Source organism: Plecotus auritus (genome assembly GCF_963455305.1).
Source record: "Plecotus auritus genome assembly, chromosome: 1".
In the NCBI taxonomy this organism is placed as follows: Eukaryota; Metazoa; Chordata; class Mammalia; order Chiroptera; family Vespertilionidae; genus Plecotus; species Plecotus auritus.
This window is the reverse complement of record NC_137770.1, coordinates 144,401,152-144,473,240: the sequence shown is the minus strand read 5'-3', so window position 1 is coordinate 144,473,240 and position 72,089 is coordinate 144,401,152. Positions and strand designations below refer to the sequence as shown.

Sequence of the window (72,089 nt, the reverse complement as noted above, 5' to 3'; positions counted from 1 at the left end):
AGCAATCCCTCTCCTGGGTATATACCTGGAAAACTCGAAAACATGTACTTGCAAAGGTATATATACCCCTATATTTATTGCAGCTTTATTCACAGTGGCCAAAACATGGAAACAACAAAAAAGTGTCCTATGATAGAGGACTGGATAAAAAAGATGTGGTACAAAATTAAAAAAAGAAAAGAAGATGTGGTACATATACACAATGGGATACTACTCAGCCATAAGAAAGGGTGTAATAGTGCCCTTTGGAATAACATGGATGAACCTTGAGAATATTATTCTGAGTGAAATAAGTCAGTCAGAAAAAGCTAAGAACCATATGATTTCACTCATATGTGAGATATAAACCTGAAACTCATGAACACAAACAGCAGAGTGGTGATTGCCAGAGGGAAGGGGGTAGGGAGAGAAGGGGGACCCAACATATGGTGACAGGAGAAGATTTTACTTTGGATGGTGAGCACATGGTGCAATATACAGATCTTGTAACATAGAAACCCACACCTGAAACCTGTATGATCATGTCGACCAATGTCAACCCAATAAATTTAATTAAAAAAAAAAGAAATGTCACTATTTCCTATACCTTAACTTAATTAATTTTTATTTTGAGTTCTCATTCCATTAATCAGACAGCCATCATCAACTTTTCAAGATTTCCCATCCCCTTCCCTGTTATGTCAACATGCCAGGAAACTTTCTACCAAGGCATTAGAGAAGCAAGTCATTCTTCAAATCACCAAATATCGTTTTTACAACATTGCATTTGCTCAACAAATACCTTTTTATCTAATTTACTAATTTTGGAAAAATAGAAAATTATTTCTAAAAAAGGTTTTTATATGTAACCCACTACCTTCTTTAAAACAATTTGAATAACAAAGATATCTATATACTTTTTTTCTTTTTTGTGGTTTTTTTTCTACTAGTATAATAATATTTTAAAACATAAAGAAAGGAAATCAGGATCACAGAAAAAGGAAGAAGAAAATATGTTTGTAAGAACTGAAAATAGCATTTTGGCCTAAGCACCTAAGTAGCCAAGGGAAGGAGAAAAATTGAGATTCTATAATATACATCATCAGAAAGCAAAAATCTACTGTTCCTTAATGGAACGAATGTTTTTTAATTCCTTAACAGTTAAATTTAGTTTGGGAGGACAATAATATTTAAATGATAAGAGAATAGCAGCTTAATGGTAAACAGAATGAGATAAAAAGATATTGAAGCCCTGGCCTACGTGGCTCAATTGGTTGAGCATTGTCCCATTGAGAGATCATCAGTTCGATTCCTGGTCGGGGTACCTGCCAGGGTTGTGGGCTTAATCCCCAGTAGGAGAAGTGCAGGAGGCAGCCGATCGATGTCTCTCTCTCTCTCTCTCTCTCTCTCTCTCTCTCTCTCTCTCTCTCTCTCTCTCTCTCTCTCTCTCCCCCTCACCCTCTCCCTCTCCCTCTCTTTCTCTAAAGTAAAAAAAAAACAAAAACAAAAAAACATATTTTTAAAAATTTAATAAATGAATAAAAATATATTAAAACCCAACCAGCGTGGCTCAGTGGTTGAGTATCGGCCTATGGACCAGGAAATCACGGTTCGATTCCCAGTCAGAGCACATGCCCAGATTGTGGGCTCAAACCCCAGTGGAGGGCGTACAGGAGGCAGCTGATCGATGATTCTCTCATCATTGATGTTTCTATCTCTTTCTCCCTCTCCTTTCCTCTCTGAAATCAATAAAAAAAAATTTTTAAAGAGATATTAAAGTTAAAACAGTGCGATTAAGTTCTTCAAGGTTTATGAAAAATAAAAAGAAAATCTGATGTACTGTTTGTCTTTTTAAAACAATTTTAGGAAACATAGAAAAATGTATGGTAGTTTATTCATTTTATTCCACAGCTATTATAAAAATTAAAGACTTTAAGACTATATATATATATATATATATATATATATATATATATGAATAACGCTGCCATTTAGTAAATTATTACTGCTATTAAACCAAGTCAATTGCAATTGTTCCTTAAAGGTCTGAGCTAACCTGAGTCAAATCAGAAATTGTATCGAACCATTAACATAATTGAAAGGCAAATTTTGTCAGTAGGTAAAAATCAAATCAAGCAAGCAGTTTTCAAGGCTCAGAAATGAGTACTGGTCTAGCATAAACCTAGTCCAAAAAGCAAATGACGGAGGGAATTAATGATTGAGCTAGAACTAGCACCATCAAGCCCTGACATGCTGATTTCTAAAGATGTTTAGTGCCTTTTGAAAAAGAAAAATCAAGAATTGTGTTAAAAACTGCTCTCCCATCACCACCTTGTAAGAAAAGAAAAATGCCAATTTGCTGAATGAAATACATCCAAGAACACCTGTCACTTCAATGATAAGAAAGGTAGCAATAATAATAATTAAACTGTATGCATGTGGGTTTCAGAGAAAGCCCATCTAAAACAAAATAACAAAACAAAACAAAAACAGAATGCAGTTAACCAGCCTTAATTGTGTTCTAACATTACCCCCTACAGTAGGTTTAAACACGGAGCTTTTTAGGAGCCCCATCAACTGCGCAGGTCCACAGGATGGCTCAAGTGCATTGTTACTATGATGAATAACTGGCACCCTTCTGACCCGAAAGAGTTAATATGACTCCCCTCGCCCAAAATTTATTACTATAGAGATGGCTGAGATGTTATCTGGCCCTGGAAAGACAAAAGCCTATTTGTTCCCAAAGTTTTTTATTCATAAAGCCCAGAAAAGGCCCTCTTCTTTCTACAGCCAACCCCCCTCTCCTTACCCTAAAAACCATATTTTGTAAACCAAGTTTTCTAACTATAAGACTGGTTTTTCTCATGAGACAACGGGGGGAAAAAACCTCTGTGATTAATGCTTTAGCTAAAAGCATAGAATGTAAAATGGGAAGATTATTTATGGTTCTTCTCTTTAGGAGCTAATAGAGTCAGATGTTAGCCTAAAAGGTTGGAAATCCTACAGTGGGATTTTTTTTTCTCTCAACAGATAAAAGTGGCTTCTGGAAAGCAGCATAAATACTCTCTGCAGTAAGCCATAAGCACTAATAATTTTGCTATAAGTGCTCAGTCAAAGGGAGATGAACATGTTATATGTTATTAAAAAATGGACAGCATATTATCTTGAAAGCCACAGTGAAATACTAACCTAAGTGACAAGCATTGCTTTCAGTGCCTCTTTTTAAGGTGGACAGTGGTAGGAGGGATTTACCAGGCCACTCTTCCATAGAGTAAAATCACATTCAGTAGCTCAAAATGGAATACGGATTGAATTTTCAATTTCTGGTTATATTTTCCCCATGGCTGTTAAATTTCTTTTTTCCTAAACTGGTCATCCTTCTTCCAGTTAATTCTGTTTGAAAGATCTGCTTTGCTAATTATCCAAGATAGGCAAGTGGGCATGAAACTTGATTTCACCATCTTTGACGTTGTTACAATTTCATTTGGCAGAGAAGGCTTTTATTATTTCTTAATAAATAAGAGTATTTCTAGGAAAAGCCTTCTACATTTTTGTTCCCTTTTTAAAAATCAGTAACAGCAAAAGTTTCCTCTTCTTTAGTGGTATTCTTTTTTTTTTTAATGGAGTTAATGAATTGCTAGGAACAAATAAAGAAATAGCAATTTAGAAATAAAATGGCATGAGATGAAATGCTAAAACAAACATATTGCCTCTCTACAATGAGAGATTTCCACAAAACAGATGTGTTGGTTGTCAGTAAGGCAACAATTGCTTACTGGTCTAATTTGAGAGGTGATTACAACACTCATATAACCCCGAATACCACTGTTACCGAGTGATTCCATGGATGATACTGGTCAAAGAGACCAATGAATCCCAGCATCCTGGAGGGACAGACAGCTCCGGAGGAACCCTCCCTCCTGCATTTGGGTGGAAGTAGCCTAGATGTGGGCTAATGTTAGAGGAGTACTCCAGATCACACTTCCTAAATATGCTCAGAGTGTTGTGCAAACGTTCTATTGACAAGAAAGTGGTTCATGAATCTGCAGTGTTCAATTTCTTAACAGGAAAAAAAAAATCTAGGACAAACAAGGCATAGATAGATTGATAGATGCAGATCAGTTTGGTTCCAACAGGAAACAGGTATCGCACTCAAACTGGATAATTATATATTGTTAAATGAGTAGACTATTTATAAATTAGTGTATTCATTTGCTAGGGCTGCTCTTACAAAGTACCACAAACTTGGGCAGCTTAAACAACAGAATTTTATTTTCATACTAGAGGTCCAGTGCATGAAAATTCATGCACTGGAAAGGGGTCCCTCAGCCCAGCCTGCCCCCTCTCACAGTCCGGGAGCCCTCCTGGGTGGGAGGCAACCCAGCAATCAGGGGAAGGCAACGCCCCCATCACACCTCTGCTGCTGCCACTGCCTACTGGGCAGCTGACATCTGAGGCTTGCCTGTGCCTCCGGCTGGACCTAAGCAGCTGGGGGGCTGAGGGGACTGTGGGACTCCGGAGGCAGGCATGCAGAGTGGCCGGACCCACCTGGGGGCGGGCCCGGCCATGCCGTGAGCCTAACGCCCCGGTGGGGCTGAGGGGACTGGGCGTCGCCATCTTGTGGCTGTGGACACCACCATCTTTGCAACAGCATGATGGTCAATTTGCATATTCCCTCTTTATTAGATAGGATAGTCCTGGGGGATGGAAGTTCAAAATCAAGGTGTCAGCAGGGTTGACTTCTGAGAACTGTGAGGGAGGAATGTGTTCCTGGCCTCTCTCCTTGACTTGTGGATGGTCTCTTCTCCCTGTGCCTCTATGATCTGTCTGTGTCCAAATGGATAGAAACATTATCAATCAGCTGCCTCCTGCACACCCATACTGGATCAAGCCCAAAACCCAGGCATGTGCCCCAACCAGGAATCAGATCTGTGACCTCTTAGTTCATGAGTCAATGCTCAGACACTGACCCACACTGGCCAGGCCAAAATATTTCTCTTTTAGAAGGACACCAGTCATACTGGATTAAAACCCACCCTAATGACCTCACTTTAATTTGATTCCCTCTATAAACAACCTATCTCCAAATAAGGTCATATTTTGAGATGCTGGGGGGGTAGGACTTCAACATATAAATTGGGAGAGTGAAGTATTTATAATTGAACCCATAAAGTTATTTGAGGGCAGCTATAGACAGCATTTGAGGAAACCATCAAGGAAATTAACAGCATCCAAGGACTAATCACAGCAGAGAAATTTCAACCCTAGACATGAAAAGGTTATTAGAACCCAGAGAGAGAGAGTAACCATGTGGAGACAGCTGTCATATAGGAACCAGGGCTTTCAGTAAAAGGATTCAGCCAATAAGCAGCAACCTGTTAGGACTGGAGCTGGAGAGAGGGAAGAATAAGTGCCCTAACCTCACTCACCTCCCACCTTTCAATCTTCTCAGTCTTCTCATGGGCCAAACCATCTGGAATGAATCTGGAGGGATAAGAAGGAGATACTCAGTATACCATCTACTACAATTCATAAAACTGGGTAGTGGATACGCAAGAGTTTCTTATATTTTTCTATATATATTTGAAATAATTCACAGCAAAATTTTTAAAAGAAACTTATAGTACAGTGTTATGTGAGGGGAAAATACATGTAATAATATAATCACTACATATGTTCTGAAGGATATTCTCAAAAATATAACAATGTTTATCTTCTGATTGTGGATTAGGGAGAGTTTTTATTTTCTTTTATTATTTTGCTATTAAGAAATGTTTTACAGGGGTGGAGACTCCCCGGAAAATAATGCTGCCAGCAACTGGAAGGGACAAAATAAGAATGAGCAGCATCTCTTTGAGTCAGTAAAGGGAGACTCTGGGAAGACACTTGGAATTCAGTGGGGTTTGCTTATGATGGAAGAGATTCCAGGGGTCAGAGTACACCAGTTGGAAGATGAATGGAAAAAGGGAAATGTAGAACAATATGGAACTTAAACCAGAGGAGAAGAGGATACAAAGGGCTTGCATTTTGGGTGATAGCCAGACATTTAAGGGGTTATGTATGAGGCACTGAGGAATGAATTACCTTCAGTATTCTAAATGAAACTCTGAAAAAAAGTTACTTTTAAACCCCAGGTGTCAGGGCTTGACCACACTACTAATCAACAGTCTTTGCTTCAGGCTTTATCCAAAATGTGTGTGAAAATATTTTACAGAGTTTCAAAAAAAAAAAGGAAGAAAGAAAGAAAGAAAACCTTTTCCATGGAATGTCAGAACACCCAGTCCTCCTGTGATGGGACATGAACATAGCTTAGATCATTCTTTGGAGTCAACATCGTAAGGTTTTCTATGTGATTTCTGCAATGTCGTAGTAGGATCTCTGTTTTTATGTTGCTGAGCAGATGTAAAGTTTTAATTTCAATATAAAGGTTACAGCATAAATTCCATATGTCTTTGTAAGTTCTATGACATGATAAATAAAGTAAAAAAACAGCATCTACGCAGATGCTATAAAAATCTCATATCAATTTTCATCAACAGACTAAGAGCTACATACCAAGCATGTGCAAACATGTAATAGTAGAGCTTTCCAACTCAGAAAATACTAAGCTTTTTCTCAAACTAACAATGATTCTATTCCTCAGAGAACTATGAATATGTAAAGTTTGAAGTTTTTATGTCCAACTGTTCTTAAAGTTATTTGAGGGCAGAAAAAGGTCACCAGGATTTTTAAAAATCATTTTATACAAAAACAGCTGAACTGGTTTTTCTAATATCCCCCAGCTATGAGATGGGAAGAAGCCTGCCTTGCTTAAACCTGAACAGCATGACAAAACTTCAGAGAGAGAGCAAGAACATTTTTACATTGGAATGCATTCTCAGATTGGCTCTTATCTATTAAAGCTGTTTTCACGCAGAAGAATGTGGCTTCTCATGAGAAATAAGACTGATTAAGAAAATAATGTTTTCTGAAATTTGAGTTATAGCAGGTAAAAGAGAAAACAGAAACTCAAAACATCATGACTGAATTATTATATTTACTCTTCCTAGATGTATATTCAGTAACTAGGAATAAAATTCTAAGAAAGAAGTTGAAAGCCTATTTCTAAAACCCAATTATAGCTCAAACTATTCTCACACATTTTAAAATTAATTTTTCAAAGGACTTGACTTTGGGTGGTGAACACACAATACAATATACAGATGGCATATTATAGAATGGTAACATATAATTTTATTAACCAGTGCCACCCAATAAAATCAATAAAAATTTTAAGATAAACAAATAATTAATTCCTCACCAAAACATTTATCTTAGCTTTCCAGCAGTGACCTCCTTCTAAAGAGTGCAAGACTTTATAAAGTTTTGGCTGTGCATTATCACTGCATTCTCATAAACAACATGGTGTATTTGTTCATTCTAAGTAATGAACTTCTTATACCATATGCAGATTTCCACTAACAATAGGGAAAAATCTATACCATTATATTGATATAAATAAATGTTCAATATATTATTGATATATATTTGGGGCAGTGGTTCTCAACCTTTCTAATGCCGCAACCCTTTAATACAGTTCCTCATGTTGTGGTGACCCCCAACCATAAAATTATTTTCGTTGCTACTGTAATTTTGCTACTGTTATGAATCGTAATGTAAATATCTGTGTTTTCCGATGATCTTAGGCGACCCTGCTAGCGGTTCTCAACCTGTGGGTCACGACGCACAGGTTAAGAGCCGCTGCTGTAGATCAGAAAACACCAATATTTACATTACGATTCATTAACAGTAGCAAAATTACAGTTATGAAGTAGCAACGAAAATAATTTTATGGTTGGGGGTCACCACAACATGAGGAACTGTATTAAAGGGTCGCGGCATTAGGAAGGTTGAGAATCACTGGTTTGGGGGGAGAATTGGAATAATGTCCTTGAGTTATTTAAGGAGAACACTTAAAAATGGTTAAGATGAACCTGGCTGGCCCTAGCTGGTTTGGCTTAGCGGATAGAGCGTCAGCCTGCGGACCAAAGGGTCCCAGGTTTGATTCAGGTCAAGGGCATGTACCTTGGTTGCAAGCTCCTCGCCGGCCCAAGCCCTGGTCAGGGCTCTTGCAGGAGGCAACCAATCAATGTGTTTCTCTCACATTGATGTTTCTCTCTCTGTCTTTCCCTCTCTTTTCCACTCTCCCTAAAAATCAATGAAAAAATATCCTTGGATGAGGATTAACAACAACAAAAAAGATGAGCCTGGTTGGCGTGGCTCAGTGGTTGAGCATGGACCTATGAACCAGGAGGTCACAGGTCAATTCCGGTCAAAGCACATGCCCAAGTTGCAGGCTTGATTCCAGTGTGGAGCGTGCAGGAGGCAGCCAATCAATGATTCTTTCTCATCATTGATGTTTATATATATATATATAATATATCCTTTCCTCTCTGAAATCAATAAAAAATATACATGTTAAAAAATAGTTAAGATATTAATTTTTGTTATGCATATTTTATCACAATAAAAAAATTGCCCCCAAACACATGTAGTACAACCTAAATATATATAATTTTTATTTTTTAATTATACTTTAATAAAGCTAGAAAAAGAGTTCAAGGGGAAAATGCCAGAAAAATATCAGATAAGCAATTACATACATTGAGGAAGTTCTGGTACTGCCTTGAATAAATAATGCAATTGCATCAAGCTCTTTGATTATGGTATGGAAGATCTGTATCTCATGCTCAGCAATGCAGCAAGCCTGAGACAGCCAGCCAGTGTAAGAAAAGAAATCAGGCCACCCACGAAATTTCATGTGAGATGAAGCGTGATTATAGTCACTTAAAGAGTAAAAGTCATATTTTCTAATTCTTTACTCTAAGAGTTGATACTTATCTATCATCCTAGGATTATAAAAATTTAGGAAAGGAAGCACCATTTTTATAAATAAAGAATACTAATCCCAGGTGAAAGTAAAGGATTTACTCCAAATCACATATGCTTCTCTGGACATTGGGTCTCATTGAGTCAACAAATTTGCATTCAGTGCCTAATAGTGCCAGACATTGTGAGTTGTTGGGACTATAAAGATGACCAGGACACTTGAACCCTGCCCTCATAGGAATGCACATTAAGCACGGGAGTAGACCTAGTTCGATGACCATAGTGTAATGTGATGAGTGCAATAATATAAGCGTGCACTCACTTCCCTGGCAGTACAGAGAGTGATTATCTCTGTCTCAAGGATTCTTTATGATACAGAGTAGAAAAGAATTCATAAAAGAGGTTACTCTTTAACCATATCTCCATTCAATAAGTAAATCAGGGAGGAAAGGCGGCGTCAAACAGTAAGAACTTCTGGGTAGCTGCTGCACTCAAGGATCAGGGCAGTTGGAAGTGAGTAGGAGGAAAAAATGGAAAAAACGTGCAGTTGGGAGGGAAGGCAGGATTCCAGATGTCTAATGACCTCATGCTAAATCACTTAGATTTTATTGTGGAAGCCACAAAGGCAAGACATTCAAACTGGGGATAGATAACTCTCACAGTTAGAAAGATAACTCTCACAGTGCACTGGAGGATAGATTATAAAGGAAGAAACTGGAGCATGGAAGACCCATCACAAAGCTATGGAAGTGGTCAAGTCGCTACTTTTTTTTCTTTTTCCAGCTAATGCCTGAGGTTTATGATTTTTCACCCTCTAGTACAAAACAGAGATATCAAATTATGACAACTACTGTTGTTCAGTGTTGATCAGTCCTTGGCTTCTCTTGATGCTTATATCACCACTCCATCCTCACAGAAAATAGAACCTTCCTTTCCCATTACAGCAAATACACCAAAATTTTCTCTTGTCTCCACCCTGGACTTTCCTAGATACCACCTAGCTCAGTGGTCGGCAAACTCATTAGTCAACAGAACCAAATATCAACAGTACAACGATTGAAATTTTTTTTGAGAGCCAAATTTTTAAAACTTAAACTTCTTCTAACGCCACTTCTTCAAAATAGACTCGCCCAGGCCATGGTATTTTGTGGAAGAGCCACACTCAAGGGGCCAAAGAGCCTCATGTGGCTCGCGAGCCGCAGTTTGCCGACCACTGACCTAGCTGTATCCTACTCAGGGTTCACTGGTACACAGGGACTGCTGCTTTCGGAAGCACAAAAGTTGAATCAGATCTGACCACTCACTCTGTTCTCCCAACCCTTGCCATTTCAGTTCCTTTTCCTAGAGTGCATGCAATAGTATACAAATGGTAATAAAGAGTACACAGGTTTGCATCTGAATATACAGATCTGGAAGGCATCTGTAAACCATGAAGCCGTGGAAAGAATCAAATTGCCCATGAAAACATACAAAGCAAGAAGAAAAGAAACTTAGGGGTGGACAGAGGGTTGAAACCAGCAAAGGAAACAAATGAACAGCATGCTAAGGTATTTGGTAACCTTCTGGTATAACCCACAAGGGCAGCCACAGGTGTGAAAGGTCCTTCAATCATCCAGGGTCAAGCTATTCTTCAATATTAGAATTAGCCTGTGGAAAGTGCAAATTGGTACAACCTGTCTAGAGGGTAATTTGATAATAGCTATTAAAATATTTGACCTAGCCGAAACCGGTTTGGCTCAGTGGATGGAGCGTCGGCCTGCGGACTGAGGGTCCCGGGTTCGATTCCGGTCGGGGGCATGTGCCTTGGTTGCGGGCACATCCTCAGTGGGAGGTGTGCAGGAGGCAGCTGATCGATGTTTCTCTCTCATCGATGTTTCTGGCTCTCTGTCCCTCTCCCTTCCTCTCTGTAAAATATCAATAAAATATATTTTAAAAAAAAAATATTTGACCTAGCAATTCTACACTTAGAGATTTATCCTAAAAACATATTAGCACATTTATAAAATTGTTTAAGTGAAAACATGTTTATGATAGCCCTGGCCAGGTAGTTCAGTTGCTTGGAGTATTGTCCCGATATGCCACAGTTGCAGGGTCGGAGCATGTATAAGGAGTCCACCAGTAAATAAATGCATGAATGGTTGGAACAACAAAATGATCTCTCTCTCCCTCAAATCAATCAATAAATAATTTTAATATGTTCATTATAGTTTTATTTATAATCAAAATATTAGAAAATCTAAGTATCTTTTAAAAAGGATTAAATACTATACAGACAAAATGTTTTTTAAAACCTATATGTGGTGATATGAAAAGATATACCCAAGATATATCATTAGGTTAAAAAAAAAAAAAAAAAAAAAAAAGCCCTAGCCGGTTTGGCTCAGTGGATAGAGCATCAGTCCACAGACTGAAGGGTCCCAGGTTAATTCCAGTCAAGGGCACGTACCTCAGTTGCAAGCTTGATCCCTAGCCCCAGGCCAGGGCCCGTGCAGGAGGCAACCAATCTATGTGTCTCTCTCACATCGATTCTCCTCCCTTCCATTCTCTCTAAAAATCAATGGAAAAATATCCTCAGGTGAGGATTAACAAAATATAAAATTAAATGAAAAATAAAAAATATGTGCAGAAAATTATATAAAGTATGTTACCATTTGTGTGAAAAAAAATAATGTATAAAAATGCTTGAAATATCTCTTGAAGGATACTCAATAAATTGACAATGGGGTCTGAATAGCTAGGCAACTAGGAGAGAAGAGTGCTTATTTTTCACTGTACACCTTTTATAAATTTTCTGAAATTTTATATCATGTGTATGTAATACCTGTTCAAAAAATAGTTAATTTTTAAAATAAGCAATTACAGGGTGGCAGATTAAGTGGAAGCTACACTGACATTCTCCCAGGACCAAACAGGAGTATGCTAAATAAATATTAAGAAATGAATTAATAACTTGAATAAATGATTGAACAGCATAACTTGGCAATGAAGTCTCCCTTGATCATCCTATATAAAATAATCTCCCTTTTTTTAATTTAATAAATCTTTATTGTTCAGATTATTACAATAGTTTCTCCTTTTTCCCCCCATAGCTCCCCTCCACCCGGTTCCCACTCCACCCTCTGCCCTTACCTCCCCCCGACTGTCTTCATCAACAGGTGTACGATTTTTGTCCAGTCTCCCCATACACTTTCCCCCTGAGAATTATCAGTCCACTCCCTTTCTATGCCCCTAATTCTATTATATTCACCAGTTTATTTTGTTCATCAGATTTTTAATTCACTTGATTTTTAGGTTCACTTGTTGATAGATATGTATTTGTTGTTCATAATTTTTATCTTTACTTTTTTCTTCTTCCTCTTCTTAAAGAATACCTTTCAGCATTTCATATAATACTGGTTTGGTGGTGATGAACTCCTTTAGCTTTTTCTTATCTGTGAAGCTCTTTATCTGACCTTCCATTCTGAATGATAACTTTGCTGGGTAGAGTAATCTTGGTTGTAGGTTCTTGCTATTCATCACTTTGAATATTTCTTGCCACTCCCGTCTGGCCTGCATCGTTTCTGTTGAGAAATCAGCTGACAATCGTATGGGTGCTCCCTTGTAGGTAATTAACTGTTTTTCTCTTGCTGCTTTTAATATTCTCTCTTTGTCTTTTGCCCTTGGCATTTTAATTATGATGTGTCTTGGTGTGGTCCTCTTTGGATTCCTCTTGTTTGGGGTTCTGTGCACTTCCTGGACTTGTAAGTCTATTTCTTTCATCAGGTAGGGGAAGTTTTCAGTCATTATTTCTTCAAATAGGTTTTCAGTATCTTGCTCTGTGTCTTCTTCTGGCACCCCCATAATTCTGATGTTGGTATGCTTGAAGTTGTCCCAAAGGCTTCTTACACTATCTTCAACTTTTTAAATTCTTTTTGCTTTTTGCTTTTCTGGTTGAGTGTTTTTTGCTTCTTTGTTTTTCAAATCTTTGACTTGATTCTTGCATTTCTCTAGTCTGCTGTTGGGTCTCTGTATAATATTTTTTATTTCAGTCACTGTATGTTTAATTTCTAGTTGGTTCTTTTTCATATCCTCGAGGGTCTCGCTAAATTTATCAGCCTTTTCTAGGATATTCTTGAAAAGCCTTATAACCGTGGTTTTGAATTCTATATCCAGTCTTTTGTTTTCTTCCATTTCTTTCATTTGTGATCTGTTTCTTTGCCTTCCACATTTTCGCTGCTTCCCTGAGTTGGTAGGGTCGCTTTGTGTTCTAGGTTTCCTATATGGCCCAGTGGGTCAGCCTCCCCAGTTAACCTGAGGTGGACACTCTTGGTGCACCCCTTTGTGGACTGTGTGTACAGCCTGGTTGTAGTTAAGCCTTGATTGTTGTTGGTATCACTGGGAGGAATAGACCTCCAGGCCAGTTGGCTGTGAGGATCAGCTGTGTCTACGCTGGGAGAAGTTCGGTGCTGGAGACAGCCTTATAGGATTAGACTTGCAAAGTTGCAATAGCTTCTGTGCTCAGCTTGGATGGGGCAGAGTCTCAGGGCGGAGCAGACAGTCTTGGCTTTCCATCAGCCCTGCCCTTGCAAGCGCCTCCAGACCTCTGCCTTCTGCTCCCCTGAATTTCCGCTAACAGTCCAGACTTCCCTGGTAAGAGCGTGGGTCCCCAGAGGCTCGCCCAGAACTGGGGTTCAGTGCAGTCGGAACTAGGGTTCAGTGCAGTCAGGAGCTTCCGACTCCCTTCCACTAGGGAATGCCTGCGGCAACCTCCGCATTCAGCTTTCTCTGCGAGCACTCACATGCGCACGCGCGCCTCCAGACCCAGCACAGCTCCCCCAGGTCTCTGAGTCTCCATGTGCCTTTCTCTCTACCTGACAGTCCAGACTCCCCCTGTATGAGCCTGGGTCCACGGGGTTTCGCCCGGAACTGGGGTTCAGTGCAGTCGGAACTGGGTTCAGTGCAGTCGGGGGCTTCCTTCCCCCTCCCGCCAGAGAAAGTCAGCCAGGCTCTCAGCCACCCTTCCTCTCTGTGCGCGTCTCTGTACCTCAGCCCTCCTTTGCTGCTCCTCTGATTCTCCGTGAGCTTTCCTCTTTCCTTCTAGTTGTAGAATTTCCACTCAGCCAGCCTTCCTGTGGTTCTGGATGATGTCCGTTCTGTCTTTTAGTTGTAGTTTTGAAATTGTTGTGCGGGGCAGCAGTTTAGGTGCTTACCTATGCCACCATCTTGGTTTCTCCCTATATCTCCCTTATTATCTTTTATTTTTCACCACAGAACTCAGTCACCTGTTATACCATATGTATATTTGTTTATGATCTTTCTGTTACTACTAGATTATAAATTCCACTAGGGGCCCAGTGCACGAATTCGTGCACCTTGAAAGAAACTGTGGGCCACGAGGTTGCAGTAGGCACAGGGGCAGGTCTCAGCCAATTCTCCGCACCCCCTCCCGGCCCCTCCCGCCGCAGCCCCCAGTCCCCTGTCTCCTGGAAGCCCTACTACCCTGACACTGCTCCCACACACTGACGACGCCGGCCCCACTTGCATCCGCTGAAGTCACGGAGCGATTGGGGCCAGCACTGTCAGCAGGTGCAAGCAGCGGCTGCTGCCCCAATCACTTCTCAGGAGCAGGGGGAGGTGGAGAAGCCCTCAGGGGCGATCAGGGCCAGCAGCCACTGCTTGCACCCGCTGATGGTGCCGAGTGATCGGGACTGGCGCCGGGCACTGGCAGCAGGTGCAAGCAGGGCCAGCACTGGCAGTGGGTGCAAGTGGTGGCTCCGGGGCCAGCAGCAGGAGCAAGCGGGGCTGGCACCGGCAGCAGGTGTGAGCACCGGGTGGAACCGCAGCACATGGGAGCGAAGAATTTTCAGTAACTACCAGAGGCTTGCCCCAATGACAGCAACTGGCACCCTGCCTTGGTCTGGCACCCCCGCTCACCTGCTCCACCATCCCACCGCAGCCAATGCCCACCATGTTCTTCACACACTCCCTGGTGGTCAGCACATGTCATAACAACTGATTGTTCGGTTGTTCCGGTTGTTCTGCCATTCGGTCTACTTGTATATTAGCCTTTTATTATATAGGACTAGAGGGCTGATGCACGAAGATTCGTGCAAGAATAGGCCTTCCTTCCCCTGGCTGCTGGCACCGGTTTCCCTCTGGCACCCAGGACCCGGGCCTTCACTCTGGCTGCCACCTCCTGCCTTCACTCCAGGGCCAGGCGCTGCCTCCCGCCTTCACTCCGGCCCAGCCGCCGCCATCTTTGTCACATTAATTTGTATATTCCCTCCTTATTGGCTGTGGGTGCCGGCATCTTTGTCACAAAGTGATGGTCAATTTGCATATTCCGTCTTTATTAGATAGGATGAGAGCAGAGATGTTGTCTGTGGTTTTTTTTGCATTGTTTTTTCACTGATGAATTTTCAATGCACATAGTAAACATCTATCTTACCTAATAAAAGAGAAACATGCAAATTAACCATCACTCCGCTACGCTCACAGCCAATCAGAGTGAGTATGCAAATTAACCCAACAAAGATGGAGGTTAATTTGCATATGCAGGCGCGGAGCCAAGTGAAGCCTGCTATGAGGGGAAGAGGGGTGGTGGAGGGAGCTACTCTAGTGGTGCTTCAGACAGAAGTGAGGACTTGCCAACTCCGGGCGGCCCAGGAGCGAGAAGGTGCCAGCTCCCAGGCAGCCAGGGAGCAGGGACTTACCAGCTCCGGGCGGCCCAGGAGCGGGGACTTGCCGGCTCTGGGAGAGCCGGGAACGGGGACTTGCTGGCTCCTGGGCAGCTGGGAGTGAAGCCAGGGGAAGGAAGGCCTATTCTTGCACGAATATTGTGCAACGGGCCTCTAGTATATATATAAAAGCCTAAGTGACTGTTATGACCAGACAACCAGCTAGTCGCTATGACTTGCACTGACCACCAAGGGACAAATGCTCAACACAGGAGCTGCCCCCTGGTGGTCAGTGCGCTCCCACAGCCAACCTCCCATGGCTGGCCAACCTCCCGCGGTCCCTCCCCCTGACTGGCCAGCCCCGATCAGCCCTGATTGCCGGCCAGGCTGAGGGACCCCACCCATGCATGAATTCATGCACCAGGCCTCTAGTTCAATAAATATTTGTTGTATAAATATTTAAGCAAATTTTTATATAAATAAATAATATCTATCTACCAAAGGGTAGCATAATATTCCATTTTGGTATAAGCATTATTTTGAGCTGAAAGCAACTGAGAAAAAGAAGATACAAGAAAAAAAATTTTACGTACTTATCAATAATCACTTTATTTTTTTTATCTTTATTGTTGAAAGTATTACATATGTCTCCTTTTCCTCCCATTGACCCCTTCTAGCCTGCCCCCACGCTCTGCCCCAGGCCTTCAAAGAAAAGTTTTTACCTTCATCCTAAAGCAAGATATAAATTTACAAAGGTCTACCTCCTCTCCTCTCTACCAAGAAGAACAAAGGTTAATCCCGAAGATAATGTTAGACCCTTATCCTTGGAGAAAATGCTGCCTATGGAAATAGGGTTCTTGCACAGGATTGCAAGGAAAGCATTCAGGCAATCCATGTACAAATGTGGAGGCTTCATGGTATGATTCATTATAGAAGTAAAATCAAAGGACTACACCTGGGTTACCAGTGTCCCAGCTCTGTGAGTCTGGCTATGGAAAAAGTTCAGCCTTTTCCACATCAGTCCTAGAAGTAAGACCAGTGTCCAGACATTTTGTGTCATTGGTCAGTCCATGTCTGTCCACATTCTAGCTAGTGTGTCTGTTCCCAGCTGCGCTCTGGCTGGCACGGTTCCAGGCCCAGACTTTGGAGCCTGTGTGGCCTGCCAGGACCCAGGTGGCTGCTAAACCCACGTGGCTGCTACAGAACATGGGAACAAATGGGGCAAGCACTGGTTACCGAGAGAGGCTTTTGTTAGGCCGATTATATTATCTCAGGCTTGGGAAGGACAGGCCCTCTCTCAAACTAACCAATCAACTTCCTAATCTTTCTGAGCGTGCCTTGGGCCCTCCCCCTACCAATCCATTTCCTAGCTCTTCCAGGGTTGTGTCCCTTATATAATCCGATCCTTTTCCCAGGCTAGACAGGCCTTTATGGCCATCATCTTAGCTTCTACTGCACATCCCTCATAATAGAAGCACCTTCCCCTGCATCACCTTGACTTTTAATGCTCATGTGCTTACCTCCCCCAGTAATGATCCTTTGTGCCTGCTTTGGGGGGTTTAGGTCCTGAGGGTGGAGAATGCCCTGGGGGTTGTGTGAAGCTGTAACTTCCTAGTGAAGCAAGCAGGCTCAGTACCCAATTCAGCTCCCTAGTTTACTAGTATTATCCTATATAATAAAAGCCTAGGTGGTGTCACACAACATCATCACAAGATGGCCACCGCGACATCATCACAAGATGACCACCAAAAGATGGTCACCAGAGATGGCCAGCAGGGGAGGGCAGTTGGGGGCGATCAGGCCAGCAGGGGAGCAGTTAGGCATCAATCAGGCTGGCAGGGGAGCAGTTAGGGGGCGATCAGGCTGGCAGGAAGGCAAGCGGTTAGGAGCCAGCAGTCCTGGATTGTGAGAAGGATGTCCAACTGCTGGTTTAGGCCCAATTCCCCCAGGAGTCCCAGATTGGAGAGGGTGCAGGCCAGGCTGAGGGACACACAGACACCCTGACGAATTTTGTGCACTGGGCCTCTAATATTTAATGTCTATTCCCTTTGCTTCCTTCTTTTATTAATATCTAGCTATCTAAGCTAACAATAACACCAATTTAATGCTGCATAACAAATTGTAACTCTTGTTTACTGCTTTTCTTGGTAACCTCCCCCATAACTGCTCTCCCCCACATTTTGCTTTCTTTTGTCTTTTGTCTTTAGCAGAAGATGGTATTTAAACTGAAGTTCTAAGCCAGTGGTCCGCAAACTCATTAGTCAACAAAGCAAATATCAACAGTTCAACGATTGAAATTTCTTTTGTGAGCCAAATTTTTTAAACTTAAACTTCTAACGCCACTTCTTCAAAATAGACTCGCCCAGGCTGTGGTATTTTGTGGAAGAGCCACACTCAAGGGGCCAAAGAGCCGCATGTGGCTCGCGATCCGCAGTTTGCCAAACACGGTTCTAAGCTCTCTGAGAGTTACTCACTTTTTCCTGGATATGTGCTACATGTACACGACATATCCATGTTAATAAACTTCTGTTTGTTCTTCTCTTGTTAACCTGTCTTTTACAGGAGTCTCAGCCAAGAACTCAGAGTGTAGAGGAAATATTATTTTTCCTCCCGTACACTACCTATCTGTCTATCTGTCTATTAATCTATCTCCCTAACCACTCAAAGACCTTAAAGCAATCTTAAACCAGTGGCAATGAGCATGCTTAGTAGCCCGATTTTGTGTTCTAAATACCATCTCTCACTAAATAGAAGCAAGACTTCTTGGAGAAATAGCCAATTCCAAGACTGAGGCAGAGGGTAGATGGTAAGGCTGGTATAAGTGTTACCATATGCTGTGTCCTGATAAAGTAGAATTCAAGATTTTTCCTAGGTGCAGTTTATTGTATGCCAATTATACCTCACTAAAATTGATGTTTGTCTTTTATTTATTAGGAGAAAAAAGGAGAACTGTCTAATTCAACAGTTCTTAAAGTGTGGTCTGAAAATATTGAGGGATCTGCAAGGTAAAAACTTACCATAATATTAACAAGATGTTGTATGCCTTTTTCCATAATTGCATTTGCACAGATGATATAAAAACAAAGGTGGGTAAAATGCCAGCCACTTAGCACAAATCAAGAAAATAGCACCTATGAAAAAAAAATTAAAAAAAATAAAATAGCACCAAACTGTGCTTGTATTCATTATATTTTTTTATTATCATGCCCTCACAGTAAAAAAAAAAAAAAAAGGATGAAAAGAAAGTGAAAAAAATAAAGCCATTTTTACTCAAAATAATTAATTGTATTAAATCTTAATATTACTTGTGCATCTTTTCTTATTTTATGTGACAAGTGGACATAAAACATTTCTGCTACATACCAAAGTAGGGTAGTTGCCCCAGGGGAAAGCATTTGTGCAATTGCTTGAGTTCTGAACTGAACTTGCAGTTTTTTCATAGAATATCATTTGTACTTGAAAAAACTGACAGACATGCTATGATTATTTTGATTTGGGTATTTGGCACATTTTCTCAAACATAAATTAAGTGATCCTGTCACTTTAAGGAAAACAACTGACAGTGTTGATTGCCGGTAATGAAAGTTGAGCTTTTAAGCAAAAATTAGAATTGCGAAAAACTTGAATCTGCCACTGTGAGCTTAACAGCTTCCCAATTCTTTAGGGTTTTCTGATGAGATCAGTGATGATAATAACAAATATGATTATTTTAATATCGTTTACTGAGAAGATCTGCATAATTCGTTACACTAATATTTTCCATGTGAGGAATGGACAATGTGACAAAGTTATGTATGGCTAAAAGATCCATCAAAGTGCAAAGGAGATCAACAGATGATTTGAAATTCTATATTGAAACTAAATTTTAAGAAACTACCACTAGTCAAATTTTGGTGTGGTATCAAAGAATATCTAAGATTATCTAAAAGGGCCACTAAAATACTCCTCCATTTTCCAACTACTTCCACCCAAACAAAATATTGCAATAAATTGGATGCAGATGCAAATATGAGAATCTAGCCGAAACTGGTTTGGCTCAGTGGATAGGGCGTCAGCCTGCGGACTGAAAGGTACCAGGTTCGATTCCGGTCAGGGGCACATACCTTGGTTGCGGGCACATCCCCAGTGGGAGGTGTGCAGGAGGCAACTGATTGATGTTTCTCTCTCATCGATATTTCTAATTCTCTATCCCTCTCCCTTCCTCTCTGTAAAATATCAATAAAATATATTTAAAAAAAAAAAAAAAAGAGAATCTAGTGTCTTCTATTAGGCCAGATAATAAAGACATTCATGAAAATGTAAAATAATGTCTTCTCACTAAATCCATTATATTTTGGAAAATATAGCTATTCTTATAAAATACATTTTATTTGCATTAATATAAAGGGTTTATTATTCTTATTTTAAAACTGATGAATATATTTTTTAAATTTCTTAATTTTAATTTCTAAATAATAAATATAGGTAAACAGAATCTCTGCAATAAAAGTTAAATAATTTGTTGTTGTTGTTGTTAATTCTCATCCAAGGTTATTTTTCCATTGATTTTTCTTAGGGAGAGTGGAAGATAGTGGGAGAGACAGAGAGAGAAACATTGATGTGGGAGGGTCACACCAATTGGTTGCTTCCCGCACTTGCCCCGACCAGGGCTGGGGATCAAGCCTGCAATCCAAGTACATACCCTTGACTGGAATTGAATCCAGGACCCTTCAGTTCGAGGACCAACGCTCTATCCACTGAGCCAAACTGGCCAGGGCAGTTCAATAATTCTATATATATATATATATATATATATATATATATATATATATATATCTTTATTGATTTCAGAGAGGGAAAGAAAGAGAGAAACATCAATGATGAGAGAGAATTATTGATTGGCTGCCTCTTGCACATCCCCTATGGGGATCAAGCCCACAACCCAGGCATGTGCCCTTGACCGGAATTGAACCTGGGACCCTTCAGTCCGCAGGCTGACACTCTATCCATTGAGCCAAACCAGTTAGGGCTCAATAATTCTTAAGAGTGAAAAAGTGTCCTGAGACCAAAAAGTGTGAGAACTGCTGGTTTTATCTGAACTGAGAAAGTCACTTTAGAATGCATCTGCTTTTTGTTCAGGAAAAATCCCTAAGTGGCCTTTATTAGTTATGTAAATATATGCTGAACAAGCACCTACTGTTCTGGGAGGAAGGGTAAGAGGATCCTTTGTGACCTGAAAAAAGGCTGTTCCTCAAAGCCTGGTACACAGAGGTGGTCACTATATATTAATTTACATGGTAACCAAAAACATCCAGGGAGGAAAGTGATCAAACCCTGATCCTTTCCCTGTGAGAGTCAATGTCTTTGTAAACACTATGAAGGTTTGAATACTGGTGGGAACAAAGAACATGAAAGGATTCAAAGGGGGATTCACCATAATGGAGAATTCTGCATAGGTGATCCAGGTCCCACGTCAGAGCCTAAAGGCCACAGAGGAGGAACAGCTCCTACAAAGTATAAAACTGAAGATGGATAGGAGAAACCAAAATGGCGGCATAGGTAAACACCTGAACTTGCTGCCTCGCACAACCACTTTAAAACTACAACTAAAAGACAAAACAGACATCATCCAGAGCCACAGGAAGGCTGGCTAAGTAGAAATTATACAACTAGAAGGGAAGAGAAAAGCACACTGAGACTCAGAGGAGCTGCAGAAGTAAAGTACAGAGGTACGGAGGCGCAGTGTGAAGAGGGCTGGCAACTGAGTATGCGGCTCGCTTTTTCAAGCAGGAGGGAGACACAAGCTCCCAACTGCTCTGAACTCCAGTTCCAGGCGAGACTCTGGGGACCCAGACTCATATGGGGAGAAATTGGACTGTCTGGCAGCGGGTGGAACTTGTGGGCGGCTTTCTCTCAGAGGTGCTTGCAGTGATTACCAAGGGACACTGAGACCCAGGGGCCTCTTAGGGCAGGGCTGACGGGAAGCCATTGCTGTTTGCTCCACCCTGAGACTCCACCCCATCCAAGCTATGCACAGAGGCTTTTGCATATGAATGGCCTGGTCCTTTGAAATCTAAACTTACTTAACAAACTGCAGCTGAGTCAGAGAGAACCAGAACATCCAAAAGAAGGCCCAAGGCCCCACAGCACCTTGCATTGTTCACAGCTGGGCCTCATCTGGGCACCTCCAAAACCCAAACAAAGAAGAGGAATCTGTAGATCTCTCCATAGCTCCTACTGGGTGGCCTCAGGCAAAGGCTAAATTAGCACCTACTTGGAGATCCAAGAGCCAGTATATCCAGTGATCAGTGTGAGACCATACCAGATTACAGCTCCTCAGATCCATAAGGGACACATTCAGGGGGCAGACTCAGTAAGCACCAAAGCCCCACTGAACCAAGTCTTGCCTCATAAGGGTGTCTCCAGCACAGAAGTCCTCCCAGTGTAGACACAGCTGATTCTCACAGCCAGTTGGCCTGGAGGTCAATTCCTCCCAGTGATACCAACAATAATCAAGGCTTAACTACAACAAGACTGTGCACACAGCCCACAAAGGGCTGCACCAAGAGTGTCCACCTCAGGTAACTGGGGAGGCTCAACCACTGGGCCCTATAGGACACCTAGCACACAAAGCCACTCTATCAACTCAGGGAAGCAGCCAAAATGCAGAGATAAAGAAACAGATCACAAATGAAAGAAATGGAGGAAAGCAAATGAGTGGATATCGAGTTCAAAACCACAGTTAAAAGGTTTTTCAAGAATTTTCTAAAAAAGGCTGATAAATTTAGCGAGACCCTCGAGGATATGAAAAAGGACCAACTAGAAATTAAGCATACACTGACTGAAATAAAAAATAATATACAGAGATCCAACAGCAGACTAGAGTGTAGAGAGCACCTGGGAAGGCACATGGGCATTCTTCCTTAATAATTGTCAGCTGAACCCAAGGTGACAGGCAAAGCCGAGTCTTGATTAAAGATCTTACCAAAAAGGCAGATGTGTTCTCAGCATTGACTCTTATCTTTGCCCAAGTGTTGGGAAGTGGGTTTTGATATGCAAATTCAGTCAAGCACCAGGAATGAATAGGACTCGGGCCCACTCAAGAATGCAAATAATCTCCTTTGTCTTGACTTTTGGTGAAACTTCCTGGTATGGAGGTATAAAATAAACACACTGCATCAGCTCTGGGTCACTGTCTCTCCATCAGAAGAGGGCAGTGGTACACCCAGTCCCAGCTTTTTCCTTCTATCTCTGTGTCTTGTCTCTTTCTTTTATATATATATATATATATATATATATATATATATATATATATATATAATTGATTTTTTACAGAGAGGAAGGGAGATGGATAGAGAGTTAGAAACATCAATGAGAGAGAAACATCGATCAGCTGCCTCCTGCACACTCCCTACTGGGTATGTGCCTGCAACCAAGGTACATGCCCTTGACCGGAATCAAACCTGGGACCCTTGAGTCCGCAGGCCCACGCTCTATCCACTGAGCCAAACCAGTTAGGGCTTGTCTCTTTCTTTTATTTATCAATCCCCAGCCCCTCTACTCAAAGAACCAAATCATCTCTCTTTCCGTGCTGGATGTGGATAAGAGAGACCCCGCCATACTAGAGGATCGCAAGAATCAAGTCAAAGATTTGAAATACAAAGAATCAAAAAACACCCAACCGGAAAAGCAAAAAGAAAAAAGAATCCAAAAATATGAAGATAGTGTAAGAAGCCTCTGGGACAACTTCAAGCGTACCAACATCAGAATTATGGGGGTGCCAGAAGAAGAGAGAGAGAGCAAGATACAGAAAACCTATTTGAAGAAATAATGACCGAAAACTTCCCCCACCTGGTGAAAGAAATAGACTTACAAGTCCAGGAAGCGCACAGAACCCCAAACAAAAGGAACCCAAAGAAGACCACACCAAGACACATCATAATTAAAATGCCAAGAGCAAAAGACAAAGAGAGAATATTTTAAAAGCAGCAAGAGAAAAACAGTTAATTACCTACAAGGGAGCACCCATACGACTGTCAGCGGATTTTTCAACAGAAACGATGCAGGCCAGAAGGGAGTGGCAAGAAATATTCAAAGTGATGAATAGCAAGAACCTACAACCAAGATTACTCTACCCAGCAAAGCTATCATTCAGAATTGAAGGGCAGATAAAGAGCTTCACAGATAAGAAAAAGCTAAATGCGTTCATCACCGCCAAACCAGCATTATACAAAATGCTGAAAGGTATTCTTTAAGAGAGGAAGAAGAAGAAAAAGGTAGAGATAAAAATTATGAACAACAAATACATATCTATCAACAAGTAAATCTAAAAATCAAGTGAATAAAAGATCTGATGAACAGAATAATCTGGTGAATATAATAGAATCAGGAGCATAGAAAGGGAGTGGACTGACAATCCTCATGAGGAAAGGGGGTGGAGGGTGCGGGAAGAGACTGGACAAAAATCATACACCTATGGATGAGGACAGTGGGGGGGGGGGGGGCGTAAGGGCATGGGGTGGGGTGGGAACCGGGTGGAGAGAAGCTATGGGGGGAAAAAAGAGGAACAATTGTAATAATCTGAACAATAAAGATTTAAAATATATATATAAAGTATTACATATAGTAAAAAAAAAAAACAAAACTGAAGATGGCAAACCTCTCTGGATCCATCTACCAGATCCAGTAGTTTGTCCTTAGGAGTAATGACTGGACATGAATGTAAACTAGAAGAACTGTTCCTTGGAAGCCACCTGTGGGCCTCCATCATGATCAGGACTAGCAGGGGCATCCTTCCCGCAATGGGGACCAGGCCTGGGCTGAACTTCTTTTGTGCAGTGATATCACAGAGCAATGATTTAAGGAGCAGCAGCCCTAAACCAGAGCCCACTAATTCAATTTTCTCACTCTTTCTCTGGCTGATGTTTGAGACCAGAGTGTACCCCTTGGACTGAATAAGCCCCCATTATTCTTGGATGATTGACTAGGAGAGGACAGCTTCAAAAAAGAGATAGTCTAGACTTCATGCACATGTGAGGCCTCAACTGATTAATAGACAGAATTTAAAAAATGGTGCTTGTATTAGCATAGCAAGCTGGCAAACCAGGTACAGTTCTGGTAGATGCTGTGCTATGCTGCCATGAACAAGATACAATTCCTGGCTGCCAGGAAGAAACAAGAAAACAGGCACTTGTGTTATATAGAAAAAAGTTCTGTGTTATGAATAAGTACAGACTGCTATGGGAACAGGTAGAGGAGTACTCAACCAAGTCTCAAAAGGTAGGTAGGAGCATATTCCCAAACTGCATTAATCAGAACATTTATTGCTAGCTGGTAAAACAAAAAATACCTCAATGTCAATGATTTAACACAATACATATTTATTGTTTGTTCAGGCAGAGTTCTTGGTGCTCTCCTTTAAATGTGTCTCAGGGACTCAGGCAACTTCCCTTTTGTGGCCACACCAACTTATAGCTTCAAGGCTACCTAAGCATCAGACAGCTGGAATATAAGGCAGGAGTTGGGTGGAGTGGGGATGGAGATGGTGTTGTGAAAGGGAAAGACACATCAAATACTTAACAACTTGGGTCTAGAAGTAGCACACATAACTTTCATTTATATTCCACTAGAGGTCCGGTGTATGAATTCGTGCACAGGTGGGGTCCAGCCGGCCCACCGCAATCAAGGCCGATCAAGCCAGGCTGGCCAGGGGGAGGGGACGTGGGTGATTGGTGGGCTGGCCCCACCCCCTGGTCGAACTCCCAGTCGAACTCTCAGTCAAGGGGTACAATTTGCATATTAGCCTTTTATTATATAGCACTAGAGGCCCAGTGCACGAAATTCATGCACGGATAGGGTCCCTCGGCCTGGCTGGTGATCAGGGCTGATCTGTGGGGTGACTGGTGAAGCGATCGGGGGGCCGCTGCTCACACCCACCTTGGCTGGTCTGGCACCACCCGCTCGCTGTCCCTGCCCCCTGCTGCTGGCGCTGGTTGAGGCCTGCAGGCTGGGGGCATCTCCTGCATTGAGCGTCTGGCCCCTGGTGGTCAGTGCACATCATAGTGACTGGTCGTTCCGCCGGTCGTTCAGCCATTTGTCTATTTGCGTATTAGGGTTTTACATATATAGATAGATTAGCCAGGACTAGCCACATGGCCCCACTTAGATGCAAAAGTCGTAAGTCATATAAGTTTCCTGGGTGGCAGGAAAAAAGGGAAATGATTTGGTGAACACACAGCATTGTCTCTGTCACACAGAAGAAGCAATTTCTAAGTTAAAGGATGAGAGGGGGTAAAACAGAATAGATGAGAATGGAGAGGTGGAGAGGAGGGCACTGCACATTAAAACCCCAGGGCTAAAGAATCTTTTTTTTTTTTTTAAATATATTTTATTGATATTTCACAGAGAGGAAGGGAGAGGGATAGAGAGCTAGAAACATCGATGAGAGAGAAACATCGATCAGCTGCCTCCTGCAAACCTCCCACCGGGTATGTGCCCGCAACCAAGGTACATGCCCTTGACCGGAATCGAACCCGGGACCCTCCAGTCCGCAGGCCGACGCTCTATCCACTGAGCCAAACCGGTTTCGGCAGGGCTAAAGAATCTTGATGTGCTGTGGCTGCAATGAAAAGTATCAGGGGAAGTTGTGATAAGCCATGAGGTTGAAAAAGTAAGCAGAGCCTTAGCATAAAGAGTCTGCAAATTTCGATCCCAAGTTGTATTGGGTCTGAAGAAGAGAAGATAGATTTTTAAAAGAATTAGAGTAGTAATTGAGCATATTTGATGATTGTTTGAATGAGAAGTGGGGAGATGAGGGGTGAGAAAGAGGCAACGATGATCCCATTTACAGAGACAGACTTCGGAAGGGGGAGAGCTATTTTAAAGGGAAATATGATATGCTTGTGGAACAGCCAAGGGAAGCCAGAAGGTATTTGAGAAGCTAGGCCTAAAGACAAATCTTAACTGGAGATGAAAGATGTGATAATCATCAATATAGAGATAGTGCTTGAAACCATAACTGTAGATTATCCAGGGAGAGTGCGAAGAGCCAGAATAGAAGCAGTGATGTGCTATTAAGTGCTTAACAATCAGGTCTCCAGCAAAAGAAGACCTGCTGTGTAGCCTTTCCTGATGTCTATGGTGTAAATACTCCCACTGAGGTCAATTTCAAACTACCAACTTGTCATCACTGAACATGGAGTTGTGAAGACATTCACCAAATTGGTTCTTGAGAGCTGCTGCAAGCCAGCTTCAGCATACCACAGAACAGAAAAGAGCCTTGCACACAACCCTAACATGAATATTTAAGGGATAAAGAGAACAAAAGAAATATTGAAATAAAAAAACATCCTAGGAACAACAGGGGGAAAAAATGCAAAGGAGGAAGCAGTTGACAATTCACATTCACCACCCCTCACCCCCAAAAATGAAATACAATGAAAACCAAACAGTGTCCATTATATTTAAGATCAAGGAGATCATTAGTACCCTTTATAAGATTAGTTTTAATGGATACAGATGATAGTGGGCCTAGAAGTTAATGTGAAACCAAGTATTATAAAACAACAACTGCAGATAATTCTTGAACACCAAGAATAGTCAGGGTGGATCCTATTTTCCAAAAGAATATAGAGTTGTTCCAATCACTAAAAACCATAATGGAACTCACCGTTACTTCCCTCCATCTCACTCCCCTCACACACATAAATGCCTAGATTCTGTAGTTTGATGCTCAAATAATGGACCCCAAATAAAGTGGCACCATTTTCCCAGGAGGCGTAGAAAAATGTATGGTGTGTGTACTATGTTATGCTATTGTCAACCTGGTTGACTGCAAGTGATGAAAAACTGTTATTGCAGATTGGAAACGTGGTTTGTGTTATACAGCAGGTCTTCAAATAACATTACTTCATTCAACATCGTTTTGTTACAATGTTGATGAGATGCTGTGGGAATTTAACTATTGTTCATACCAATTAGTCTTTGATAAAACCGGTCTCATATAACATTTCGCTTAAAGTCTCAGAACCTATTGGCTATATTAAGTGAGAACTTAATGTATAGCAGTAAAACAATTGGGAACACTATCACCTATGGTAACTTGGAAGATAGAAACTGTATCTAAGGAACTTTTTTAGATTTAGCTATGGTGATTTCCAAGCTAAAGGGCCAGTTGGTTAATGTTTAAAGCACCAGTTGGTTAATACTAGCTGCATGTGATAAAGTACTCGGGGGGGGGGAGGGGGGATTACAATTTTCAAGCAGAATTTAGAAGAAATTGAAAATTCAGGACTTATTTCTCTTGGAAAACAAAACTGTTTCCCATCTCCAGCTGATCTGTTGTCAGCAGTGAGAATGTTACCAGGTGTTATAACGGTTAGGTCAGATAGGACCTCCATTCAGCAACCTCAATACTTGAGTTCTGGCTAAGAAAGAATTCACAACTAAGACTCAAACTATAAGAGAAAGTTTATTTAGAAAGGATAGAAGAAGGGAGCTGTAGGAGAAATGGGCTCAGGAAACAAGTGACAGAAGCAAAAGTAGGGCCCTTAGAGCTTAGGCAAAAGAAAGAGGCAAAGCACACAAGCCTGGAGAGAAGGAAAAGGGGAGGGAAGGGAGGGGTATGGGCATGCTCCCAGGAGGGAGAACGCACTGGGTCCTCTGTCCTAAGGGCTTATAAGGTTGGAAATTTTAGGGGAGATTCTCAATAGACAATGGATCAGCTTTCCAGGTGTGTCCTTTCAGGGTTGTGGTCTGTGCCAGGGCAAGGGGGTCATTAGTCAATGCAGCTGGTCCTAATGTCAGCCATGGCATCACTTGTCTGGTTTTGCTGCTTATCTGGGCCTTGAGCTAAAATAAAACTAAGGTCTAGATGTATTTAATGCAGGTCAGAACCTCTTTATCTTGGGGGCTTAATGCGTAAGAGCTATTCTACAGCCCCTAGTTTTGTTCCCCTTCTAAGGGGATCTAACCCAGCATGCCAGGAGAAGAAAGGTCAGGGGATGGTCTGAACCACATGACCAGCGATATGCAAGGGGAGGAATAGTTACCCTGGGGGCAAGGTCCTTGTTTTCCTAGTTTTGCTTGTTGCTACACCCCGGGGGCTTTCTTCCCTTGTGGCCGGCCTTCTGTACCTGACCTGTTGTCCTTGTTCTGCTCATGTCTGCCTAACTGCCTTCCTCAGATCCAGGCAGCAAAAGATTCTCAGAGTAAAGATCAAATCAAAGGTTTTGACTGTCAGACTCTTTGCTGAAACTTCAAAAACATTAAAGGTGGTGCCTAGTAGACACTCTCGGTTAGTCAGAAGTGCTTCTAGTAATCTTAAGGATATGGTCCCAAAGAGATCTAATCCCAAAATGGCTATGAAAAATTCTAAAGGATGGGCCTGTCTCAAATTGTGGATATGATTTCACCTAGTGGAGTGAACTATAAATCTGATACATAGAAAGCCCACAGATTTTTAAGGGACTTGTATCAACTCAGACTAAAAGAGATTGAGATTGTCCAAATTGCAAGTAGACCTTTGGCTGCCAAGTAGAAAACAGGCTGAGGAAACTACTCAGCTATAAACACATGCTGTTTTTTATGGAAAATAGGATATCTCAACAAGTAGAGCCAAGATCCCTGAAGATGGAACAGGAGCCTCAAAGAGCAATGAGCTAGGAAGCCACTTCACAGAGCAGAGCTAGGCCCTAATCAAGGAAGATTCCTTGTCCCCAATGTAAAGGCTGTGGCTACATGTGCCCAGTTGGATTTCAGAATTGCTGTGAACCAATGATTGTTCTGTACACGCTTGGATAAACATAATGTGGTATATACATACAATGGAATATTGTTGGAAGCCGCCCATTGTCTTCACTAGCAGAGAGGTATGGACAAGGATTCCGGAAGGCTGGTTAACCTGGAAGGCTCTGGCAAGGGTCAGAGCCAAGCACCCACTGTCTAGTTGAGACAAAGAGAGCTGAAGCAACTTCCACCTTTTAGTCTTATGTAAATCCTTGCTGATGGGCTATCATGGAGCTATTACTGGAATTGCCTGCCTAAGGGCTATGGGTGTATCCCAAAACCTGAATAAAAGAATTCGCAAGGCCAGAGCAAAGCAGAGTCCTTCCTCTTGAACTGGGCCCCCGTCTGGCCCCCAATATTTCCAAATTAATATTTTCTAGTCTTTCATTTGTGTGCGGCCTCCTCCAGAGCCCGAACCCTGAACCTGAACCCTGAACCACGCGGGACGTTGAGGGGTACACTACAGAATATTATTCAGCTTTAAAAAGAAAGAAACTTCTGAGACATGCTTCAACATGAATGAAAACTTGGAAGACATTATGCTGAGTTAATTAAGATAGTCACAAAAGGATAAATACTGCATAATTCCACTCATATGAGATGATTGGAGTAGTCAAATACATAGGGACAGAAAGCAGAGTGGGGGCAGTCAGAAGCTGTAGGAAGGAGAGGACTGGGGAGTAGTTATTTGATTTGTATAGAGTTTTAGTTTTACAAGATGAAAAATTTCTGGAGCTAGATGGTAGTGAAGATTGTACAACAATGTGAATGTACTTAATACCACTGAGCTGCACACTTAAAATAGCTAAAATTGTAAATTATGTTATGTATCTCTCTCTCTTTTTTCTTTTTTTTTGTTTTGTTAATCCTCACTAGAGGATATTTTTCCATTGATTTTTAGAGAGAGTGGAAGGGAGGGGAAGAGACACAGAGAGAGAAACATCAATGTGAGAGACACATCAGTTGGTTACCTTTCGCAAGGTACATGCCCTTGATCAGAATTGAACCCAGGACCTTTCAGTCCGAGGGATGATGCTCTTTCCATTGAACCAAACCAGCTAAGCCTACCTTTTTTTTTTTTTTTTTTTAATCCTCACATGAGGATATGTTTTTATTGATTTTTTAGAGACGAGTCAGGAGAGAGAGAAAGAAAGAAGCATTAATGTGAGAAACATCCATCAGTTGCCTCCCTCATGTGCCTGGACTGGGGATCAAACCCGCAACCTAGGTATATGTCCTGACCTATGAATCAGGAGGTCCCAGTTGGATTCCCAGGATGCAGAATCAATCCCCAGTGGGACACATGCAGGAGGCAGCCAATCAATTATTCTCTCTCATCATTGATGTTTGTTTCTCTCTCTCTCTCTCTCTCTCTCCCTCTCTCTCTCTCTCTCTCTCTCTCCCTTCCTCTCCGAAATCAATAAAAATATGTTTAAAAAAAAAAAAAACAGCAGCCCTTTGATATATGGAATGATACTCCAACCAGGGCTGTAATGTATACCTATGACAATTTTATAAAGAAAAAAGGAATAGCCACACCCAAGGAGCCTTAGTTACCTACATTCAGGTCTAGTGCAGATTAAAAGATAGTGACCCTCAAGTCTGACATGTGTATAAACATATGGAAGGAATGTGAATAATTTGTATCCAGAGCACAGACTTCAATAAACTGTGAAAAAATGAGCACAATTTATTTTTCATTGTTGGATGTATGTTCCTTTGTTACATGACTTTGCAGCCCCCTGCCAATCAAGAGTTGGAGTCCAGCCCCAGCCAGGTGTCTTGGTTGGTTGGAACATTGTTCCATACAGCAAAAAGGTTGCAGGTTCGAGCCCAGGTAGGGGCATGAACAGGAGGCAACCGATCGATGTTTCTCTCTCTCTCTCTCTTCCTCCCACCCCCCTTTCTCGCTAAAAAAATCAATAAACATATTCTTGGGTGAAGATTTTTTTAAAAGCCTGTATGAGGCCTGGGCATCTGGATTTAATGGAAAGACATTCATTCACATCATTCATTCAATAATTTGATAAGTGTTTTTTATGTGCCCAGCACTGTCTACCCTTTGAATCTGAGTTTGACCATATGACCTACTTTTGCCAACAGGACATTAGCACAGGTGATGTAGAAGAAGCTTAAAAAATGCTTACATATTGGGGCTTGCCTTCTCTTGCTGCTGGGAATCCTGCAACCACCTCATAAAGAAACCCAGGGTAGCCTCCTAGAAGATGAGAGACCCCTAGAGAGAGACCCAGCCATCCCAGGTATCTCAGCTGAGGCTCCAGACCATTCTAGACCATTCAACCATGGTCAATCTGGCTCAGAGTGAAAAACCCACACTCCAACCCAGTGAATCAGAAGAAACAATACTTTTATTTTAAGCCACTATGTTTTGGATGGTTTGTTACTCAGCAAAGCTAACCGATACAGAATGGTTTTAGATTGTCAAAATGACTGGGGAATTCTATTGACATTTAGTTGGTAGGACCAGGTTTTTTTAATGTCCAGCAATGCACACATGCAGTGCTGCACAATGAAGAATTATGCCATCCAATTGCCACACTGGGACCATGCCTGAGTGTGCCACATCAATTGGAAAGAGAAGAGTCAAAGAAAAGTAATATTTATTGAGGGCCTTTTCTGTACCAGACATTTTACATGCATTAGCTCATTGATTCTACACAACAACCTTCTATGATTAGCCCCACAGATAAGAAAACTGAGACTCAGAGAGGTAACTTCTGATTGTTTCCTGTCACAAAGCTAATCAGTAGCAGTACTAAGACTTGAACCCATGTCTGTCAAATGTCATCTCAGAGAGGCCTTCCCTGACCACCTATTCTAAGGTGCCCTCCACACCCACCACCATTACTCTTTACTAGGTTACTCTTTTTTATATATAGCACTTATCTCTATTTGAACAGTGTGTTTGTTTACTTTCAGCGCCTATCAGAAAGTAAGACCCAGAGATTTGTGGGATTTATTCATCACTGCGATTCTACTGCCCAGAACAGTGCTAGGCACATGAAAAAAACATTTAGCAAATTATTGTTGAATGAATGAAGTGAATGAATGTCTTTCCATTAAATCCAGATGCCTAGGCTTCATACAGGCTGATTTCTCTCAGCTTCTGTTTTTATTGGTCTCAGATTCCTTCTCTCCACTGGCTCTGATTAATGTCACCCAGCCTGAGAACTCTGACATGACTAAAGGAACTTCAGAAATTGTCTAATACAATCCCCTCATTTTCCAAGTAAGAAAAATGAAGTTCATTGACATCTCCCCAGGGATATCCTTTCTTAAGGCGTTTGTTGGTCTCAACACTCTTGCTTTCCTGAGCCTGTTTATTCATCTTTAAAATGTGGATAATAGCCACACTGCCTGTTTCACTGAATTGCTACGGTATATGAATGATATAAAATCATGTGGCTTTCTTAAATCCTACCAGCCTTAGGGGTGAAAATTAAATATAACAACCACAGATAGTATAACCTTGGGCCTGTGGTGGCTTTATATAAACTGACTCAGACTCAAAAAAAAAAAAAAAAAAATGGAGCTTTTTAATTTGATCACAATTTAGACACTTGCTATATCAACAAATTCCCTCTCAACTTTATATGATTATTTTAATTACAAATAACAAGACAAGTATGGTTATCTATTGCTGTGTATCAAACCATCTCAAAGTTTAGTGGCTGAAAACAACAGTGGTTATTGTTTTTCATGATTCTGTTGGCTGCGTGGTTCTTCTGCTGATTTTGCCTAGGCTCATTCATGTAGCAACATTCAACCCATGGATACCCTGGGGGCTGAGCTCAGCAGGAGTAGCTGGGGCAGCTGGGCCCCTCTCTCCTCTTGATCTTTCATCCCAGGCTTCTTTGGACATGGCATTCCAAGGGGACAAAGCTTCTTGGGGCTTAAATTCCAGAACTTGTACAACATCACTTCCACCATAGCCAACTAGTCAAAGTCACAAGTCCAGCCACGTTCCAGGGGGTGGAGAATAGACTCCACCTCTGGGTGGGAGCAGGGAAGTCACATTTCCAAGGGCTGTGCATTCTGAAATGGGAGGAACTTGTGGCCATTAAAAAATTGTTGTGAGTCCTCTCTGTATTATTTTCACAGCTCAAACCAATGTAAGTTAATGACATAATTCTGATTTTTAAAGCATAAAGAGAAGTAGTCATCAAACAAAGCTACTCTCAAATAGCTTTGTTATAAGATTTTTTTCAAATAGCCTTTTTACAAGACTGTTATAAAATTCAACAAATGTGTATCCTTTGCCCTACATATACACACCAGAAGCAGTTCTCCCTCACCAGTGGCCATTCAACTTCTAGTTCTTTTTAATGGAGAAACTTTCCTTTCACTTTCTAGTTAGCTATGGCAGTTACCTAAATTTCCTACTTATTTTGGCCAACTGCCACCTAGAATATTAAGTTCCGTGGGACAAGCTGTCAAAGGCAACACTCCTGGAACTGCCTATTGCATTTTTTTTTCCACACTTGTTGAGAATAGCAGGGCTCCCGTGAGCAAAGCAATCTCCTCTGAATCTAGAAGGGGGAAGATCCCAGGAAGAGCCAGACTCTAACTTGTGGCTCCTGGTAAAGTCAACAAACTACTTTTTAATAGCTGGTTGGGCATTAACTTTTAATGGTGCCTTCTTTGTTGCTCAGTGGCTTTTAGAACCAGCAGATATTTTGTAAGAACTAAAAAAATAAATAAATAAATAAATTTATTTGGAGGAATATTCCTCTATTATTTTCTTAATCAGCAAAAGAAATGCAAACTGTTTTCTTCATCTACTTTTAACTATTTTTTTAAATTATGTTTTTATTGATTTTAGAGAGGAAGGAAGAGGGAGAGAGAAATAGAAACATCAGTGATGAGAGAGAATCATGGATTTGCAGTCTCTTGCACGCCCTTCACTGGGGATCAAGCCCACAACCCAGGCATGTGCCCTGCCGGGGAATCCAACCATGACCTCCTGTTTCATAGGTGGACACTCAACTGAGACACTCCAGCAGGGCTACTTTTAACCATTTGTTAAAGAACTTGGACAGACCCAGTTCAAGTCCCAAAGTACAAAAATTGTTGAAGCTAGCGTTTTTACATGTCTTGAAACTCTGCCATTGTAGACAAAAGATGTTTAAAATCTGGTGGCATATGACGAGTCCAGAATAAGAAAATAATTAACTAAAGTAAGTAAGCTCTCTGAGTTACCCATAAATATTTCTAAATTTGAATTACTATTCATGTCAAAACATTACATCTGTGATTTTATGATCACTGTATTTGGTACTATTGGCTTAGCTAATAACATTTGTTCACAAGTAAATAAAACAAAATACATAGAAGAAATAGGTGCCAAAAACTTAGTTATCAAATTTTCTGCTCAAAAGGAAAAATAATAAACAACAGATTTCTAGGATAAATTAAGGAGAATTTAAATTTATTTTAATTTTTCTATTGAATCTAATATTCTAATTCTCATTAGTAATTTTTAAATTCTTATAATGTGCAATTAATTATTTAATGAAAGCTATCAAAAATTTTCATATAAGGAACATGCTAAGGTTCCAATCAATTTTATTTAATTTATAAATAATCATTGTTTGTATATGTAAATCCATATGTGTATTATTACTTGACCTTATCTTAAACCCTCTTAAATTTGACAAATTATGAATTCTTGAATAACATACACATTTTCCCTGTTCTTCTTAATATATTGGATATGATAATACAGTTCATTTTCTTTTTTGTGGCTATTGTTTAGATTTTCATTTATATAGTCAGACACTGCCCTGGACACTGTTACTCAGTGGTTAGAGCATCAGCCCACACACCACAGGGTCTCCAGTTCAATTCCCCATTAAGGGCACCTACCTGGGTTGCAGATTCCATCCCCACTGGGTGAGGGAGGCAACCAATCCATGTGTCTCTCTCACATCGATGTTTCTCTGTCTCTCTCCCTCCCCTACCTTCCACTCTCTCTAAAAAAATAAATAAATAAGGGGGGGGCAATGGAAAAAATATCTTCGGGAGTGGATATAATAATACAGTTGATTTTGGTTTTTGTGGCTGTTGTTTAGATTTTCATTTATATAGTCAGACACTAACCTTTCCACTTTTGAATATATCACTTCTTCCAAGGGTTTCCCCCAGAGTGCTACAAATTTGCAATGAGAAGGAAGTATGGGCCAGTGAATAAGAAAAATTTCTAGGAATGAATCCTTGCTAAAGATTGCACACAATTGAATATTTTGCATTTTAAGTTATTTTTATGTTATCTCCAAAGGGTCAGGCATTAAGCTTTCACTCACCCTGATCACCTTAATTAGACTTGTTCCAGATTTATGAGGACTATAAAATTAGGAAACTTTCATTAAAGAAAAAAAATTTAAACCCCCCTGGATGGTTTCCCAAAGCACATCCAGCATTACTTAAGACTTTATTATTTCAGCTAGTTGGATACATTTTATCCATAGCTCTAGGCAGGTCTGAAACAGTTCTGTGACTGATGCCTAATGGAACCAATTTTCACTCCGGCAGAACAAATTCAAGTTCTAATACTAACTTGAATTCCAGTTTCCTTTGGATGCCAGGAATCAGATCCTTTAGGAAGAAAATGTATCAGAGCATCTGCCTATTAAGCGATATTCCATTTATTTCATCTAAATAGCTAGCTAGCAGGAACAATTGACTAAAGTCAAATCTAAAATAGAAAAAAAATAGTGTTTTCTTTCAATTATTGAATTTGCTTTATTCCTTTTTTAGATTTCTTTCCCTCTTCTCCTTCTTAGTCTTGATTTTCTACAAACTTTGCCTATCTCAGCTGAGGACCACAGACCTTTTTAAACAGGAACAAATGTTTCAGTGCACTCACACTAACAATCACATTACAGTCACAGTTCATTGACCATCACTTACATTTTTATTACCCTGCATCTGATGAACACTGATGCACTTGGGTGTCCTCCTCTGCACTGGAAGAAAAAATAATAATTTAGATAGAATTCTAAAAGTTAGCATGTTTTGTCAGTAGCTTCATTGTTCCTTGTGTCTATTCATCACATCTCGCCTATTGAAATCTTTCCTTATTTTCCAACATTATTAAAGTCAGTCATTATTAAAGTCATCTCAAAAAGAAATACCTCTGCAACTTTTAAGATACTGTCAACTAAGAATATTTTCAATACTTCAAATTCTATTGTATTTTCAAGCTTCTGAAACAAGCATAATGTTCTTGTGTATTCCCTACGATGGAGTTTCATGTAGACAATCATATGATAGGAAAGATAATGCTGATAGAGTGATTTTGGGACTGCCCCTAGATAACTGTGCTCTTTTGAGAAAACCAGCAATGGTTTTCTCATTATCAGACCACAAAAGTATGTTCTGTCTTACATTTAAGAGAAGGAAAAATACTGGAAAAACAGCTTACCAGTTATATTTATATTCATCTAGTTTTATTGAATATATAATTTGGGCACACATTTTTATAACAATTACATATTATTCTACAAGACCACTTAAGGGATTATTGTATTGTTTTAGTTTTAGTTTTCACAAAAATCAAATTTAATTAAAGCTTCAGGAAAAGACCAAAAATAAAAATTATTCCACAGTTCCTAATTTTCCCCTCTTTCAGTAGGAATTAAGTAACTTGAACCAGATAGTTTAAATCATTGGACATAAAGCTCAGTGAATAAGTCTCTCTATATAGAATGCATGCACTGTTTTAGAAAGTTTCAATTAATGTAATGTACTTTTGCCAAAAAAAAAAAAAAAAAAAAAAAAAGGAAGTCTGCAAATGGGAAGCCATCATTCTGAACATTTGGAATAATTATGGATTGTTTGTATTATTTGTTTGTATTGATATAAAGTACTGATTAAACCATTCATTAATGGTATTCCCATTTAATCACAAATAAATAAACTCAAGGCAAAGGTTTATTGGTTTACCAAAGGTCCTTGTTGAAACGCACACAGCATATAACGAAAGTAGATCCTCAACAGTGTTGTTCAATGGAAACTTTAAACATGAGCATGGATTTATAGGTCATATATAACTGACTGATTAGGGGAAAGGTTGCCCATGATGTATATCCTATGTTTGTGCTTTGTGTGGGAAAGAAAGAAAACCAAGAAAGAGGGCAGTGAGAGTCACAATCTTATGAGAGTTACCTCTCTTAGGAGATTTATTAATGGGAAGTGGAGAAAAAGGTAACTCAGGACTTTTCTTTCTGGTGACAATACAATACCAGAAAAAAAGCAACCATCGTATATAATTTACTATAGAACCTCTCCTCTTAGAAATAGACTAGAGGGAATACAAACTCTGTTGCATGTGTATGTATGTACAGATACATATACACATTTTTTCTCTTCTGAGATTTTTATCTCAAATCTGCTCTATATCCAAATGAGTTGAGCTTCAAACAGGGGCTGGGTGAGAAAGAACTCTCTAAAACTTTCCTTAACCCAGCAAATCCTTTAAAAGTAAACTAATGAGCAGTATCTCTCAATTACATAAACCTGCTCCAAGAACTGCCTCCCTGTATTTTGATTTTGAAAGGAAATGCTGGCTTTTAAAGAACAAAGAAGGAAAGCCTTCTCCATTCTTCCTTCTCTCCCTCCCTACCTCTCCACAATTGACCACTGCATTTTTTCCTAGTTTTTTCTTTTCTTTTTTTAAAATATATTTTTATTAATTTCAGAGAGTAAGGGAGAGGGAGAGAAAGAAACATCAATGATGAGAGAGAATCATTGATTGGCTGACTCCTGGGCATACGCCCTGACTGGGAATCTAACCGTGACCTCCTGGTTCATAGGTTCACGCTCAACCACCGCTCAACCAGCGAGCCACACCGAGTGGGCTAGTTTTTGGGTCTTTTGGGGTTTGTATAGGGACTTGGCCTGCTGACCCAGGTGGTCCCCACTCCCTCTTTGCGCCCTCTGCTCTCCATGCTTCTCTGGGGATCCCCCGAGATTCTGAGCACCCAAGCAAGTTGAAAGTTTTCTCTGGCACCGCGCAGTGTGTCTACCAACTTCTGCTTCCCCCACCACCACCACCCCCAACCCGGGGAAAACTTTGAGAGACTCTAAGAGCGTCTGCAAGTGCTGCTTCTGGTCGGCTTGTAAGTCTCCGAGCCCCCGGATTGGCTGCCCACGCTTCCCGCCCGGGCTTCGGAGGAACCTTAATCTGGGGCCAATTCAAGGCGCACGGAGCCCCCAACACCCTAGCGCCAGCATCTACCCATCAGATACAGAGAGAAAGCGCGGGATGGAGCGTGTGGCCTCGGGGTGACCCATGGAGAGGCGGGACGCGGGTGGAGACCGACGCCGTGAGCAGCACGGGGAAGGGAGTGGGATGGGAACACAGTCAGGCTGCCCCACGATCGGGGACTCCGCCGCCGCCTGAGCGCCCCAGTCCAGGCCCCAAGCGAGCAAATGTGACCTCGGATCGGTTTCCCTCTAGAGAGCCGGCTTTTTGTTGAGACGGAAAAACATCGGGAAAGAAAGTCAGCTCGCACGTTTGTTTTGGTTTTTCGTCTGTTTCCTCCCAATTAAAAGTGGCCGCCTAGGCGACAGCTTTGCGGTTTTCACAGTGTAAAACGGATTAAGGGGAAAGTTCCAGCCCCTCTCGACTTTCGTTTGTGGTTTGCAACCCCCGGGCGGGTATGACCCAGCAGCACCTGCCGGGGTGAGCTTCCCGCGCGGCGGCTAGGTCCGCAATCTCGGCTTTCAGGGGGAGGGTTCGGCAGGGTGGAGCCTAGGCCGCGCCCCTGGGGAAGGGAGGTTCCCAAGGTTCCCGTATACTTCACGCGGGGCCGCAGCCCGCCTCCCCTCCCCGGCGCCCTCCCACCGCCCGGGCGCTAGGGCCTGGGCTCTCCTCCGCGGCTCCAGGTCCGGGGTGTGCGGGAGTCCTGATGCAAACCTCCGGATCCCCCTCTCCAAGACGCGGAGCTGGAGAGAGCAAAGGAAAAGAATTGACTGCAGATCGCACCGGTACGAGTTGCCTTCTTCGCGTCCTGTTCAGGCTCTTAGGTTTCCTCCAAGATTCTCGAGTTCACTGAGTACACAGATCCAAGAAACGATGAATTCACACTCACTTTTAGTTACAAAGAAAAAAGGAAAATTGCTCTTTCATCCTCTCCACGTCCCCTGCTTTCACCAAGTACGCAAAGCACGCTGACGAGCCTGGTCTGAAGCCCGGGACGCGCAAGGAAGGGTTCCCTGCGGCTCATCGCTCCTCCCCGGCCTCTGGCAGCCGCACCTGCCCACGAGTTTGCGGGGTGTGGGCGCTGGATGCGATTCTGATCCACCAATCTCATCCTGAAACACCCACGGATAGATCAGCCCTGGACGACCCTTTCCCGCTGGCCTTCTGCCTTTAATAAACGAAATACAAGTTTGCTTTCAGGTTAAAGACACGTCGCTCTGGCCTCTCAGCCTGACCCGCGACTTACACATCCTTTTATACCTCTTTACCAGCAAGGAACTATCCATTGTGATTGTCGAAACCAATAGTGGGGCATCCGCGGACGAAGTCTTGCAAGTAGTGGGATCAAGGATATAGCAGCAGGTCCAGCAGACTACGACCGTTCCGACGGTCAGGCCCGCTTCTCAATGGAAACTTGCCGCGGCAGAACCTGGGTTGCCAATGAGTTGAACGCGCGGGTGGGAACCCGGCCGGTTCCACCTTAAGAGCCAGTGCGGCGCGGTGGCTGCGGAGGCGCCCGGCACCTGCAGGAGGCGCTGCTGCCTCGCGGTTCTTCCCGCCGCCACCTCGCACCGCGGCCTTGCAGCTCCCCAGCCACCATCCCCGGAGGGGGTGGGGACGGTGGGGAAGGCAGGGAGCGAGTGCAGCCGTTAGGTAAGGAACCCGAGCCCTCCCGATTTTGAAGCAGCATCAGTGAGGTGTTGGCTGGAAGGAGCTTTCCGTACTTCGGCCGCGAAAGGAAATATGGGGAGGCGCCCTCCCTGCCCCCATCGCCTGCCTCCCGCCACCTCCACTCCCGGACCCCGGCCTTGCTTCCAGACCCTTTGTTCTGGAGGTTGGGCGCTGCTGGGGGGTGGGGGGAATGGTCTCCAGGGAAGAGGTCCCCGTGCACCGCTCAGAAGGGAAGGGGCTCTCGTCTCAACCCCAGCCCCAGCCCCAGCCCCAGGCCTCTGTCCTCCAGACCCCACAGCCACTTCCTTCGCGTCCCGACGCTGCCTTTCAGACCCGGACTCCGCCATGCCCCGCTCCTTGGCCTGCTCGGTCTGTCTGCCCGCCTCCCTTCCCAGTCCTCTGCCACCTCCGAGGTCTCTGGGTGGAGTGTGAAAAGAAGCGAGGGGATGGAGAAACCACGTCTCCTTTGTGGCCCGGAGAATCCCCAGGGAGGCTTTTAGGCCCCGACTCCCGGGACTAGCCGCAGAGGAAGGGGTTCCTGGTGCCCCCGCCGCGTCGCTGTGGAGTCCTGCCAGGGGTGCACAACCCAGAGCGGCCGGACCCCGAGTCCCCAGCTGGAGACAAGGGGACAACGCGGTTGGTGCCCGCGGGAGGCGAAATGCAATCGAACGCCCCCTTCTTCCTCCCATCCACCCCCTGGCGCCGCCCCGCCGCGCCTCCGCCGTGCGCGACCCGAGGGCTCCAGCGATTGTATCTTGAGTCCAGTTACAACTGCGCTCAGCTTAATTTCTCACTCGGGGGAAGCAGCGCGGCGTGAAGCGAGGGGACAGGGATGCGGGGGAGGGAGAGAAGCTGAGGCGGGAAAGAGAGTGGAGAGGTAGGAGGACATGGCCAGGGTCTGAGAGGCAGCCGGGCGGCCACAGCCCAGGCTGAGTCCTCCACGTCCTCAGGCTCCGTGGAGGTGTCTCCACACAGTGCCATCCACGCACTCAGCACGCTCGCCACCAGGAAGGGGGCTCCGCGCGAGCCAGGCCACAAAGTAGGTGTCCTCCTCCCCCTGGAGCAGTGGAGGCGTCGTCAGCTCTAGGCTTCCTGGAGTCCCCTCCGGCCTCTCCGCGTGACCCTGGACCTCACTGGAGTGTCGTGAGACGCACCAGCAGTTTTCTCGGCAGCGGGTTCCCCGGGACACACCCCGTCCCCACCCCCAAGAGCTGGCGGCCAGCTTGGGATGCCAGGCGGCGGGGCGGGCGCCTTGCCAAATTCCGCGTTCCTCTCCTGGAGACCGGGAGTTGTGTCCCAGACTCCGAAAAGCCAGTAGTTTGGGCTCCGGACTCACTCACAAACCTCTCCCCTCCCCCTACTCCAAGCGTCTGGGACGTCTCTGCAGGTTGAATTCCTGCTCCGTATCACTTCATTTTAATTAATCTTTTAAAACACCGCTGTCACGTCGCTTGCAGAAAATTAATCAAACCTGAATCCTTGTTGCATAGCAAGAATTTCGATCCGAGTCTTTTAAAAAGGACTTGACTTTGCAAAGTCACGTCTTTTACAGTTCCCTCATTCCCCCGTTAGCAAGGGAAGTATTGCATAAGTCAAGACATGTTTGGTTGGTCTTTTGTATCTTCAAAGTGAAACTTTGCTTATTTCTGAGCTTTATTTTTGTCTTTAGCAAAATAACAATAATAATGAGATAAATTACCTACTTCTGTTAAATCAAAATATAATTCTTTGGAATGATCTTTGTTCAAGAGCCCAGATAAACTAAGATAATCTTAATTTTAATGTGACACGACCCCTATTTTTCCCTGTGAATAATGAGAATAAAGCAGTCATTAATTAATACCACGATATCTCCATAGAAGATGGTATCTGGTCTCTCTGAGACACTGAAACATCAGTTGTATTAGTAATTGATACTCTATAATTGAACATGGAGATAGGTGTCTATTTTTAACCTCAAAGCTCAGAGTTTATTTGGTGATTACTGAGCTCCTAATAATTAATTTTGTTCCTTCTTGCTACAAAAATACTTCTTATGATTCTTGGTTCCCATACAACACAGAGGCCTCTCATTAAAAGCTATCCTTCAAAAATATACAGTTGTGAAGCTATATTGTGCACCAACCCTTTCTGTATTATTATTTGTAACATATTTGCCCTTTTTATATTTCTTGTTTTATTCCCCTTTGTTGTAATTTAACTACTGAAAATAGGAGAATATAACTATGTATTTTACTGGCTTTGTCTTTCTGTATTCTGTTGGTTCAGCTTACTATACAAATACTTAAAATTTCCAGTCTTTTAAGTTTCTGAGATTTGAGGATAAATTCCATTGAAGAATCAATCAAACATTTTTGTATAGTGAAGTTGCCTTAGGTTATACTCCCACCTACTTAGCCCACATTATCTCACACTTTTCTGTAGTTAAAAATAGACTTTGCTCAAACACATTCCCTTTTTCCACCCTGAGTTGAAGATTATCTCTCAACAATTTCCTGGGTTTTACATTTACACATAACCTCAACTTTTGACATTAAAAAGAAATCCTCTCCCAAGAAATAGAGAAGTCTTCCAAATTGTTATGGAAATTTAGACTCCATCTTTAAGGTATCTATTTCTTAGCATCAATTTGCTGCTGGTCCTCACTTTTTATCCAGTGGAGGGGAATAATATTTTTCTCATACATGAAAAAAAAACAACTCCCTATGTATTTCTCTAGTATGTCTTCCCAAGTAAATATAAAATATTTTATATCACCTAAATATTAATACCTATACCACCCAACCCTTACACTTTACGTCAGTACCCCTAAAGAAATGAGAAGTATATCAGTTTTCCACTCTTATTTTCCCTTCAGGACAATTAAAACTTTAGGTCAATATATGATGGAGTAATTCTCTCCTCTTGTATTTTATATTTTCCCACTATAATTTAGACTGAAATGGGATTAAAACAGGATCTAGAGTTCTAATCTTGGTTGATGTTTTGGAGTATTCATCTTAATGAGTACTGTTCCCTGGGGTCATGAAGCTCCCAGATGTCAATCAAGCAAACTGATTCAGAAATGCCATTGTTCCCACTCCCACGTCACTTGCCTTCCTCTCATTTTATTAAACAATACCAGAGTTCTCTGATCAGTCATTCGGAATATGAGGCATTATCTGGGGGAAATTCAGTGTCTTGATCTTTCTTTGGGAGATACTGTTAAGGGGTTTCCGCAAAGCAGAAAGTGCTGGTTTATATTTCTGTCTTTGGGCCACACTACGGATCGAAAGAACCAATGAATACCACTTGAAAGAAATCATACCGTAAATCCGTCAAAAATTAATCCATCCAGTTGAATGTTACATTTCTATTTTCCTGTTGGAAGCACCCGGACTTGTCACCGGAGGAGAAGTATGACCACGTCTGGGTCCATTTGAGATGCCCCCCACTTTCAACCCCGTCTGTTTTACCCCATTTAATAATACTAATGTGTTTAGTCTACACTAGTTAACCAATAATTTATCTGGGGGCAAGGAAGAGCCAACCTTTGCCCCGGGATCACTACCCAGCCCACTCAGACACCTCGGGAGCCTCTGCAAGTCGCATTTCCCATCCTCGGCCCTGGGCCTCGGTCGCAGCTCCCGACCAGTTCCCAAAGCCACAGGCGTTGACTCTGTCACTCGCCCCCAGCAGCCCAAATTAATAATCAACTTTACTGATGCAGGCTTTGAGCCTTGCTCCTGAGTTTCCCGAAGGCGCCCAATGCGGAGCCCGGCTCCTGCGAGGACTCCCGCTGAGGGAGGCAGGCATGCGGGGAGGTTTCGTGGGAAAAGCTGCCACTTGTGTCTTTCACTGTGAGGAAGGAGATACAAACCTACCCTCCCACTATGGGTTTTCACATCTGGATTCACCCCAAATCGCGACAGCCTCTCGGGCTGGGTCTGCTGGACGCACAAATCCTCGCGCTCGCAGCGCGGATCTCCAAACGCACCAGCCTCGCGCCCGTTGGGTCTGGGCTCACACTTAAGAGCCGAGGTGACAAGGGAAGGCAGCAGAGGTGGAGCCAATCTGTGGTGGGACTCGATCAATCACTTTAAAGTAAAGGGTTCAAAAGTTCCAACCTCCCTTTGGAGGGGAGAGAACATGCTTCTTTCTGTAGCCCGCGGATTCCCCGCAGCCGTGCAGCAACCGCCCTTGGGCAGGAGCCCCTTCCCGGAGACCACCTCTCCCGCCGTTGACTGAGCTGGCAGGTGGTAGCTGGGTCCCCCGAGGACCCGCTGTCCCTGGGCACAAACAGGCACCCCGCCCCGAGAAGCCGAGGTGCACGATTTTCCCTTTCTCAGCAAGCGGACAGGCCTGTCTGCCCAGGGCTGGCGGCTCCGGGCCTCGCAGAAACCCGAGCTCTCTTCGACCTGCTCTTCAAGAAGGGGCGGGGTAGACTGCCAGCAAGCTGCCCTGGAGGCAGGCCTAGCGAATTCCTCAGAAAACCCCTTTCTAAAGCACCAAAATCTCCCAAAAATGAGGCTCTGCTCCTCCCCCTGCCTTGCGGCCTTCCATCCAGTCAGTGCCTCCGAGCCACCTGGCCTAGCCCTTGCCAGGCCCTAGCCACTCTCTTCTTCCCCCTCCCTCCCCCGCTTTTAAGCTCCGTCTTCTCCCTGACCTTCCCGAGGCCGAGGCCGTGGCTAGGGTAGCCAGGGTGCTGCAGAGGAAATGAAATTGTTCTGGAGATTACAGTGGGGCTTTGGGCTAGGAGAAGTCCCCCACCCCTCTTTTTCTCATGCTTCCATGTTAAGTGTAAACGTGTATTTCCCATCACAAGAATAGACAAATTTTCTCGCTTATTTGCAGTTTTGCAAAGTTCCACACACAGATCAGTGAACCATAAGCACCCTGTTTCGGGCCCACATTGTGGAGGTTTGTCAGGATTCCTGGGCAGTGAGCGTAATGACAGGTGAATCCAGCAGCCCCAGGGGAAGTCAGACCTAACCTCCAAGACTTACATTAGGGCAGGGGCCCGAAGCCTCCCAAGCAGCTTCCAGCAACAGGTACCCACCCTACAGCAGGCTTTCAGGATCCCAAAGCTTAGGCGCTGGACACCGCGTCTGTTTCTCAGTGACCTGAGACAGAGTCCCCACCAGAACCTCCCCTCCCCCACCAGGGGATTCCTTTTCTCCAAATCACCCCTCAGTCACACAAGCACAGGAATCTCTGCACTATGAGTCACCTGCCCTGACACAGCCAGGCCTCCTTTCAGCTTCAGCAGGCCTTCACAGTGTAAGTTTATCCTGCTTTCAACCTCTTGTTCTTCCTGACATAATTTACAAAAAGAAGAAGAAGATGGAAGAGGAGGAGGAGGAGAAAGTCAGGGAGATACAGAATAAAAGAAGACTAAAGGGGGACCACAGCAATTATCCCAATTGCCCTTAACTCAGTCTTTCCCAAACTCAGGAAGACGTAACTGGTTTCAATAACTCTAGCTTCCCAAAGTAACTTTTTTTTTTTTTTTTTTAGTGACATTTTGTTTCTGGACCTGAATGGAACCAACCTGAGGAGAAGAAGGAGCCATGTAGCTTTAGGAAGGTAAACAGCTCTATAGGGCAGACTGGCCTCCCTGTAGCCAGTCATCATTCCACAGAGCCTGGGAGTTTCAAGCTGCAGGAGCCAAAGTGCTTTGTTGCACAGCCAATCTCAGCCTTTGCCCAGCCCTGGTCAGTTCAAATTAGATTCAAAGGAAATGGAGATGCTTAAGGTTTCTTCTCCTACCTTGACCATTCCCTGGTAAGGAGATATTAGTACAGAAATATAGCAAGTCCCTACGACCATGCAAGTGGAAGCTAGTCAACATAACTGGTAGCTAGGATAGAAGAAGACTGGAAGACTGATGGCAGAGAAGGGAGGGGGGCAAAAAAAAGTTTGCTTTTGCCCAACTCTGGGATTCCAACTTACTTAGTACTCAGACCTTCCGGCCCATCCTCACTCACTCAGCTGCCAGGGTAAAACAGACATCAGCCTTTGGGTTATCAGAAGGACTGGTGGGAGACACCCTTTTCAACCCTAGGCTAGCGCATAAGGAAGGCTATAATGGGTATGGGAAGATCTGGCAGAGGGAAAGAGAGGCCTGAGCAGAAATCACAATCCCCAGTCACTCGGAGGAACTCATCCTCATTAAAGAAATCCTTTGTATGATGCTGCATGTCTTTCCCAGATTTGTGGCAACCACACTGAAGGAGGAGGCAGGAGGCAGCTGCGGTGGCCGCTGCTGCTGCATGCAGGCATCCAGCAGTGAGTCCCCAGCAGCAGACCTGGTGTCCCCAGTGTGAAGAGCCCAGGCCTTGCCCAATAGGCTGTGACTGAAAACAATCCCCTTACTCCAAGCAGCCCCACAGTGACTGCCCCAAATCCCTAAGCAGATTCCGGGACTGAGAGAAACACAGTTCATAGCATGGACATCTAAGAGTTGGGCTTGGTAGAAAAAAAAACAGAAAACTCCACCCAATTCTGAAATCACGAACAAAATTATGTGTGGTAGTGGGTATTTGTACCTGTATATATGGAAGTTTCTTATTCTTGGCCCCAGAATGACATTTCAAAAATAGTTCTGCCATACTAGCACCAAAGGCTGTTTTTACTATCTTGCTATTGTCAATCAACTTTCTTTAAACCATATTGTACATTTTCCCCCTGGATTTTAATGAAAGAAGAACTGTGCCAAAGCAGCTACTTTGTCTCGGAGCTAAAACAAAGACTGATACACAGGAAAGGAGCAGCTTTTCCAAAATGTACTCTTCTCCGATTTGGATGGAAAGCTCCTAGAGTGACCAACCCCTAACTGTAGTTGATATTTAATCCTCCTTAGTACAAAGGCCTATCTTTTCTCTAATCAGAAGCACCACTGAGATATGACTAACCTTTAGAATTATATCCCAAACTGGGAGTCGGGCTTCGACTTGGATTGTCTAGGCCTCTTCTAACCTGAACAAAAAGGATCTGAAGAAAATCACATTTTTTTCCCCTTGCAACAAAGCATTCCTAATCACTTCAGCTTGTTGGTGAATTTTTATTCCCGTGTCCACTTGGGGTATTGAAATCGATCGCTGCAATATTTAATATATTACACTCCTAGGGTCATTGCTCTCCTAAAACTGAATTCTCTCCCTATGCCCTCAACTCACCCTGGTTTCTCTCCTCCCACTCCCATCTGTCCAGGCCCTCTGTTTTTCTGTCCACATAACGCCTTTAATTCTCAGACCAGTTTATTTTGTTTTCTGGTATGGAAAATACTGAAAACTCTAGGCAGCATGGCACTTAAAAGGGAAAATGAGGAGCTCAGTAGATTGGAGAAAATTAACCTGCCACAAACAACCTCATTAAAGAGCTGTCTACCAAGAGTTAAGAATTAATATCAAAATGGAAGGGGGGAAAAACACTTGAGTGAAGAGACCTTAAAACTGCTTTCTCTGAAAGGTGCATAATTTACAAGCCCAACCTAACCTTCAGTTTTATTTCCCTTTCCTAGTGACCTGTCCCATAACCTTGTAATCCACTGCAGGGGCATTTTCTCTTTGGTCCCTTTCTTCTTTTTCACACATAGGTTTGCAAGTCCAAATACTTTCTAATATTTTTGGTTTAAAAATGCACTTAAATTGTTTGGGGCCTTTTAATTTTGAAAGACACTTTAAGAGACTCCTGGAATACCCTTTGGGAATTCTCCAATGATTTGAAGAGTGCCCTTAAAAGAATCGTGTTTGGATAGTAGAGGGTGGGGGGGATCATGCAGAAAGAAGCATGAAAAACCAGAGTGAGGGACATTTTGTGGATTTAGTGTTCTCATGGTGCTCTGGTTCATTTTGCACATGAAGTTAAAATTTAAGTAAAACCCATGTATATGGGCTGTAAGTTGCTTTTCTAATGTTTTATTGGGCATTGTATTCTATATTGGCATTTTATATGCATAATCTCATTTCAATGCAGAGCTGCATACTAAATCCTGGGGCAAGCAGATGAAAATGTGGTGTGGATATTACACTCAATTTCATTGGCTTCAATGAGACTTTGCACATCGACATTTCCATTGTAATGGCTTATCTTTGGCTAGAATTTTACACATTGACATGCTATTCCTTTGGTCAGGATCCTGAATGAAGAAACCATGTCAATGGAATAGCCATAATCATTCCATTCACATTATAGCAAGAAACTGGGATCAATGGTCCTAATAGTATTTATAAAAAATTTCCTGCTTTTCTCTTAATAATTATTTTTGCATCTTTTTTTCTTGAAGGAGATCACATGTAAAATTAACCTCAAAGTACATTCTAAAGCATAGGTTCAAAACAGGAAAAGATAGGAAATTCACAATCAGGATGTTTCCAATTCATCTAGAAATCCTTGTGTCAGAATATTATATTTAAGCCTACATGTTATGTAGGATCATATGCTATTCAGATAAACCAGCTTGAGTTGGTACAAAGGACAAGATTTCAGAAGCTCTTGCAACCTCCCAAAGTTTATTAAAAAGAAAAAAAAGCTATATTTGAGTTTTATAAAATAAATTCTATTTTCCTCCTATTTAATAATAATGTTAAGTTACAAACAACAGACTGAAATGTATAGGATAATATGAAATGTTGATGTTTTAGGTGAAATAAATGTTTTGCATTCGTTTTTTCTAAAGAAGATGGCAGGGGTATATAACAAATTTCCTAGTTTACTTTTAAAATTTACATACATAAAGATGTAAAAATATTTTTTTTAAAAAAACACAAGAATTAAATATTTTTATTTTATTGAAATTATATAAGCAGCAAACAACTGAACAATTCAAATGTTAACCAAGCTCTTGTACTTAAAATTTTTCATTATTTACGAGGGACAAAAAAGTACCACCTCTCTTTTTAAATTCAGATAAAAAATACTCTGGTAGTAATGATGTATATACCCTTTTAATTCTCAACCATATATGTTTAAGATTGTTTTTAAAAGTCTTTAATATTAACAGAAAAAAATCAACATTGATTTTTCTGAAGACCAATTTGCCACATGATATGTAACACTTGGAACAAAATTGAAAGCATCTCTGTGTATTTGCATCTGGCAATGTACTCCATGTTAGAGTCATAGCCATGTGTTTATAGAGTTGAGCTCTCCTGGTCTTGAGATACATGCTGTTTTTTATAGCCTAACCGGAATAGCTCAGCACATGCAGGACAAGAGGCTGGGAAGCCCTGGCCCCTCACCCCAGCAAGGAAGCTCAGGGTCACCGCAGGCTCCCACGAGGCCTCTATCAGCACTGTTTTCAGTGCAGATTTTTACCGTTTCCAACTCTGGAAAAAGTATTGCTAATTGGTATTTCCCCATGAAACCTTCACCTGGGTGCAAGGGTTAGGGTGGAGGAGAAGAGCAAAAGCTAAGAAGGTGGGAGAAAAGAAAAAAGATTTTAAAAAGGTGGGGGAGGAAGGTAAATAAATCCGGTCATGGCAATTCCTACTCTACCAGGCAGGTTTTACTTTGAATGGATATTATAACTAGGCATCTGAAAGCTTAACCATCCACTGCTCTGCATATATGAATCTAATGTAAAGGAAGAAAACTAATCTCTCACATTTGCACCACTGACAATCAGGGTATTCATTTGAGAGGGAGGGAAAAAGAGACAGCAAGAGAGACATGAGGGGGAATGAATGTAAAATGTGCCTTTATTTTAGAGATCCAAGAATCTAGGTCCTTTCCAGTCATTTCAGAGACTGAAACTCTTGCCTACTGGCCACGTTGTAGCCTAGAGATCTTTTACATATTTGTGTCATTTCTAACTTTCACGGAGAAGGGAGGTGTCAGCCTAAGCTTAGTGCCCTCTCTCTTTCATACTGTTTTTCCTCTCTGCTGCTCATCACTTACCACCACAAGGATTGTGTTGTTCCTGGTGCTAACTGAAATTGCTCTTAAAGAGGGCAAGCACTAATGGTGGAAACTATATTCCAACCTTTCAGTGCCCTACCTGTGCTTGTCCAATTGCCCAGTCTCCAGGAAAACTGAGTTTGTTTGCTTGTTTTGATGGCTTGGGGAAGAGGGCAGGCAACCACTCAGACTGTTTCCCTCCTTTCCTACTGAGCATCCCGGCTGGGGAAGGGCCTTTGCAGACTTGTGAGCAGTTCTTCTTTGCTAGAATGGCGATATTTTAGGGTCTAAGTTTATTGATTGCTAAGCCTCTTCCATCCAAAAGGGTCAAACACAAACATTGATGACACTGATTATGTGAATAACTGGATCTTACGGGAGAGCCTCTAGGCTGCCTGCCACTCTCTCCCCACTTCTTTCTGTCTTGCTCCAGTCCTCCCAAAAAGGAGGTTCCAGGCAGCAGGAGCTAAGGAATCAGGGATACTCTAGTATCCCAGATATTTGGCCTGTTTCTCCCGTAGATGTTCTTTTCAAACTACACAGACACACCTATCTGTGGGTTGCAGGTTGTCTTAAGGTCCTTTCAAAATTCCCCTTCTTCCATGTCTCTAGCCTTAATGTCCCTTGCAAGGGGACAACCACTGTCCTCCCCCTAGTGAGGCACTACTCCGCCCTGCAGCCATGGCTGCTGCCACAGAATAGTGAGCTGGCTGTGCTGCAACCTACACAGCTGGGCTCTGGGGAAAGAAGTGATGGGAATCAAGTAATGGCCCAGGAAAAGGCTGCTCCCTGAGCAGTAAAACTTGTATTCAACTGGGCAAACGTTTTCAGAGCACCATGGCTCTAAGAAGAGAAAGGAATGGCAGGCAGCAATGCAAGTGTGAGAGGAGACCTGCCTGGAAGCCATTGACAGGGTTTAACTCCACATGTTTTGGGGGAGTGTTTTTGTAAACCGGGAGTGATTTTTAAGGAAAGCCAAATACACATGATGAAAACATCCTGTTTTGAGAAGCAGGAACGGTAGAACCACAGTTACTGCCTTCGAGTGCTGCTAATCAGTGAGGAAAGGGCTTCAGGAGCCCAAGGCTTGAATTTGGTGAATTCCTACAATGTGGAGCATTTCAACTTAGTATTGATCCCCAAACTCAATTTTGAAAACGGCCTCCATGGCAGAAGTGTGGGTTGTGTTATCCCAGTATTTGCACGCATCGATTGGGCTAAAATAAAATGCATCATACTCTCCGCAAAGAAGGAAGAGGCAGGGACAGTCACAAGAGGAATAGCAGAAAGTGCGTGGTTAATATGGGTTATACACGAATCTGCCAAACAAGTGCTTTAAACCCAGGGGGATTTCACGTGATAGGTAATTTGGTGAGAGAGCCAGAGTGTGCAAGCAGAGGGCCATCTTAGAAGGGAAGGCAGATAGCTGAATATAGGTTTTTCTGACTGGAATTAACATTTCCTTGTGATTTGCATTTGCTAATGTTCAACCCCTAACGTACAGTCCACCTACTCCGGTTTTTCCCCCCAATGTAGGCTCACGAGGAAATTCTCTCCCTGTAACTGCACTGCCAGAGCTCAGAGGCTGCTGCTGCTTTTCCCCGGACCCACTCGGTGTTAAGTCCTGGGAAGGCCGGGGCCGAGCCCAGGGAGGCGCTCTGCGCCCGCCCTCTCCAGGCCTGCAGGGACAGGGGTGGGGGAGGCTCTCGCCTCCAAGTTAATCTAATGACCCCAGCGCCTGCCTGGGTTAGCCGGTACCCTTCCCGGGTCCCAACGGTCTGGAAAGAGACCTGACTGAGATGGGAAAAGGAGACAGGAATGTCTTATCTTAGACTAAAGAAGAAATCGTTACACACACACCTTACTTCTCCTGTCTTCTGAGTCCATTTCAGGAGAAAGAGAAAGAGAGCGAGGAGAGAGAGAGAGAGAGAGAGAGAGAGAGAGAGAGAGAGAGAGAGAGAGAGAGAGATCGCACGTGAGAGAAAAGGAAGGGGAAAAAGAAGGCTAAACAAAAGAGGAGGAAGCGCAGGCAGGAGTCTGGAGCTCTCCTTCGGGGACTGCTCGGCCTGTCGCCCCTCCCGCCCCCCGGCCCGGCATTTTCGGGCGTTCTGCAGGTTGGCTGAACCGGGCTCCACACGGCTGAGACCTGGAGACAAAGCCCAAGAGCCCATTGCACCTCAGCGTGCTTGAGCGGGGCCTCCGGGCCGCGGTCGAGGCTGAGGCCGGGGCGGGGCGCCGGGCCGCCCTGCCTCCCCACGGCCCTCGCGGTCGCGGTCGCCCCGGCCCTCCCGGTCTTCCTCATCGCTCTAGCCCAGCCTGTCTTGGGGGCCCACGAGTTCAAAACACGCCACATCCTTACAGAAAGCCTGGAAGCCCCGGCCACTTTCCTCCCGGGAAGAGACCACGTCTGCACAGGGCGCGGCGGCGCTCCAGCGCGGGCCTGTGCGGCCGAGCGGCCATTTACTGCCCTCTGATTGCGCTCAGGACCAGGTTAGCTCATAAAGCCTTTCACACTCAACAATGGAGATTTTCTCAACAATTAACAAGAAACAACATAATAAAGCCATTTACAAAGACCTTGCTATTTACTATAAATTAGGCACTCTTTAAGAGGCCAGTGCGTAATTTCACACACTTTACAACCGGGGCTGCATGTTAAACCCCCGGAAAACCAGCTCGCTGCGTTTCCCCGCGACCCAGCCGCCGCACTTCTGTTTCCCCTCTCCCCACTGGAGCAGCTTTGTTTGCTCTGCTGCACTCCAGCCTCTCCAACCCTTTCCCAGGTCACGGTCTCCCGTTTCCAGGTCATCACTCCACTTTCAGAGGCACTGCGCGAGTCCCAGGGACAGGAGCCCGGCGCCAGCCCAGGCAGGCCTCGACCCATCACATGGCCCACTGGGGTTCGCCTGGCCCTCCCCTGGCTCGGCCCTGGTCTGGGGCCACTTCTCCGCAGCCACGCCGGCTGGCCCAGTGTGAAGCCCCATCCCTTTCCATTTGCATTCCACACCCGCATTTTGGAAGCCTTGGCCAGCCCTCCGCCCGGTGCAACAAAGCTGGGCACGTTTGACGGGGAGAGAATGAGGCCTGGGCGCGAAGGTGGGGAAGGGCTAGGCGGAGTGCATGTGGGGGTCGGGAGATAACTCCAGAACGCACAAAAGAAGTGCAAAGGGAGGGGAGGCGGCCCAGTCCTCGAGGGCCGGCCGGGATGCGGGGCCGTGGCTGGCGCGCCCTGTCGCCCCTGCGCCAGGTGGCCGGGCCCCCAGGCCGCTGAGCCCTGAGGCTGCGCCGCAGCGCGGCCGCGCACTGGGGTGAGGTCTCTTCTGCCCGGGAACAAGAGAGTCACCAATTCAAAGGAGAGCAAGACCTGGGCGGGAGGAAAAGTCACAAAGACATTGGTTTGTCACCTTGCAAAATGGCGGCATTTACACATCTTTCTGGTGGTGGTGGCCCAGGCCAGACAGCGGAGGGCTGCCCTGGGTCACCGCGGCGGCCAGAGATCGACGCCCGGAGAGGACAGCGAGGGGGAGAGCGACCCCCAAATCCGCTCGGCCCCCGGGTCGTCCCCTGCCTTCCTGCCAGCCTGCCAGTTCCAAACCCCGCGCCAGCAGCCCTAGACACTGACCCCTGTTTACAAACACAGCCCGGGGCGGAGAAGGGCGGCCGGAGCGCGGGCTGGAGGGGTGGGAGAGGCCGCCGGCTCGCGAGGACGCCACCAGCAGCGAGGAGCGAGGAGTTGGTGCGAGAGAGCGGGCCCGGCAGCTGGAAAGGACTGAACGCCTTGTTTTTGAAACTGTCAATTCCTTCAACCCCTATTGTGAGGGCTTCATGCAAAACATCTCAGGCCTTTTAAAGTAGGAGCTTGTGAGGCCTCCACAGTTTGAAAAGAAGCGAGAAAGGAGCAGGGGCCTAGGGCTTGGGCTAAGAATGATAGCGGAGCCCCCTCCCTTTTTCTTTCTTTCTTTCTTCTTTTTTTTTTTTTTTTTTAAATAGCAAAAGAGGGTCTGCCAAACAGGTAAAATGCTTCCCTCCCCCACCTCCTAGATTGGCCCTACGTCCCCACCCCCAAGCTAGTTTGCAAAATGCCCTTTGGCCTAGGGAGCAAACCAAAATCAAAGCTCGCATTAAAAATAGTTCTTCCAGGAATGGGAAAATCCAAGGGAAGACCAGGGCGACCGGGTGGAGTCCCTAAGGTGAATGCCCTGTTCCTCCAGGCCAATTTCCTGAGGTTAGTTGATGGGGAGCCTTTAATTTTTACCCCTAGTCTGGCTCTAGAAACTCCCCTTTTCACATCCTTTTCAGCAGGAAGTTATTTGTAAGGTGAAGCAAAACTCACCACATTTTTTTTGTCTTTTGTAGATGCTAATGCTTTATTTTTTAATGTTTTTTTTAAACATGAGGATTTTCATTTTCTTTGAAAGAAAAAAAAATGCTTTTGAGGAATTAGTCTACATCTCTTCCTGCATGCAAACAAAACTATCATTCTCATATCAGCAGAAACTTCCAATTCTTGGGACTGGAACTTTGAGGAATTTCTACAGTCACCCAGACACAGATAAGATAAAAATCCACACACCAGCCCATTTAGTTTGTGTTATTGCTGTTTAGTGGTGGCTCCTTGTTGTTGATTTTAAAATAAACAACCATTATTGAGATTACTCCACTGTAATCAAGTAAGCCAGTAGGAAAGAACACCCACTTTAAAAAGTAAATCATTGAATAAGGGCAAGCTGCCTTTTCAAAAAAGGCAGATAACCTGGCTGTTGAAGACAGACTACACACATCTCTTTAAAAAATAATTAAATCTTCATTTCACAATCTTATTAGGAAACTACTTTTCTAGGAGACTCAAAATAAGCTTCTTTCCTCAAAAAGTCAGAGAAAGAGCCCTTTCCTGCATTTCCCTCATGTCTGTATGTGTTGAGCTTTAGACACAGGAATCAACACTCAGTACTCCTGGGACCATATAGTGCCTTTTAAAAAAATATTCTATCCCCTGAAAATGTTTAAATGTAAAAATGCAATCCGTCAATGGAGGTAAGTTTTGTTTTTCTCTCAATAAGGCTTAAATTTTTGAACAAATGGCACATTTATAATATCTTAGGAAATCTAGATATTGTCATTAGTCATAAGACAACCAAAATGAAATAAACCTGTCCTAAGAATAATTCCTACAGCAGAATGGGCAAACGGCTAAGGGGCTACCAGAAATTGAAAGAATACCTTGTATTTGCAAGTGACTGAATACCATTTGGTACACTTTCCCAACAGAAGCCCCAACTCAAAGTTTTGCTGTGGTTGGCTGGCTTGTAGGAGTACTGTGGGGTGAAATTTGTGTTGACTACTTAATTTCTTTCCTTTTGATGGTATCACTCTGGAATGCCTGGGCCTCCATGCTGCTCATTCTCCAGCTCCCATAAACTGAAACTATTGATTCTCTGAGGACTGGAGACCAAGTGTCAAAGCTGGAGGCTGATATTTTATGTCAGAAATTCTATAGGGTATATTTGTTTTAAAGCATGCTTACTCCATCTCGTGGTCCCCCACACCCAAGATCTGTAGGCTTCAAATATATTTTCAATTTATAATTTCATAACAGTGATTCCATAACCAATAAGAAAAGTCCTAGTCTAAATATAGTAGTCATCATATTTTGAACTTTCTTGACTTAGCAGTAAAGACTGGAAATGACAGACTTCCAGTGTGTGCATGTCACACTTTTTACAGATTGACTTTGTAAGACAACTCACTGTACCCAATTTCTGTATTGCCTTCCAAAGAGGAAAGAACGCAGACTGAGAAGCCAATTGTTCAGCTTTCTGGTGCTTTAACTGTAACTTGTACTGGTCTTTGGAATTATGCACAAACATGAAGTCAAGGATAACATCCCCCAATTTTTTGCTTTTACCATATCTATCATGCCAATAAAAAGGGATCCAGTGCACTTACATCTGGCAACATTCAAGAAGGAAAGGAAGGGAGGCAGTTCAAAGCATCTGTTTACTCCATCCAAATGTATTTGGATGCAGGTATGCTCAGCCTCTGTCTTTTACAATAAGAGTCAAACCACAGAGCATATACAGCAATTAGGGCTGAGATCATCCAGATCTATCTGAAACATTTATAGACAAAAGAAAAGTTTCAAAGGGAGAAGGAATTAAAAGGTTAAGGGGGAAAAAAGACTGAATTTCCATGAGAAATAGTGACTTAAATTCACACAGTAAACATTTCATTGATGTTTTGTTTTGTTTTGTGATTTATGATCTATAGATGCAGCTCCTTAAGTTTCAGATGGCAAAGATCTGAGATACATAATTTGTGAGGCTAAGGGAGGTGGACCAAAATTTATTAGATGTAACTTTCATTAAAATAGCAGTTGATCTCTGCTTCACTTTCTTAAACCTGAAACTTTTTGCACTTGCTTTGTAACAAGTTTATAAAGTTTTGTCCTCATTTAGGAAGAAATCTACCAGTGTTTTGCACAGAAACTCACTGGCATCATCAAATAGTATTACAACAAAACACTACACCCAATAAATGCATTTCTTTCAGGCAAAAACATTACAAGTGAAAATGTCAACAAAACCATTCATTTCTGTTAACCATTCTTCAATCTGGAATAAGTAGAAATGTATGGAACCAGGAATTTTAAACAGTGTTTTTAATTGAAAATAAAGCTAAAGCATGCTTTTCAACAGTGCAAATTTCCATAATTTTGATTTACTGCTTCCATCATCACAACATAGTACACCAGCATGGCCCTTACCAAGGGCTAGACCCTAGCCATTTGCATGTTGAACTACTTTGATTTTAAGTGCAAACATAGATAGTCACCTCTGATTGTCACTTGCAGTAGAAACTCTCCTGCTCTATATACAGGATGGTCTGAAAACAGAAGTTTAGAGAGATGCAGAAAAAGTAAAATGTAATAAAATCCAAGTGCCTGAGTTCTAGTACCAAAAAAGCCCTGAAATAACTGTTATTTTTTATTTGGGGTATTCTTACAACTGTGATTCATTTTACTTTTCTTGGGAGTTTTTAATGCTTTGACACCATGAGGAGTCAGACCATAAAATATCCTGCCCTTAAGAGAAATGTTTTAATTGTTTTGCAAGTTTGAATTTTAATTGTTTTGCAAGCTTGAGGAGTCATGTTCAGATTACAAGGTAAGCAGGATGAAGGTACTAGTCACCTTCTTTAAAACATTTGGGTGAGAACACAAAAAGGACTCTTCCAATTGCAAGGAGTGGCTGTAAAAGTAAAATCACACCCTTTACAAAAGAAATACAATCTCATATTTATTTTACTCAGTATATATGAGGCAGCTTTTACCAGCATTCAATCAAGACTCCCCAATCTTTTCACTCAAAAAAGGAAAAATTAAGTGCAACTACTTTTGGAGAGGGAATGAGGGGAGAAAAGGAAAAAGATACCCCACAAAGGAGCTCCAGAAGAGAACATTTTGGGCTCACAGAAACTTCTTGCTACCTCACTGTGTAACTATGTAACCTAACAAACTTTCACTGAATGAAGTTACACTTTCAGGTCTGAAATCTAGTGCATAAACTTAATGGCTCATTGTAATATTTATTATTCAACCTTTTGACATTTATTTGTAGCAGTTGAATTGAGGTACCGGGTGCATTATTAGCATTAAAACAGTAAAGTGTTCCAGCTCTACCATAATAACTGAGTTTTACTTGAGTCTTTAGCCTGAAGTAGTCTGTGGAATGTAAACCAAGCATTCTCCCACCCCACCCCCACCCTATTAAAAAAAAAAAAAAAAAAAAAACACAAACCCACAATGGGGGAAAAAAAAAAAAAAGTAATCCGATTTCTGTCTTCAAAATGTGATAAACCAGGACTCCAAAAGGGGTGTAACATATTAATGGACTTGTACAAACCATCCTGTGCAGTTTACAACAAAAGGAAGGTAATATGGTTCAAGAAAATATCTTCCAAAACACTTTTATGAATTAAATTTCCTGAATTTATGACTAGGTGGAAGAGGTATTGCAGAACCGCCCAGCTGCCATTTCCAGATAGGATGGGCCTTGTGAGGAGGTTGGGAATCCTTAGTGGTGTTTAAGGAATATGCAGGCCACAAATCCCCATCCTTCCCAATAGTGAGTGATGGTGGACAAGGAAAATTTGCCATGAAATTAAATGGCCTTTTCAATGCTGACGCTACATTGCTGGCTACCTTTTTGCGTCTGTTTATAACTGTAAAATCATCCAGTGTTCCTTCATGTGTCTCAGTTTTACCTGTAGGACGAGGACTTCTAGCTGATTTCAAATTTGGTTTGACTGTAGGTGTCTGAAGTACAGGTCGCTTTCCCAGGACTAGTGTCCGGTAATTTTTTCTCACCCTGGCACCAAATTTATATTCCCCATCCTCAGGTTTTGGAGAACCTAAAGTGCATGATAGGCCCTGTCTCAGAGCCAGTGGCTTTAAGGAAGGAGTTTCTTCTTCAGGGCATGCAAACCCTTCCTTGGCTGTGGTTAGCAAGGCATCCTCCTCTTTACTTCCAGTCACACTGTAAAACTCACCCTTTGTATCATTGCACTCGCACTTTAGCTTATTTGTAATAAGGTCAGGTTCATATTCTTCATTAGCACTATTGTCTTCTACTTTGATTTTAATGTTGTGCAGAAGTGGCAGTGTCTTGTCGCCTGTGTCAGTGCAGGGATTCTCTGCTTTCGTTGCTGCTGCTGCATCCACTCCAGGATCAGTCTGCAAAGAGGGCAAATCCGTAGCAAATTCAATACAAGGGGGGATTTTGGAATCTTTTTCTGAATTTGCTGCTGCTAGTGAAGAATCATTGTTGAAGAACCTAGCAGCTATTGTGTTGTTATCTGCACAGTGTGTAGTAGGAGTTGCTTGCAGGCATTTCCTAGTTTCTCGGAGTATTCTTTGTTGTGGAAATACATTGTTTGTCTTTGGGCTAGGTGAAGAGGCCCCCTCTGCCAGGCAGTTAATTGTCAGGTCAGTTCTCTTTACAGTACTGGAAATTTCAGAGTGTGGGAATGTAATCGCAGATACCCTATCGTTCCTTATCTCTGTGAAACAATTCCCCAGGCTGGCTGAGCAGTACACCGGAGACGCTTTGGGAGCCCAGCTCTGCAGAGGCCAATCCTCCGCTGACTCCGCTTTGACACTACTCTTGAGGTCGGGAAGTCGGCCGGCATCCTCGAAAGCAGCGGGGTGGGTTGCAGCGGCGGCGGAGGCCAGATGGTACAAGAAGTTGGCCTGCGCCTGCACGCTGGGCGGCTTGCAGAAGCTGGTGCGCCTGAAACGGATGCTCTGCACTGACACTTGGCTGGAGCCAGAGCTGGAGTCCGATTCCGAGGATGAATCCTCCTCCTCCGAGCTGACTTCACTGGAATCCGAGGCCCCAGTGACCCCCTCCTCTTCCTCCTCCTCTTCCTCCTCCTCCTCTCCCTCCTCCTCTTCCTCCGAGGACACAGAGTTGCTGGAGCTGGACAAACTGGAGCCAAAATCGGAGTCATTGGCTGCGTGGTCCGAGTAGGAGCTGGACTCCGAGTCGCTGCTGCAACTCTCGGGAAAGCTGTCCAGATGGGGCTGTGGCCGGTGGTGATGAGGGGGGTGGTGACTCTGCAGCGGCTGCTGGGCCCGGTGGTGGTGGTGGTGGTGGTGATGGTGGTGGTGATGGTGGTGGTGATGGTGGTGGGGAGGTGGGCAGAAGCTGTTAACCAGATGAAACCTTTCCAGGCAAGTGGCCCCGGAGGCCGCCGCCGTGGCCGCTTTGGCTTTGTAGGACCTGGGCAGCAGCAGCAGGCGGCGGGCGCTGGCGTGAGGCGCGAGCAGGCAATCCTTGGCGCCCCCGCGCTTGCGCTTGCAGCGATAGGTCGAGCTCACCGGGCCGCCAGCGGCGCCCGCCGCCTTGGGCTGGGGTCCGGCCGCCGATGCCTGGTAGTAGGCGGCGGCGGCGGCGGCAGCGGCAGCGGCGGCTGCGGCGGCGGCGGCAGCGGCGGCCGGGTGCTTGCTGCACAGCAGAGTCCGAAAATAAGCCGGGTCCGAGTGGAAAGCGACGTAGTTTCCCTGGAGCGGGGCAGTTTCATAGTTTAGAGGGGGTTTGCAAGGCGAGCGCACGATTTCTGGGTAGTGCGAGCCCGGGTATTTGCTAAAAATCTGAGGTAGATGGGCGGCGGGGCGCGCGGCGGCGGCGCCCGGGCGCGGGGACTGCGCGCTGATTGGCAGGGGCCGCGCGGCTCCGCTCAGGCCCCGCCAAAGTTGGTGCCTGTCCTTCCAGAAAGCCGGGCGGGGGCTGGCGGCGGCAGCGGCGCGCTCTGGCTGCGGCGCCTTTGTGGCCAGGGCCCGGCCGACCCTCCTGCGCTTGGTCTTGAGGACCCGCTCGGTTTTGCAGGAGGTGTAGAGCGCTTCCACGTCTTCCCGGGAGATGAGCGTGCATTTGGCGGCGTGGAAGGCGATGCTGTTGATGGCCTTGAGTTTCCGCAACTCCTCCAGATCGCAGTGGTGCTTTTTCACTTTTAGGTGATCCATGCGCTTGTGCACGGTCGTCCTCGGGATGTTTTTCAGCAGATCCGTGAAGACTTGGGAGAGGGCAAACATTTGCTTTCCTTTAATGATGAGGTAGCCGAGCCTCACGCCATCCACCTCTTCAAAACCTGACTTCAGGTCTCCCATCTCGGGCACTAAATGATCCCCACCATTTGCAGCAAATATATACGTGACGCATACATACACATGTATGTATGTTAATCCTCCACCAGATGCTGCGTGTGTCTCAAGGCATCCTGCTAATAAAATAACAAAGACTGTTATTCCCGGCGAAGGGAGTGCCAAACTCTAGGCGAAATTATTGGGGGGGGTGGGGAACACCAAAAAAAAAAAAAGCCATAAAAAAAACAAACAAACGTGAAATTACACTAACTTGATTCTTGCCTTTTTGTTTTTTTGGTTTTCGTTTTTTTAAAAGAGGGGGTAAAAACCATCCGGTTTCTGATCTGCCAGTGTTTAGTGTAAGTCCCAGATGCAGATCAGTACCTGGGCCCCTCTATTTCTTCCTTCTCCATCGGAGCACTTTGATAATGGAATGTGAAGGGAGAAAGAGAAAAGAAATGCAGCTGCTATTCCCGTCGCTGCTTTCGCTACAAATAAAATGACAGAGTGAAGTGAGCTCGTCCGGAGACACCTTCATCAATTAATTCCCCTAAAGCCAACGCTGATTGGACACTCCTGACAGGTGATGCAATAAAAATTGATATTCCACCCCTTCCCCCCAAAATCTCCCACTAATTAGCATACCCTTATACTGCCACCTCCCCTCCCAAAGTAAATAATACAGTTGGTATATAAATCTTTCCATTAAACTATCGGAGCTCAGAAACAGCCTGACTCACAGACTTCATCTGAACCAGTGTGTGTACGCTTAAAAAAAAAAAAAAAACCTGTATATTCGCCTTTAAAGGAATATTGCCTATTTTTTGCTTTATTTGCATTTTACCGCTACAGCTATTATTTCAAAGAAAGGCATTTTAAAAACATTATCGAGCTTAAATAGATACACCCCACCCCCCTTTCCTTTGGAAAATGGAGCGTAAGTGAAAATGTGCAGAATAGCCTGGTATTTCCCTTATGGGAATGGGGAAGGAGGACCGGCTACGAGCTCCAAAGTTAAACCCACGCGGTGAACCGCCCCAGTATGGACTTACGTTTTGAATTTCGCTCGATTTTCCTTTTTTTTTTTTTTCCTCCTGCAATACTTTTTTTTTTACAACCAGGAACAAAGTTATTTGACCAAGAAAGCAGTTCAGGGCTCCAGCTCCAAAACACTGTAACAATTCATCTGGATTTGGGTTCTCTGCTGGGGGATGGTGTAGGGAGGAGGTAGTTTCACGTCAGACCCATAACAAAGCATAGATAAGCTAGAAATGTGTACACTTTTCACAATTAACCAGGCTGGACTGGGGACGGGATCCAGAGTCCCCAGCACAGCCTTTGCCTAGGTCCTGTTCACCGCAGGTCAGAATTCCAGGGAGCAGCTTGTTTCTGCAGCAAAGAAAAGAAAACGTAAAACGCCCAAAGTACTTCCAGAGGTTTTACGTAATAACGGTGAAAAGAAAATGCTGATGTACAATGCAGACTATTCAGTAATCTATGATGCTTTTACTTGGTAGTTTAAATGAATCTTCCACAACTCTCATTTTTCCCCCACGAAAGCCAAGCATCTGCTTTTTTAAAAAATCACTTTGGATGAATATCAATATTGTTTAACCTCTTCTTATTCAAATTTAGGCATATTTTGGTGTCATTTTCAAGGATATCCAAAATATTGCCAAATGAGAGCAAGGGTCTTCCCAGTTGTGTTACCACAATCCCAAGGCGGTTTGTTGGCTGCTTTGCAAAATTCGGCAAAATCTTCTTAACCCTTAGGTGTTTGCAACTACAGCATAAATGTAACCTATGCATTTATGTTTCCTTGTTCCTCCAAAAATAGACATCCGTGAGGTCAAAAGAATAAATGGATATTTCTGAGCCTGCAAGAAAAAAATTGTACAATAATTTCTTTCTTCACGTTCAGAAGTTCCAGCTTTCACTCCTCTGGTCTTGCTAGCAAAAGCAGATATAGCTCCAAAATAGAAAAAAGATAAGAACTGAGGAATCTTATACAAAAAGGTAGTTTGCATGAAATCTCAGCCATAGTGCCCCACCCCCACCCTTAGATCTCTTGTAATTTCCCAGGAATTTTGAAGAGAACTGGGAATTTCAAGAAGTGCATCCGGAAATGAAGGAAGTCTATTTAAGAGAGTCTGTAACTCTGAGGTTGGGATTTGAAAAGTCAGCCCTGGACTACTGTTGCACTCAGCACAGATGTAATCGCCGCTCTTCAACTTAATCAATGTGTGTACAAACCGCGATGTCTAGTTCTTGCCTTTGAAATCTAAGGCTAGCATTTCCATCCAAGAAATCAGAGCTACAGCAAATTACATTTTTGTCCCTTGAATGAGAGAAGGATCATTGAATGGATCTCGTGATATTTCAGGCTTTAAACGTAACCCACAGGCGGCAATGAACAATGCCTCGTCACAGCTAATACCATCCACCGAGTTGGCTTTCTTTTGCATCTGGATCCATCACACCGCGTTTTTCTCTTTCACTTTCACAGGAGGGAAAATGCACAAGGTTTAAGCAGAAAGCAAAGTTTCCAGGAAAAGCAGATGCTGATGTTTGTTTTTTAAGGTAGAATAACCACAGTCTTTCAATTGCTAGCAACAATGTTTTAAAATTCCTCCTGATGCACTTATATGCTGCCAGCCTCTTCCTCCCACCCAACTCCCGTCCAATTCCCCTCCCCCAGCCTTAAGATTTCGACCAGAGTCAAACAGCCAAGAAACAGTAAACTCGGAAAAAGCCTTTGAGAAGATATTACAATAGGTTGCCTACAGCGTTGCCCCAACCCACGCCTTTTCTTCTTTTCTTTCTTTTTTTTTGGGGGGGGGGGGGGGGCAGGTAGTTCTAGTTCTCGATTCCTATTTAGATTTGCGCGCCTGCGCGCGCACTAGGCCGCGCGCGCGTGCGCGCACACGGACACACACACTCCTATTCCTCCTGCATATGGCAACATGATTTAGTAACCATTTCAAAATTACCTTCTTTCCCTCTCCCTTCCTCTCTTTCAATCTTTAAAAATACTGACAATATAGGTGGTTTTAAAAACTAGTAGAATATTAAGTATTTTTTTAAACTAAGGGTACAATTTGGTGGGTCAAAAGGAGAAATATAAAGGCTGGGGGACTTGGGAATTTGTCTAGACATACAATTTATAGGAATATCTTCGTATGTGCACCCAGACACCTTTACACTTATACATTTTTAATACTCCTATTACACATCTTTCTACTTGTCTAATACATTCTTTTGTTCCTTTAATTTCCCCCATCGTTTTGTGTGTATGTGTGAAGGCGTGAGCACGCGCATTCACACACATACACACAGAGAGAATGTGACAGACAGCTTTCTTGTGGCCATCAGCCCACGTTGCATATCCGGGGTCTTCTCCAGGCACATTGGGGGTCGATCCCCATAAAAAGATCTAGGAGAGGCCCCTGAGCGCTCACACATGAAAGGCAGGAGACTTTAAGATGGATTTGCATGCACACAGGGGAGTTCGATCAATAGCTACCAACATTTATGGCTTAGATTATTAATGTGAAAGCTGGCCAAAAGAATGGGGATGAAAAATTAAAGGTGTCTGGTATCAATTATGCTTAAAGTTATGCAATAATTTACTTACTTTGCCTGGATGTGCAGATCCAGATGTATAAAGTACTATTCTTCAAAAGCCAGGGGATTTCTTTGATAAATTTGTTGACCATGTCAGCCGCCTCTACAATCAAAGATGAACCCAATTCAGATGATGGACTGTATTCAAATTCTTTTTTAAGAAAAGATATATCAACTTCTATGTTTCTCAAACTCATATACATATGTTGGTGGATATGCCCAAATTAACATTATGTGCATATCCATCTCTTAGGGGCCAGGGAATTACTTATTGAGAATTTAGGTATATATAATGAAAGGCTTTGAGTTTGTAAGTTAAATGTTATTATTTACTCTGTGAGGAATACATAATCTATATACTATAATAAAAAGTATTTTAGCTTTGAAAACAAAGCTGCTTGCTAAAAGAAGATCCCTCTGTGACAAATACAGATAGAAATACATTCTATATGTTCACTTCTACATTTATTGTAAAAAAATCAGCACTTTCAGGTTTTAAAGGGATGGGCTATGAAGATATGAACATATTTGTCTTTACTTACCCTGTGTGAATGTGCCAAATTTACTTTTAGATTATTTTGATTTATTTTTACCGTATTTCATGTTTAAATACCATTGCAATTCAGTCTGACCTCTTTCTTCTGGGGCAAAGTAATGCACATGACATTTACAGTCTTTTAAATGGTTAGCTGGGAAATGCAATAGCAATTTGCAGAAATAGTTTACTAATGGGGAAAGTTATTTTGAAAATCTGAAGGAAAACCTAAGAGTACTTTTGTATTTCTACACTACAACTGTCATATAACCAAAGTACTGAAGAGCATTAAAATAATCCTTTTCCTTCCAAGCTTTCATCCATACATACGTAATTTAAATGAGGATCAACCCCCCCCCCATCACCATCCCCACTGCCTAAATCTTCACCATATACATTTGTTTTAAAGATTGCTGGACACATTTTGTTCAAAGTGAATTCAGACAGAAAAGACCAAGGAACATCACAAAGGCCTCAACAATGTATGTATACTAGTTAGGAGAATAAAAGAAGCTTTTTGTGCTGTTAGCCAAAAGTAACTATAATACTTACAACAAAGACTAAAATAATAATAATTCAAAGCCTCATATGGCAAAATTAATTGAGGATATAGGACAACAAAAGCTTGTGTGATAGTCAGCAGTTCTTACCTAAATTTATTTAATCTCAAATGTTCTTTGCTGTTTGGGAGGAGAACTTGAGAATAGAAGAGGAGGAAATGGCTAAATTAAAAAACAACTTAAGTTATAACTTAGTATATTTTCCTTAATTTTTTTCTTTTTGTCTCATCCAAACAAATCATGGCAAATCTCCAAAAGGGCCCATCCTTCTGTTGTGAGGCATTTAAAAATCCTGTTTTTAACAGAAGTTTGGGACACAGAATATGCCATGTTGTCTACTGACCCATAATCAAAATGCAATGACCTTCTACCCTTTTTTTGCCCCCTGACTCATCTTGAATTCTATGCAGCCTTTATAAATTTGCAAATCCTTGGAGGTAAAGGGTTTTTTGTGAGCCTTTGTTCACAAAAAAAGCCCTAAGAGTGTGCTTTCTGAATTAGACAAAGGTGAAGCAACAAACCTTAATGGACAAAATTTTATACAGGTGAGCAACTCTTCAGATAACAGATATTGCAAGCTAAAAAGCAGTTATAAACATGGGAGACTAGAAAGTTATAGATTGCATCAAATGAGAGTGTGGTACAAATCACTTTTCATGATGTAAAAAATGGTTAGGCCAAATTTTCCTGTTTTCCTCATCTCAAGGGCCATGGGGGACACAGTGACTAAGAAAGGAATGAGGGGTAGTGGAGAGAGAGGGGAGGGAAGGGAAAAAAAAAAAAGGAGGGAGACCTGATCTGAATCTACAGGCACATTTCCTTATCTTTCCTGCTATCAGCTAGTTTAAAGGACACCATAATTATGATGGTGATAAAACAATGCTTGCTCATGTGTGCTGAATAAATAAAGAATGTTTACAGCTCAAGAATCTTTTAATTCCAATTAAATGCTATCAAAGAAAAGCCAGTTTTCCTACTGCAACAGCCTTTCCCCCCAATTATCTTGTTTTGTTACAATATTTTCCTATGAGACACCAGGGTCTCTCACAATTGATCCTGAATATTAAAAAAAAAAAAAAAAAAAAGAAATCTGAGAAAGTGGAGTTCAACTTTGATATATTATATAATACACAAATATCAAGAGCCACAATTTATTTGTGTCGCCCCATTTTTTTTTTCTTTTTCCATAAGGGCCAAATGTGTAGAGACTGAAGTGATGACACTAAGTGTTGAGGCCTACCTATGGGCTGCTGAAGCCATACTGAAATTCTGAGCACCCATGAGGGGAGAAGGGAAAGATAAGACATGTGGGGCCTGGTGGGGCCTGATGGCCTCTGTAAAGGGAATCCTCTGGTTCTGTTCCCCTGGCTTCAGCCCAAATCCTTCTAGGAGCACTGGAGCCAATCACTGTCTTCCACTGCTGCAGCTACTGGGCGCACACAAAAAAGCGGGAGATCAAAAAAATCCCAAGTTCACATTTATGGATACACAAGGATCATTTCATATTCATGACTTAACCAAATCACATCATAATCAGATTTAAACAAGGGTTGGACAGGAATGCCCACCAGGCTGGGCACTACACACTGACAAACATCACATACTAACCATGAAAGTCGCTTTTTTATTTTGAAATCATAGGGTGAAAATTAAATCTTTTAACTTTGAAAAGCTTAGTTTTTGCTTTTGAGGCAAATTTTACAGTTAAAAAAAAAAGCCTTTCTTTCAGTCATTCCTCAACATTATATTTCAAACTTCTATTTTCCTCAGTTCTAGTAGTGTTTTGTTTTAAAAACATACATGGCATAACAAACATTATGGAAAACACACTCGTTCAGTTAAATGCCCATATAAACCTGCCTTTTTACCACATCTAAGTAGTGCATTGCTAAGAATAAAATTTAAAAAAAACTTTCTTCAAAGAAAGATCTAATATTTCTTGGTAAGTTCTATTTGGTGATTGTGGTATAAAAATAAAGTGGTAAAAAATGTCAAGGTATTTGTAAGTTTGTTGGGTAGTCGCAGGCCCCTTCCCTATTGAAAGTTTAGAGCTCCAATACCCTCAATTCTACAGGCAGAATTAGGATGGACTTAGAGGGTCCTAAACGTGACCGATTCACTAAGGCGGGGGGCTACAGCTTGCAGCAACGTGCTCAGCAACTTAATCCTACGCTAAAAGAGGGCAGAGAGCGAAAAAGCATGAAATACAAACTCTCTCGACATCCGTAGTTACTTTCAAGGTGGATTGTGTATTTTCAGGCTGATGGGAACGTCTGTTTTTTGGAGCAAAAAGAAGAGAAGGTAAGTGTTTGTCTTTGTATTCACCAGTTCCTAGAGAAACAATGAAAGAACAAAGGGAACCACTTCTCCATCTGAATATTTTCTGTCTCTCCCTCCGTTTTAAGCCAAAAATCTTTCCAGGGGATTCACTTTCCTCTACCTTAAGTAGTTATTGCTAGGCTTGTCGAACTGAGAATGAGAAAAAAGTTGAGCGGCATTGTAAATACAGACTAATAATGATAATAAAGACATGCTGTGGCGACTCTCCACTACGCCGGTGGCAACAACTTACAACAGAAGTTGCTAGATGCATGAAGGCAAAGCCGAAGAAGTAACCTTTGCTTTGCAGTTTTCGAACTTAAGCATTGAAATCACCTTTCTTGCTGTCTGAAAGGCTTTCTGCGCACCAAATGTGTAGGTACTGTCTATGGGGAGAGATCAGTGTACTATTTAGGTTGAAAAAAATGTCCAATGTTGCTATCTGGAAAATATTTTTTAAAAAGAAAAGTGGATTCAAGTCTTGACGCTACTTTTTGCTGATAGAGGAAATGGCAGCGGTGGCTGGACAAGGAGAGAGATTCGTATTTAAATGTATTTGCTTTTGGGGTATGGTGGTTATGGGCAAGTCTGCTTTTGTGGGTCTGTGTGGCTGAATGAGTCAGTGACCGAGTGCCGTCGGCATTATATAAATGGATCAGTGTGTGGGGGGAGCCCCCTAAACCGTCCAGCACGTGAAATACATTTTTTACTGCCCCCCAAGCGACGACCAAGCCCCCCTCCTCCAAACGCGTATATTACCTGCCCAGTTACAGTGTGACACATGTTTATGTTTATAGTCCTGGTTTGTAGTAGTGTCAAGAGCCGCAGCGAGAGGAGGAGAGAGGAGAGGGAGGAGTAAATGCAACCACCCCCACTTGTTGTTAAAGCAAATTTACTGCGTTATTGCAAGCCGGTACGGGGGGCTGGGGCGTGAGTTGAGAGGCAGGGTAGAGTTGGTTGTGTGTTGGTGGTGGCAGGGGGGTGGGGTTAAGAGATCCGCGAGGAGCTGCACTCTCCTCCGGCCCAGGAAAGGCAGCTCGGTCAATGTGGGAGCGCGCAGGCCCGGCGAAAACAAAAAGGTTCCTCCTGCTCGCTGCGTTCACGTGGGGGTGGGGCGGGGGCTCTGCAGGCCGGGCTCCTGGGCCCTGACCTCTGACCCCGGCTCCTCTCCGCGCTCTCCTGGTGCCGCGCGGCCACTTTTTACCCAGGATCCCTCGCGCGGGCCGTGCTCGTGCCGAGCTCGAGTCCTCCTTAATCCTCCAGTCCCCGGTTCCGTCCCCTCCCCCCCGCCGCCAGCCCCGGGGGAGGATTCTCCGGCGGGGAACCCCCGCCCCGCCCCCACCCCAGAGCCGGGGCCCTGGCGGCCGCGGAGAGGCCGCTGGAGCGGGGAGAGCAGAGCGGCTTCCCGGGGCCGGCCGGCCCGCGGGGGAGGGGACAGGCGGGAAGGGGGCCAGCGGCCCGGCCCCTTGGCCGGCCGAGGCCTGGACCTGTTGACTCTATTGGTCAGGCCGGTCCCGCGCCTTCTCCCTGCTGCCGCGGCCCGAGCCTTTCCGCGGACGCCAGAGGAGGAAATGAGGATGGCTGTTCTCTCCGCCTCCCTCCAACTTTGTTTTTTTTCTTGGGGTACAGAGAAGGCAAAGTAATCTCCGCTGCCCCATCCTTGCTCGTCAAGTCGTGCGCGGACCCTCGGCCACCCGGTCCCGCTATTTAAATCTCCTCGCTTCCCCAGACCTGCTTCTCCGCTCGGAGGCCGAGGGCCCTCGACGCCCCCGTCGTGCCAGCCCCCGGCTTGACCCGGCCGGGTCCCCAGCGAATCGCGTTGCTTTTCTTCCTTAGAAGCTCCCTCGTCCACCTTCTACTTTTTCCTCGTCCTAGGAGGCGTAAGATGAAACCTGATTTGCTGCCTGCTGCTGGACACATTCTCTGCTCTGGTCAAAATGCATTTGATGGAGAGTTTAAAATAACAGTATTTAAATAAAAGAGAGGGGAGAGGAGAGTTCTCTTGCAGTTCAGAAGACATCAGGACATTAAAAAATACGAGATGTGTTTAAAGTTAAAGGTTTTATTCGATTTGCTATATTTACTCTAGATTTGGGGTTTCCTGAGGAATATTTTCCGGTGGGAAATGACAAATTAAAATTAAAGTTGAAGACAGACATCTCTACCACTTCCGAAAATAAAAGGGAAATTGAAAAAATATACGAACGGAATAGCGGGAAGGCGGCTGCAGGGAAGCTGGAGTGGCGGAAGGCAGCGCCTGGGGTTGGGAGCCGAGGGAGGCGGGCGGACCGCGGAGGGCAAGGAGGTGGCGGGCCGCGGCGCTCCGGGGCAGGACGGGTGGGGAGGGCCGCGGGGGGCGGGGGCCCGGCTGCTCCCATTGTTTGGCCCTCGCGCCGCGGTTCCACCGGCGCGCCCTTCCCGAGGGAGGGGTCCTGCGGCCCAACTCGACCCCCACCCCCGCCTCCCAGAACTCCCAGGACCCGGCCGGGCCGGGTCGGCGCGGCGGGTCTTAGCAGACTCGGCGGCGAGGGGCTCCCGGCTCCAGAGGGCTCGGCGCGGAGGCTCTCCCGCGCGCCGCTGAATTGGCGGAAGCTGGGCGAGCCTGCGACTCACACATTAAAGAGGGAAAACAGCCTGCTTGTGCTTATAAAGTGCTAACTATATGGAGACAAATGCGGGCTTCTTTTTTTTTCTGGATCCGGAGAGTTAGAGCAGACTCCACCATGTTTTAAATATTTTTAAATGTATGGATTCGGGGTTCAAAGGAGTTCGGAAAAGCACGTTTCGCAGTCTCTGTATTTGTTATTATTCCGCTCTTTGTTGTGTGTATGAAGTCTAATTTTAAAAGGGCTGAGGTACACCTAACAAAAACAGGCTTGATTTCTTAACGTGAAATACATTTTCAAAAAGTAACAGTGAAATTCAAAAGGGAAAAACATGTCATTTGCTTTTAAACCCTGTTTTGGAACAACTAATTGCAACCCACGTACGAAAACTCTCTCTTTTCCTTTGTGAGCCATGTGGAAAAAGTATTTCTAGCAAACGTCACTGTGTTTTTAAAATGAATTTCCAACAAGTGCTCATGGGTGTGGAAGACAAGACCAAAGTCATTGTGCATGAAAACTCATGAAGAAATAATTTCAGTCGTTGGGTCCAAACCTTACTAGGGCAAGGGAGTAATTTACACTTAGATTTATAATAGACTTTGCGGAAATTCCATGTAAAATACCCATTACTAGTCTGTGTATGCAGCACTGTTTCCCAAGGTGGATTTTTAAAAACCAATTAGAATTGATCTCTAATGGAATATTATATTTACACGTCATCATGAAAACATAATTTGACAAGAGTTTTGAATTACAAGGAAGAAGTTAACAGATGATGTTCATAAACAGCGTCTGTTTGCAGACAACCCTAAGAATTAAAGGTAGTGGTGGTTGGGATTTTTGCATTTGAAATACTATAGAAGTGGTTTGCATTTTAACACTTTCATTTTGCGGATCTTCTTAAACTTGCATTTCCTCATGGAAATCACTCGATTATTTTGAGGTATAGGTAGAAATTCTTATATAAGAAATCATTTGAGGTCTAACTATGGAAAGGTTTGATCAGAAAAAAATTGGTGTGGAAAATTAAGAATTCTCAGTCTGTTCATTTCTTACACACACGTCCTCCCATAGTCCCCCCTCCCTAACTTCTTGGATGCAATTTACATTTTTTATTTTTAAGTCTTTGAGTATTTAGAATAGCTTTATAAGTTTATTTGCTATGTAGTTGATTGTAGAAGGTGTATCTTTTTACACTTTTTAGTGTTCAGGCATTTTTTGTTTGTTTCATTTAAAGTTAAAATGTTACAAGTCATGATATATTTGTGAGAAAAACAACAAATGGGTGAGAAAAAGGATATGAAGAGGGTTGGGGATGGAAGGGAACTTAGGTAGTATTCCTGGTCAGTGTTTGAAATAACCCTTCTTAATTTTATGTCACTATATTTTCCACTTCTGCTTGCACCAATGATCTTTGCTTTTTTAATTGGGATAAAGCGGCACCATATAAAAATTACATACATTCTAGGTCTTAAGCGCCATAGTAAAGTAAGACTGACAAAAAGTGATTGGGGGCTTGTGTCTTTAATTCAACTGGAATGTTAAGCTTCATAAGATTTATCCTGTGTCCAATAGGTCCTTGACACTGTTACTGTACAATTTCAAGAGGTAAATATACACATTATAGTTTTTTAAAATATAAGATGTACCGGGAAAACCATTTATTAATTGAAGGAATAAAAAATGAGTTTGTCAACCTCATTCTTTCTGGGACACAATGCAGTTAATTAACATATTCTTGGGCTTGAATCTGGATTTGG

General features: G+C 43.3%; 1 protein-coding gene across 1 annotated transcript; it reads right to left on the bottom strand.

Moving 5' to 3' along the window:
- Positions 1-58,007: 58,007 nt before the first annotated feature.
- SKIDA1 (SKI/DACH domain containing 1) lies at positions 58,008-60,709 on the bottom strand (the record flags this gene model as incomplete). Its single annotated transcript, XM_080677703.1, has 1 exon — positions 58,008-60,709. One exon carries the CDS (start codon positions 60,707-60,709, stop codon positions 58,010-58,012), a length of 2,700 nt encoding a protein of 899 aa, XP_080533829.1. The 3' UTR covers positions 58,008-58,009.
- Between the last annotated feature and the right edge of the window lie 11,380 nt (positions 60,710-72,089).